The sequence below is a fragment of the Carettochelys insculpta genome, chromosome 9, assembly GCF_033958435.1.
Source record: "Carettochelys insculpta isolate YL-2023 chromosome 9, ASM3395843v1, whole genome shotgun sequence".
In the NCBI taxonomy this organism is placed as follows: Eukaryota; Metazoa; Chordata; order Testudines; family Carettochelyidae; genus Carettochelys; species Carettochelys insculpta.
In genome coordinates this window covers 28,227,427-28,299,515 of record NC_134145.1, presented here as the reverse complement: position 1 = coordinate 28,299,515, position 72,089 = coordinate 28,227,427, and positions in this window count along the sequence as shown.

Below are 72,089 nucleotides of genomic sequence, written 5' to 3'. Positions count from 1 at the left end.
CAAGGACTGCTTCTTTTGCTTTGACGCTTGTAATTATCTCACACAGGACACAACATCCCCCCCACCTCTCACCCCTTCCTCCAATCCTATTTGATTTATCAGTTTTTATTGCATTTTTTTTTAATTTTGGTTCTCTGTTCTTATAAATGTCAGTCTGTGTTGGAAATGAAATTGATCTGATGAAGTGGGTCTGTCCCACGAAAGCTCATCACTGAATAAATCATTTTGTTAGTCTTTAATGTGCTTCATTGCTGCTGCTTTGGCCTATCAGGAATAGGCAGTGGCACTTGTGAATGGACTCTATCCTTTCTTTTAGGGAAACCCCACTGGATAGCTGATCTGCGGTAAGGATTTCCTTATGGGGGATTCTGCAAAGCTTCATACTGTAGCCCTTCCTCTTCAGTGGGCATGCAAGGCTTTTGAGAGAGTGAGGCAGTGTGGGTTTCAGTACCTCCATTAAAGTGAGAGTGTGATTGAACAAATTCCCAATGCCTGTCCAGACCTGAGGTTTTCATGAGTTTGAGGCTTAGTCCAAATAAGACTGTGGTATAATGTAGGTAGGCCATGTGAAGCAAGAGGTTTTTGTTTTAGTATGGTTTTTTGAATGGAGGGATGACCCCCTTGAGTGAGGAAGTACACATGCTGAATACTTAGGTTAGTAATCAGGGGATTTTGTTGGCTGTTCACTGGCTTTTGGATGTTCACATAGCAGCAGGGGCCAATAGTACTCACTTAGAGAGAAGCTTGCAACATTTTCATTTGAAAATGGATCTGATTGGTTACTATTCATGTTTGGATCACCATAGGCCGCCCACCCACTAATTGCCGTATTTGAGGATGCATCCAAAGACTGAGTGGAAACTTCAGCTGGCACATAATGGAGTGGCTTGGTAGTTTAGTGATGCTTCTTGGAAGCAGATATGACATCCATACCTTACGATCTTTATTGACTTTTGGTTTATTTGGAGTTCAATACCAGGTATTTGATTACAATTCTAAACAATTTGTGTTCTACCTATCCTTGTCAGGTGATACCATCTTACAGTAAACTAAGTGCTCGTGCTGATGGTCTTCTAGGTTAAATGAGAGGGATCTGAAGGCAGGATATTTTTAGTAGGAGCCTCTAACTCTGGAATGTCTTCACATACTTTGGATTGAGGAATATTTTTGCAAATTTTTGTCTTTATAGGTTAGACTCATAATTGATATGGCTTGTTAAATATATTTTTATTGTACATGCATATATTGTAGACCTGAGAACTGGCAACATTTATCAAGGCACATATAAGAGATAATCTGTACAAGGTCATTGTCCTTAGATCTTTTAAAGAAGCAACATTTTGTGAAAGGAGAGGGCTGATATTTAAACCATGTGGAGCTAAAAGTCCAGAGGTGAGTTATTTTGCGTTGGAGATAATTGAAGACACCATGATAATGCAGGATGAGAGAAGAGGCATGATCCTGAATCTCTGGGATTTCAGTGCTAAATGCAGAGACATGGCCTATCATGACAATGATTTATGTTTTCACTAAGACTGCATCTACGCTACAAGACAAAATTGAGTTTCAAGGCATTAGCTTGATATTAAAATGTGATTGTCTTCACAGTTGATACTAGTATCTCAATTTATTGAGCTGTAATACTGAGTACAAAATATTGATATTACAATACGGGTATAGCATCAAATGCAAATTTAAAATCACTAATCAAAGCTGGTGTGGAAGCGCCATGTCCTTAATTCAAATGTATTAGCCTCCAGAAGTGTCCCATATGTATCCCACAAAGCTGCGTGGTGACCCTCGATGTTTGGCCGCTTTATTGTTTGCTGCTGTCCAGGTGTGCAGGAAGAAGGTTAAAGTAAGCCCACAAAGTTTTGATTAAATTTGAATAAGAATTTGAATTGGAATTCAGCAGCCCAAATATAAAAGGCACCCATTATGAAAAAATTCCGTTGCCCATTGCATCCCAGTGCATCGATAGCCATGGGACCGCATATGTAGCAATTATTAGTAGCCCTGTACTGCAATCATGAGCCCTCAAGGTAGTGATCTGCTTAGCACTTCTCAGGTTTGCAAGAGAGCCCCAGCTTGGACCCACCAGGAGATTGTGGATCTTATTGCCATTTGGGGAGACCAATTGGTGGCGAAGAGACTTCAGGTAGCTAAGAGAAATGCGGCAATCTATGAGGAGATGTTGTGCGAGATGACTGCCTGAGCTTATTCCCAGGACTCTATGAACTGCTGGGTTCAGGTAAAAGAACTCTGGCAGGCCTATCAAAAAGTCCGGGAAGCCAACCCATGGTTGGGGCAGCTCTACAGACCTGTTGCTATTATCAACAGCTTCACATACTTATGCAATGAGTAGGAGACAGAGAAAGTTGTGTCAGACAGCCTTGAGCTCTTCGCCATAGACCTGGAACCGATCCCCGCCATACCGGTCCCAGAGCCCCCTGGAGCAAGCGGTTCCGGGGAGTATTTATTCTATGTGCTAGAAGTGGGTTGGGGGTGAGTATAGCTATTGGGTTGTTTGTGGGTACAGGTTTGCTAGCTATGGTTCTGTGACCCTCAGAACAGCATGTTACTGTTTCTTGGGGTGGAGCACTTCTCCTTTTTGGAGATCTCCTCGAAGGCCTCATCCAGACACTCTTGTCTTTTATTTCATAAGGTTCTTGGGCAGGCTTGACTTGTTGCAGTTCCACGGTAGCACACGTTGCCACACCAGGCAACCAGATAGCGAGTTGGTGTCATGGTGCCACACAGCATTTTAACAAATTTTCCCAGCTTTTGGTCACACAGCAGGAGCAGCTGTTCTTTCTCCACATCTGTTAGTTTTAGGAGGGTGATGTCTTCTTTGGCAACCTGCAGAAGCATGGGAATTTGCATGTTTTTTTTTATTTATTTAAAAAAAAACATGCTTCCTGCAGCAGCTGGAGTGAGCTCCATTCCTCACCCCCCCAATGCGGTTTACAGGCTCATTGGAACTCCCCCTCCACCGTGTCCCTTTCCACCAGCATTTCTTTTGATTTTTCAGGACTCCATGGTACCACGAGGCTGCCAGGCTCTGCTGGGTGTTTCCATTCCCATGTCCCTTTCCTCCAGCATTTCTTTTCATTGTCCAGGCCTCCCTGATGCCATGTGATTGCTGTGCTCTGCTGGGCATTTGCCCTTCCATGTCCATTTTCAAGCAGCATTTGTAGTCTGTTTTCAGGAATCTCCCATGCCCCGTGACTTCAGGGATCTGCTGCGCTTTTTCTCTCCCATGTCTCTTTCCATCCAGCCTTTCTTAGGATTTTTTTTAATTTCCTTTCCTTTTATTGTACATCACCACCCACCCTGCCCACAGTTGTCCATGCGGCTGTAAACTAGCCCTTTCCCACTATTCCCTCCAAGTGGCTTGATTACTGGGGAGGATTTCTCCAGGAATGGTCAAAAACATTTTTTTCCTGCCACAGAACACCCTCAGGACACATGGCCAAGATACCTGGTGGCTTCTCCTGGTTTGCAGCACCCCGTCCACCCAAAAAGCGGACAATTGCTTATAGCTTACCATGTCCACAAAGCCATGTGCTGGATAAGTGATGTGTGAAATGCACACTTACTGTCCCATCCTTAATAAGCTATGAGTGTCCTTCAAAAGAAAAGTTTCACTTATAGTAGACACAGAGACCTATTCATTGCACTTCAAAGTGCATTATGTGAATTGTATCTTAATTTCAACCTTCATTTTCCAGAGCCAATGCCCAGCATAGTAGAGAAGAACCATAGACAAAAAAATGCAAACAAGATCTTATCCTGCAGCGTACGGAAAAGATTGAGGCAGAACACACCAAGCTGATGAAGGATGCTGCTCAGTGGTGTCATAGTACAGCTGAGTGGCATTAGAGTCAAGCAGAGTTTGACTAGAGAATGCTTGACCTCCAGCAGCAGCAAGTGACAAAGCAGAGGTGAAGCTGCAGCAAAGCTCCTAACGGCAATTACAGAGCAAACAGAGTCCCTGCACTCCCTGCTGCAGCTGCAGAGGGACTCCCAACCCAGCAGTGCACCAGCTAATACCTGCTTGCTGGAGTCCCCTGGGCAGAGGTCACCCACTGCCTCTGTTGTCATGGTCCCTGCACATGGGAAGGGAGGGCAAGGATAGCCTGCCACTCCAGCCCTAAGGGCCATTTGAAAAGGTTATTGAGGCACCCTTGAGAAGGCTTCTTTCCCCTGCAACTTAAACCTCTCCTCCCCCCAAAATAAAATAATTCCTTTGAGCTTGGTGTTATTTAATGGTGTGCAGGAGTGTGGGGGGGGGGAGCACAAATCAAACTGGCGGGGGTTGAGGGATGGCTGAAGGCACAGCTGCCCACCACATGCATTCTACTTACTTCAACTTAACCTCCTCCCACCAAGTAAAAGCAGTCATTCATTAAGGCACAGTATGATTTATTGGCATTATGTCAGAGAAATACATCAATAGCATGTGTGTTACAGATCATTGAAGAAGCAATATTTTAAAGTGTCCCGTATTGCTACTGCCTCAGTGTGGCTACTGGTGGATGGTTTTGTAGGTGGCTGCAAGAAAGCCCTGCCTATGGCCTCAGCTTTGGAATTCCAGATTCAAAGGAAAGTCTCCCACCTGGATTCACATATGTTGTGCAAAATAGTGCACTCAGTAATCACAGTGGGGACATTATCTTCAAGAAGGTCCATACCTATCAATAAACATGTGAACCTCACTTTTAAATGGTCAAAGGTGCATTCCACCACCATTCTGCAACTGCTGAGTCTGTGATTAAGGTTTTCCTTCCTGGGGTCCTGGGCTTCTGTGTAGGGGTTTCATAAGGCAGAGGAGCAGAGGGTAAGCAGAGTCACCCAATATAACAATAGGCATCTCCACATATCCAATCTTGATTTTCCGATGGGCGGGGGAGTCGCATACAGGCGCTTTTGGTACAGTCCAGAATTTTGGAATATGCGTGCGTCATGACCCTTCTCTGACCAGCTAACGTTGATGTTGGAGAAATTACCTTTGTGATCCACCAACCCCTGCAACACCAAGGAGAAGTACCCCTTTCAATTTATACACTCTGAGGCCAGGTGGGCCAGGGCCATGATGGGGACGTGCATTCCATTTATTGCCCCACCCCAGTTAGGAACCCCTTGCACAGCAAAGACATCTAGTATTGCCTGTACATCTCCAAAGTCACAGTCTTCCTGAGGAGACACTGACAGTTGCATGGGCCACCTGCATCACCATGGACCCCACCATAGATCTGTCCACACTGAACTGATTTGCCACTGACTGGTAACTGTTGGGCATTGCAAACTTCCACAGTGCAATTGCCACTCACTTGTGGCAGGCACCAGCACATCACAAAGTTCCATAAAAGTGGACTCGTGCATGCAAAATTCTGCAGCCACTGCTGGTCATCTCAGAACTCTAAAACAATGTCGTCCCACGAGTGTGTGCTGGTCTCATGAGTCCAAAAATGCTGTTCCATTGTCAGCAATGCATTCATTGCAGCCAGCAACTGAGAGTTCTTGGACCACAGTTGGGAGATTTGCTCTTTCAAAACATCGTCATCATCATCATCAGCACCATTGTGATACCCAACCGTCACTGAGCTTTATAATTGCAAGAAAAATTGTACAACAGCCAGTGTGGTTGCCGAAACCATGTGTACTATGAGTTGGAGTGTTTGGGGATCCATGCTTGCGCTGGAATGCTGCAGCAGGAAATGGCGCAGTCTGTTAGTTTTTCGTGCAGTTTCTGATGCTGTGAATTCTGGTACAGTGCTTGGAATTCTGGGATTTGAACATGAAGCCCCCACAAGCAACTGCGGCTAAGGCACTATGAGATAGGTACCTACAATGCACTGCTCACGCTGTCCAACTTGCACTGGGCAATGGGGACATGGAGACTCAGCACAGAAAAATGGTGGGTAGAATTTCAAGAAGCTTTGTAGACACTTAATTCCAGTTTATAATGTTGTGGTTAAATAATCAAATTTATTAAAAATCGAATTTATCTCATAGTGTAGATGCAGCCTAAGAGCATCTGACTATTGTTCATGCTGACTTTCTGATACTTCACCACCAAGAGGCCAGTGGCTGTACTTGAGCACAATTGAGAATCATCAGAAGATGACTTCAGGACAGCTACCTATGGAGAGTTAGTAGCAGAGCTGAATGTTCTGTGGTAGCTATTAAATGAATACCCAGGACTGAACTTCCATACAACTGGTCATCAGTGATGGCTGAATAGAATCAATCCTGCCTGACAATCAGAGCATGAAATAATGTATCTCAATAAAGGACATGATAATGGCCAGACAGCATAGCAACCTTCAGCATCTAACCTGTTGGGATTCCAGGCCAGAAAATGTTATGGCATTTTTGATACTTTCATCTCTGAGATGCTGGAATTAGGCAGCAGCTAGTGATATGACGGCACAAAGTCATGAAAACCCAACTTGCTATTCACTCAGCCATCTGTTAACAAAATCATAGTGATCTTCTGTAATGATGTGGGTATTATAAATGACTACAAACAACTTAAATCTCTAATACAGGGGATTAATGCAACAAGTGAATCCAAAGCAAAAATCTGTTATTGAGGAGACCACAGGCAAACTTCAGCATCATTCACCAAGCATACAGACCCAGTGGTATTGGAGGGTGTAAAGTGTGAATCCCAGGAGCTTCCAGAATCCATTACACACCTTGATCCTAACCTACTTCTGCCTGTTTTATTGATTACAACTAGGAATTAAACCAGTTCAGTCTTGTCCCTATCATCTACAACTTCATTACAAACTCAGGGCATATATATAATGTTTGCAGACATTTTGGCCAAGTTGTGCTGAGTTTAATGCAAGCTTGAGGGGAAAGGAGGATTCGAGAAGAGGATCATGCAACTGGTCTGGGACTTAAGGTTCAATTCTCGATTCTGCTGTGGATGTCCTTGTGTGACTAGAATCTCTCTCCTTTATTTCCCCATCTTTGGAATGGGCATAACGCTTTTTTTCTTCTGCTCTATTTTTCTTATTAGTTTACTTAACTCAGAAGAAACACAGTTAATCAAAACTAAAAAGATTGCATGAAAGCGAACTTGAAACTGCTGAGTTCCATGACTTCTCTTTTCTTGTGTTTCTGCATGGTCACAAAAGGGTTTAATATGAGGTATCTATTTTCATCACCTGAGCCATATGATTAACATAATTTAAAATTCACTAAAATGCTCACATAAAACTCTAGTGGCTTTCAAAATCTTGAGTTATTTAGGGAATTAGTCTGGATTGTTTTATTTGTTTAGTTTGGCAAGTATAGAATTTCTGGGTGAGAACTGGGACAGAAAAGTTATATAATAATGTAAAAACTGAGGTGGAGCTATAGTGAAAAATAAACTCTTTTCATGTGTATTGAAAGGAGGGACCTCATACCCAAATATATCATGGTTATAATTATATTATTATTATGCACAGTGGACCAAACACAAAATGTACATCTAAGCCCTTAACCATGTTCCCTGTTTCTTAATGAAAAAAATATTTATCTTCATAGGTAGATTGACAAAGAGTTCAGAAGTAGTGGGTCATACAATATTGTATCTCATATTGTAGTATCTCTTCATAGGAAAACAAGCTTTATTATATGCTATTAGTTATTTTACTGGATTTATTTTAGAATAGGTGAATATCACAAATTTCATTCAAGAAAAGCATTTGTGTTGAATGTGTCCATACATCTATTCAACAAACTGTCTTCATGTAACATTCATTTCAGCTGGTTTCTGACATTTGAGTGTGAAATTCATGAGTATATGGGGAAAAAAGGCATTCTTTCTATGTTTTTTTCACTACAAAATTCATGATGTTTGTGTACTAAACTGCTGGTAATAGTTTTGGTTGCACATATTGACTCAAAAAATCTCCATGTTTAAATTTGAAAGCAACTATTGTCATTAGCAAAAAATTGCATTTCTTTGGACTTTATTTCTTTTGCCCGCATTCAGAAATCTTCTATTGCAGTTGCTTCTGCTTATCATTTCAGGGTGATAATATACATGCAGACATTTAGACATCTATTTGTTGCAAGAATATGCAGACTTGATCAGAACTAATGTCACATTTTCTATCCCAGGAACAGTCTCTCCCCCACCCCCAGACTTAAAATATAAAAATTGCAACCAAATGATAAATCCTTGTCTATATGATTCATTTCAACATTTAACTTTCTCTTTCCAAAAGAATGCAGTTTTTAGCACACCAAACCCCCACATTGTTGTTGAAACAAAACATTCTCTGAAATACGTCGTTTTCATGTGCAGAGCTAGTTAGGGTGAACTGCAGGGTCTCAATGCAGGGATAAAGCCTTGATATAGGGAGGAAGAGTTTGGGGTATTAGGAACTAGAGAAACCTTTTGGAAAGGAGGAATATATACAGGAAGTGTGGGTTTCACCTAACCCAAAATTGTTGACACATTACAATTTTAAAAAGTCATAGGGAGCTTTTAAATTAAAGGCTGGAGAAAGCAAGTAGGTGTGTAAGAGCACACTTTTCAAAAGAAACCTCTTTTAGGAGACCAGTATCAGGGAGGTAGATGTGTTTGTCCGTATCTTCAAAAACAACAAGAAGTCCTGTGGCACCTTATAGACTAATGGATATTTTGGAGCATAAATATTCATGAGCAAAGACCTGCTTCATCTTCAGCTCCTTAGGAGAGGATCTGTTTGCAGGGATTCTCAGTATAGTAGTAAGAAGGTCAAGATGGAGTTTTTCAATGTACAGGTGGTAACAGAAGAGAAACAGTCAAATGAAAAGAAGTTGCATTACATTATATTACATAATAACAGGTAGCTAAAAAGTGACAAATTTGTAAGGACTGTATACAAATGATAAATGTCCAAATACTAAGGTAGGTGGTGCCTGAAGAGCAACCTGCCCAATACTCAAAATCTAATAGCAGAAAATGTTTAAATCTGAAATAGAACATGCTCCAAGTAGTCAATTAGGCCACTGGATGATTAAGGTGCTAAAGGAGCTCCAGAAGGAGACAAGGACACTGCAGAGTAGCTAAATGAATTCTTTGCCTTTGTTCACTCTGATGGACGTCTAAACTGTTCTTTTAGGTGACAATCCAAGACATTGTTCCAGATTGAGTGACAGTAGAGGAGATTTCGGAACAAATCGGAAAATTAACTATTTAAAAGTCACTAGGACCAGATGGTATTCATCCAAGAGTTCTGAAGAAATATTAATTGTGCTAGGTAACCTGTCATTTAAGTTTACTCCTATAGCAGATGACTGATGACTCATTCGACATTTAAAAAAAAAAAGCTCAAGAGGTCAATCCTTGTCTATATGATTCATTTCAACATTTAACTTTCTCTTTCCAAAAGAATGCAGTTGTTGTAACCCTGGCAATTGCAGACTGGTAAGCCTTATTTCAGTACCAGATGCATTAGTTGAACTATAATAAAGAACAGCATTATTAAACATATTGATGAACACAGTATGTTGGGAAGACTACACAGTTTTCTTAAAGGGAAATTGTGCCTCACCAATCTTACAAATTTGAGGATGTTACCAAACCTGTGAACAAAATCTATTCAGTAGATACTATGCGCTTGGACTGTTAGAAAGCCTTTGACCAGGTCCCCCAGCACAGCAAAATTCAGCAAATAAGCAGTCATGAGATAAGAAGGAGGTCCTCTCATGGATCAGTAACTGCTTACAAGCCTGGAAACAAAGAGTAAGAATAAACTGTCAGTTTTTCAGTTTATAGGTAAACAGCAGGATCTCCCAGGGATCTGTACAGGGACAAGGCTGTTCAACGTATTCATAAATTATCTGTGGGGAAGGGTAAACAGTGAGGTGGTAAATTTGTAGAGATTTATTAAGTCTAAAGCTCACCATGAAAAGTTACAAAGGGATGTTGCTGAATTGGATGGCTAGACAACAAAACAGCAGATGAAATTAAATGTTGAGAAATGCAAACTAGAAAAAATATAATCCCAACTATACATACAAAGTGATGGGATCATAATTAGATATCTTGGTATCATTGTGGATAGTTCTCTGAAAGCATCCACTTCAATGTTCAATGGCAATCAAAAAAGCTAACGATTAGGAAGTACTTGATAATAAGACAGTAAATATCATAATGCCACAGTATTAATCTCTGGTATGCCACAGTTTAACTACCATGTGCAGCTCTGGTCACATCATCTCAAGGATCTATTAGAACTGGAAAAGGTACAGAGAAAGGCAACAAAATGATTGAGGATATGGAACAGCTTCTGTATGAGGAGAGATCAAAAAGTCTGAGATTTTTATCTTGAAAAAGACACTATTAAGAGAGGATATGATATGCAGAAAGTGAACAAGGAAGTTAATTACTGCTTCATATAATACAAGAACCAGGGGGGCCCCAATGAAGTTAATGAGTAACAGGCTTAAAACAAAATGGAGTAAATCTTCACACAAAGCACACACAGCCTATGGAACTTGTTGCCTGTGGGTGTTGTGAAGGCCAAAACTATAAAGAGGTACAAACCGGGGTCATGGAGAATAGGTCCATCAATGGCTGTTAGCTAAGATGGTCAAGGTTGCAACCACCTGTTATAGGTGTCCTCTGATTGTCAAAAGGTGGGAGAGGAAAAGAGGGGATGGATCATTTGATTGCCTGGTCTGTTAATTACCTAACCCTAACTCTTCATTGAATAATGGCCAATTTTTTCTTTTGTCATAAAAACCCTCTTATGTGGTAGATCTTGTGGTTGTGGAAGAACTTCTGTTTAAAGCACAGGAAGAAACTGTGAAAATTAAGAGTTCTGAGCAGAGATACCCAATAAGCATAAGCTGAATTAATGCGTATGACATTTGCTTTGCATGGAGCCAGAAATAAAAGGAAGTGATCTGCAGTCTTGAACACATGTGTAGATGAGATTTTGGCAGGGAAGGTGGGGGTGGGGGTGGGGAACAAAAGGGGGGGAAAAAAGAGTTTAAAGATCCAAGGCTGTTTTAGGCCTCATAGCTGGAGGTGAATATAAATCCTGAGGTAGCAGTGCTAAGCTCTGTAACTGATTAGTTAGAAATTTATAGCAAAGTCATCTTTAGAATTGAGATTACAATCTAAATGATTGCCACAAAATGAATACTCTATACTAATTCACTAGAGCCACAGTAAATGCACTAAAGAAAATGGAAATAAATGAATAGCAACTTCTCATGGGGTCAACCTGTCATGGAAACATAGCACAGTATCATTATAGGTTGTTAATGGCTTGTGAACAACAGGCTTTCTTTTATCCTCATGTCTTCAGCAGGTCCTAAAGGAAACAAAGTACTAGAGGACCCTGAACCAGCCTGTCATGGGAACAAGGTGAAATTAACTATAACAATTTATTAAATATATACATTTTTTTCATTTATAAAGGCCATGCCCTGAAATTTCAGTGGCCTCAGAATAAAACTATAGTGTTCTCTCAAACCATGTTCTGGGGAGGGGACTTCAAGTGCCAAGGTCCTGTCTTCATTGTCAAATATAGGACCTACACAATAAGAAAACTAGAAAAAAATATTCATTGGCAGGAGCACAAGACTATAAACATGAATATAATCAGTGTTACCTGAAAGCCTCAGATTCATGATACCAGAACTAACAAACTTACTGATAATTAATCATATTAGGATATTGTTTATAAGGAAGATGCTTTATTTGGGTAAATTGTGCATGTGTTGTGTTGCAAAAGGCCCTCTTGCTGCCTATTTTCAAACAGTCGTTCTAAAAACCACCTGAACAGTGATACTATTTTAGCTGGATAAATCTGAAGTGTAATTTTGTGGCTAATTTAATTATAAATTGAATGCAATTTGAATATGTCTTTACTACAAAATTAGGTTGTTAAGGTCAGTTTTCGATTTAAGAGAGTAGAGGGTACATGGCCATACTGGCACAAAATATTGTTGGACATGGCCCCATTAGTGTTGTCAGTTTTGACTTTGTCATTAATGCTCACTGGGTACCTATCCCGTAGCTCCTGGTGCTCCATTGCATTGTGGGTTTCTGTAGCTGTGCATGCTGCAAGCAGGTGGGGGGCCTAGCAGCTATATCAGTGGTGTTCACCACATGCTGCATTTCCCATTTTGCCAGGGCATTGAACCTTTTCTTCTCCCAGGAGTCCAGGGAAAGAAAGAGTTGGGGGGTGGAGGTGGCAAGGATGGCCATGTGGTTGTGCTACTAAGGCTATGTGTCTATCACAGTCACCTCATGCTTCTACTCTCCACTCTGCTGTGACAGTGAAAGCTTTTCTTCCCCCAGACCTCCAGGAAATGGAAGGGCCCTCCAGGAAGGGCAGGCATGGCACAGCCATTTGTACTATTGTATAGTAGTTTAATGCTTCTTGCCCCGTTTCCTCCAGATTGCAAAATGAGATATGTCTCCTTTGACTAAGAAACATTGATAAGGAATAGATGCTGACTGAATGTGGGCACGAGGGTGCTGGATATGCTGCCCAGCTCTGTGGTGGCATGATTATTTACATAATTACCAGATTACTTACTGGTGGCTTGGCCATGGCAAGGTGTCTTATCAAGGAGGTCAGAATGAGACAGGCCTCTCCAAAAACCACATGAGAAAAATTAAAGCATACATGTCTGAGAGCTTTATGGAGATGTGCAAGGAGGATCGGTGCTCTGTCCCCAGCCACGTTAACAAATTGTTCCAGGTGCCCCAGGCTGTGTAGGTACAGCACCCACCACCAACACCCAATTGCCTAAACCTACTTGTAGCATGATTAAACATGAGAACTCGCCAGAGGTGTCCTCCCTGCCATCATGGTCCAGCTGTGAAATGTCCTGGGAGGAGGAGGATGAGATCCAATGTTACAAAAAGTTCCTGGCTGTCAGCGACATCAGCTGCTCTATTCTCCTGCTGACCACTGTCATCCTCCTTCTCTTCCTCATCCACCAAGTCCTCCTTGCTGTTGCCAGAGGTTTCCTGAGGAATCTCATTGGAAGTATCCACAGACTCTCTGGGGACAGAGGTTGGGTCATTCCCCAGAATCCCATTCTCATAGAAGTCTCATGTCTGTGGCAATGACTCAGAATGTCCGTTTGCTTCCTTTGTGTTATGGTATACCTGCCTGTGTTCCTTTGTTTTCATGCAACATTGCTGGGCATCCCGGGTGTATCCTTTATCCTCCATGCCCTGTGAGATATTGGAATATATGCCTGCATTTATTTTGCTGCTTTGTAGTTTCCTAGCACAGGCTCACAACAATGAGATCCTGGTTCTCCTGCCCTCTGTGTTCTGGAGCTTGTCTGCAACCCAAGGAATTTATGGTCAGATGTGCTGCTGAGATGCACTGCCTGCTCTGCACACCATGCTGGCTAAATAAGTAATGAAATTCAAACTTTCCTGGGCTGATTCCTACATACCTGGAGAGCAGTGGAGCTGAAAGTGGTGGCCAGAGTGATCACCCTGGGGCACTGTGAGACAAATCCAGGAGGCCAAAAACATTGAATTTCACAGTGCTCTGTTTGCACTAAGGTCAAACATGCAAGGTCCAATTTGGCATTACTCCTAATGAAAACCAGGAATACGAAAGTTAACCTTAGGAGCCCTCAAGATCAACAGAATGGATCGTATAGTTAGGACTGATTCCTTAGAAATTTAACCTAGGTCAAATATAGGTGACTTATCTCCTAGTGTAGACCAAGCCTTTGTTGTGTAGGAACTGAATGTAGAATGCTGATGTTCAAATATTTCAACCCTGATATAGGTTTTCTTGTGACCTATGAGATTTGAGTGTTCTCAGGACTCATGGAGAAAAGTCCTGACCCAAAAGGAGTTGAGGTTGATGGGAGTGTACTGATGTCAATGGATTAGGGTCTGATTTCTGTAGAGTTAGTTTTGACTTTCAGCCAACCAGATTTTGCCTTATAGTCTATTTGTTGTGATGAATTCCAGTCATATAAAGTTCTGAGCCAGACAATGCTGCTGTATTTTGTGTACAATCCCATTCTGGAGGCAGATGTTTTTAATAACAGCTGGTAAGTAATTTATCCTAAATTAGTTAGTATTGTTTTAATATATAAAGAAATAGTATCACAGAGACTCCATAATGGGTGGTGGTGACCATACTTTTTCACTCCAGGTAGTCATTCTATTGAGTTTCTTTTGCAAACATTTAAATTTGACTGTAGTTGACTTTTGATGAAGCTGTTAATGTGGAGTTTTCCATAATCTTCAGTGAGCTTTAGATTAGGCCTGTTGAGCAAATAAAAGAAAGCACTTCTTCACACACTGCAATCAGACTGTGGCACTTGTCAAAGCATGTTGTGAAGGTCAAAACTATAGCAGGGTTCAGAAAAAGATAAATTAATGAAGACTATGTCCCCCAGTAGCCAAGATAGTCAGGAATGCAAGTGCATGCCCTGGATGTCCTAGTTTCTAATTTCCAGAAGCTGGGAGTGGATGACAGGGCACATCATTTGACGACTGCCTGTTCTATTAATTCCCTCTGAAGCGCCTGGAATTGGCCAATGTCAGGAGACAGGGTTAGACAGACCAAGGCCATTCTTCTGTAGATCACAAATAGTTTTGACCAAAGAGAAGAAGTTTTAAGATTTAGCTTTCAGTTTAAAATTAGATAAACTGTAATTAGATAATCTGATTAGAGACCACCCACTTCTAACCTCCACTGCAGGGTGAAAATCCAAGAAGCCAGATGATATGTACGCAAGGGCTTTGCCAAGTCAGTGCGGGTAGCACCACTGAAATGCCAGGATGCAGTTGTTTACAAGCAGATGTGTCCAGCTGATTTGTGGCATACAATGCATTTGTATCAAAGGAAGAGATACAGGGCAATCTATTTTTGAATAAGAGGAGAAAGAACCACTTTTTCAAACACCTTTCCAAGTAAAAGTTGGAGGAGTACATCTTTTATTATGTATTCCTGGCTGGGAGTATGACTATATCTCAGGGTAGAAGAGTATTTTGTGTTGTCTGGCATGATACAACAATATGAGTATGAATATTCCATTGTTTCCTTCCTGTGACTGACTGGCTGAGGACAAAAGCATTGGGATGCTGGAGCAGCAGTTTCACATCCTGGCTTGAGGAACAAGTGTAACCGGTATCTTCCTGGGAACAAGAATGAAGAGAGAGAACTTTAAAAGCCCAACAGTAATAGGTGATTTGACAAGTCACAGTTATAACCACAAAGATCATTCCCATAACATTTGAGAAAATGAAACCTGCTTGGAGCCCCCTCAGCACCACACATACACCCTCAATTAAAACAATGCCCCTGATAGCAGGCAATATAATCTGCATTTTATTTCACTCAGGAGCAAAATAACAAGTTACTCAGGCCTGCGGCACTCATGAGTGATATGGGCCGTGTAATATCCTTTCCATTGAGTTTCCTATTATTAAGCTTGAAATAAGGAGTTCAGAATTAACTGTGACAATGATTTTATCTAGTGTTAGCATCACCATTAGCTTTTGTAGTTTACTGCTAATAAAACTTTAAATTTGCTATTACTTGTAATAACCTTCTTGCCACCTTAGCTGTAGAAATTAGACAAAGAATCCTGCCAAAATGTGGCTAATGAAATTGTCTTGAAGTCTGGCAGAGCAGGCTAGTAACAGTGACCATTATTTACAACGTGTTAATGCCATAAGGTGCAATATGCTGGTCGTCAGCTGATGTACTTGAAGCACCTACTTTTTATACCAAGCACTAGGGTCCCCTGTTTATACATGCAGCTGACCAGCAGTATGTGCACTGTAATGGGGATATTTGATTGTAAGGATCAGTGTTTCCTCTAATTTTTTTCCCTTCATGGGTGGGATAAATTTTGCTAAGCGCACCCAAGGGCACATGCAGATGGGTACCACTAATAGAAACACATGTTGCCAGTTGTAGGCAGCTGTGAGTGGTCTGCCAATCGGCAGGGGGGGGGGGGGGGCGGCACATGAATCTCTCCTGCATGGCCAGCCAAGCACTTAGCATATATGGAACACTGGTAAGGTCTGTATTTGCCACCTGGCACTCTGCTTTCGAAAAAGGATGCAAGGGTGATTAGTGTTAATATACTAATTGACCCAAGACCTTGTGATCGAATCTGAGGCTGGTTCATCATTTCCAAGTTTGAGGCCCTGTCAGTATCACTTCCAAAATCTGGATATTTATAATGTGTTATCCTGAGCTCCGTTATACTGATGTAAATCAGGAGGAACTGTGCTGAAGTCAGTGTAGTTACATTGCACTGGAACTAGTGGAAGTGAATTCAAAATCAGATCCATGGTGTCTGAAACTTGTCTTATCCTTTTAAAATCTTTTCCCGTCCATAGTTTTTCAAATGCCTGGGGTGAAATCCTTGCCCCCAGTGAAGTCAACAGCACGAAATTCAGTAGGGACAGGATCTCATCCCCTATCTCCTAACACAAACTAATCCAGGATGGACCATTCCTAAATACTAATGAAATTCACATAAGATTTAATTATGGGTGTACCATTGTAAAGTCAGTGGCTAAACATTTGGGGCTGTTTCTGGGCTAATCTACACCTGTGAGACTCCACTTTTGCATGATTTACAGTACCAGAAGTGAAATAGAATAAGGACTACAATGATGCTGTTTGCTCCTATACATTAACATCTATCTTGAGGTATTGTAATCCAGGCAATAGCTGGAGATGCAAGAAAAGTGTCTGAGCCAGTGGTGATGCTAATGTCTTCTCTAGTTCTATGTTTTATGTTGCTTGTTCTATCTCTCCCTCACATACATCGACTTTGGTGTAATTGTCCTTAGTGATGAAGGAGAAAGTGAGTTTGATGGAAAAAAATTGTTCAAGCATGATAGAATGAGCCAGGGAAGGGGATTCAGGTGGCTGAATAGAAGCTAGCACAGATATGAGAAGAGAAGACAGAAGGGGGAGGTCAGTAGAAGTACAGGCACTTCTCACTGCTAATCTACAATACCTCCACTGCTCAGCAGCAGAGAGAAAGGGGAGAGAAAGTGATACTTAGAGGCTCCCCCATCAGCTATGAATTTTGAAGTGACATTTAGGGATTGATGGATATTAGTTATTGCATTTTCCTTTATGATCTCTCACCCATTTTGTTAGGCTTCTAATTTGGGTTTAGTGCCAGAGATAAAAACTGTTTTCAGCAGAAACTGTCCATGTTATCCTCATTACAACACCTCTTTTTGGATGCCACGGTGGCTGGCTAGTAGGAATACTCGTGATAATGATGCAGTGCATTTGATAAACATATGCAACATCAATGCTTTGAATGGATTCGGTAGTTCTTGGTTTGTAGGAGAATAAAACGGAGTAAATTATTTTTTTCATTTTAAATAGTGTAATGAAGTTACTCAGAAACATGGCTGTGCATCGATACCTAGCCTCATTACCCTTATACATCATCACAGAGCAGTCCCAGCAGAGGAGACGATGATGAAGGGTGTAATGTATTATCTTACAAAGACTATTCTGCTGTTGCTTTAAACAGTACTGCTGTCAAGAAGCCAGCACACACATCAATATACTGATACAAAGTGGAAGAAAGTGTTGATAGATAAGCTTGGATGCTCTTGAGGGGTTCTTCAACTGTGAAGAAATATTTAATTGGAGGGCCAGCAATTCCAGCCTTGGAACTCTGTCAACATGAATACATATAATAAAAATATGTTGTGAAATATTATAAATCTCTTCTAATTAGCACAACACAATGCTCTTGTCTTCCTTCAGGTTCAAGGGATAGCCCTGAATTCTCCTGTGCAATTGCTGCAGGTAGAGCTTACATATGATCTCTGCCATGATATCAGAGGGGATAGAAAGCTTTGCCTTTGGATGGCTGCACACACAAAATATTTTTTTGGTGGTGTTAAGAGAAATCCCTGTCCTCTGCTTCCTCCCAAAAGGAGAAGGGCAAGGAGATGTTAGCAACATTTTGTTCCTTAAATTAATTCATCCTGGGTTTTCAACAGTTTTACTCTATGTAAATCTTTATAGTTTGTCTTTTCTTTTTTCAGAAAAAGCATCTGAGAATTAACTAGCCTGTTGGGCCTCAGTTCTGCAATGATGTATATATGTGCTTCACTCCTAAGCATGAGACATCCATGGAACTATTCATATGCTTTTAGTTAGGCGTACACATATGACTTTGCAATATCAGGTGTGAGTGGGAGCTAGTCTGCCCTCAGGTACATCCATATAGCTGTGGAACAACCAGAGTACTCTAGCCCATGCAAATTTCTACTTTTTAATCAAAATTTAATTAATAAATTAAAATTCTACTTTTTTTAGAGCTGGCAAAGCAAGATTGATAATTCGCGTCAACACTACTTTTAGATAGTCTCTGATAATCTTTTGCAATCATTTTCAAAACAAGTATGGATCTTTATACATTTTTATATGCATGTATCCTGTGTGGTGGTTCTTTGTATGTGATTGGATATATCCCTTCCAAATACATTGTGCAAATTTGAATAGCTCATCAATATCTCACTAAATATTAATTTCTCTCAGAACTAATCCTAATATTCTAAATCTCTCTGCGCCCTAAACCAGCTGCCGTTTATATAGAAAAGTCAATGTGACCATTTTTTTCCTTCTTTTCCCAAAAATGTGGCATTTCTGTTTTAAAATTACATTCTGATGGGATGGGTGATGTTCAGCCCTGGTCACATTGGGTCGAACATTGAATTGTCTAATGTGGACCAAGTTTAACCAGCATGGTGATGCCTCCTCAGGCTGTGGACAGGTATAGAAAGTGGCTACTTGGATGATCAGGGGAGAAAAGAGCCTGTCCAGTGAGAGGGTCGTGCAAGAGCTTGGCTTGCTTAGCTTAGTGAAAAGGTGGCTGGGGGAGAATGCTTGCACTCTCTTAATGTGTCCAGGTTAACCCTCTGGAAGGGAGAACTAGCGGGATTGTCTTTTCATTTATAATACAAACAAGTGGGTGTAAGCTATCCACAAATGAATTTATGCTGGAAATTTAGTAGAAAGTCTCTCGCCACCAGAGTGGTGAGGTTCTGTAACAGTCTTCCAATAGGAGTTGTGGGGGGCGGGGTAAAAAACCTAATTCATTTAAAGACTGAACTTGATAAATTTTTGTGGGATCATAAAATGGGATTGCCCAGGGTGAGGGCAGGCAGGGAAGGAGCTGAGAAGAGAACTGGTGGGATTGGAAGTGCTGGGGCCCTTTTGATTCATGCATGATGGTCGTAAAATCTCATGTTTCAGGGCTTCAGCTGATCAGGTCCAGTAAGGTTAAGTAGGCTCATTTCCACCAAACTAAATATGTGACTACTTCCTCTGAAACACTTGGGAATGCCACAGCTGGAGACAGGGACACTGGATGGGAGTGGGAGGAGTGGGACTGGTGCTCTGAGATAGTACTGAGATCCTTTCTCAAGGCTTGGTCCGTGTTGGTTGGTGAATTTCCCTGAATTAATTGATCTCCCATGTCTGAGGTTGTGAAGGAATTTTCTCCCAGATTACATTGGCAGAGACTTTTGACATTCTGCTGCAGCATGCGGCTTGGGTCTCTTGCCTGGGTATAGTTCACTAGGTCAGTTCCTTGCCATTGTAAGGGCCTTAATATTGACATAGCTCTATTCCTCCTGCCTAGCTGAGTTTCCTGAGGGCTAATTGTGGTTGTGCTTGGTGTTGGGGTGTCTGGATGCTGGTGTAACATGATATAGGCTACGTCTACACTAGCTCCAAACTTCAAAATGGCCACACGAATGGCCATTTAAGTTTACTAATGAAGCACTGAAATGCATATTCAGCGCTTCATTAGCATGTGGGTGGCTGCGGCACTTCAAAATTGACGCGCCTCGCCGCCGCACATCTCATCCCGACGGGGCTCCATTTCAAAAGGACCCCGCCTACTTCGAAGTCCCCTTATTCCCATGAGCTGATGGGAATAAGGGGACTTCGAAGTAGGCGGGGTCCTTTTGAAAAGGAGCCCCGTCAGGACGAGACGCGTAGCGGTGAGGCGCGTCAATTTCGAAGTGCCGCAGCCGCCCGCATGCTAATGAAGCGCTGAATATGCATTTCAGCGCTTCATTAGTAAACTTCGAAATGGCCATTTGCGTGGCCATTTCGAAGTTTGGGGCTAGTGTAGACACGGCCATACAGGAGTTCCAACTGAATGATCTCAGGATCCCTTCTGGCCTTAGAATCTCTGACTCTATATGCAGGGCAGGGCCATAGTCTATGATTCAGACTATGAGCATAGAGTCATGGGGCACCCAGTCTCATTGTGTCCCTAGATTTCCTAGTTGGCATAATCTGGCCCTGAGATTTGGAGCTTAATGCCATTTGTAGTATCTTTTTATTATGACCAGAAACTATGCAGAAATGAGGTAACTCACTTTCTGCTATTCTGTGCAACTGTGACTACCTTCTCCTGGGCACTTTGCTTCTTCCTCTCTAAGAAATATGTCCTAAGAAAGCAAGGACTGGATCTGTGGTGTACACAATGATAGAGTTGTATAGCTGAGCAGTGCTAAACTCTAATCTTCCCCTCCATCCAGTGCTTTTCTGAACACGTTCTTCCCTAAATGAGTTCCAGTTAGGTAGTCCATTGACTCTCCCAGCATTGGTATTGTTTCTCAATTCTAACCTTTTTAAGATGCCTTGGACTCTTCCTTTTTCCTATTCTTCTCCCATTTGTTTTCAATCTTCTGTAGTCATATTTTCTTGTACCCGAGTGTTAATCCTGTATGTCATGTTAGTGCACATTTTTAATTAGCCAATCTTTCACATTTTTATTATTCTTCATCACTGTGGCTATGTCTAGACTGTAGTCGTCTGCTGACAAAACTTCTGTTGACAGAGTGCATGTCCAGGGTGCAGATCTGTCAGAAGAGATCTTCCGGTTGGTAGCATTCTGTAGACATCCCTGTACAACTCATTCCATGAGGAAGAAGGGATGTCTCAGCAGAGTTTTTTTTTTCTGACATTTGGCCCTATGTGGATGGGCCGAAAGTTGGAAAAGCCTCTCCCAACAGGTGTGTTGGCAAAAGATACACAAATGGGTTCTGCAATTTGTGTATCTTTTGCCAACGGTTCTCTGATACTGAGGTGCAGCCTGTGTGTAAGAACAGCTCTTCCACTTCACTTGAGGAATCCATTGCTGCACTTAATACATGTATTTTCCTGCTTTCTCTGTACATCTTAGCATAATGTTGGGTGTGTTGCCATTTTTAGATAATTGTCTGGTTTCTGAGTAGTTCCTGTACTCGTGCTCTTTAAAACACAGCTGGCATTGTTTTCTGCTTTCTATGTTTTTGTCCCAGGTCAGTTTGGGTGTGTCTATACTACAGAGTTATTCCAGAATAGCTTATTCCGGAGTCATTATTCCCAAATAAATGCTTCCTGAATAACGCATCTACAGTACAGGGAAGCCCCAAAATAAGCATAACTTAGACCAAAATAGCATGTCCACACACAGTAGAGCCTATTTTAAATTATAGTCCTTGGAAGCAGATCTTCCAGGGGCACTAATCTGAAATAGTATGTCTACTTAGGAGCTTTATTTCAACTGTGCTGGTTGTGTTGTGTAGATGCTCACAAAGTTATTTTTAAAAAGCTGCCGTTATTTCAAAATAACTTCTCTGTGTAGACCTGCTTTAAGTTCTGTGAGCTGGTTGGTTTACCTGTAGTATGTAAAGTCATGCATTCTGAGCCTTTCTGTAGGTTTTTAGTTTGTGCTTGTGTTTTGTTCTGCCATTTGGCATCTTTGTATTGCCCTTTCTTGTGTCAAATTCATCCCACTAAGTACTCATTCATGGATTTTGTAGAGAGTATTTTCACATTGCATGTTCACATAACTGGCTTTTTTAAATTTAAGTCTGGCAAACTCCTCTATTGTTTCCTCTTCATTTTATCTTGTCATCTTGTCCATAGATTTCTCACAAGTATCGCTTCTAGAGAGACAACAATTCTCAAACATTTTTCATTATTTCTGCAAAGCTTTCATCTCTGCCCTTCTGCCCCCGCTCTTCCAGTCTGTATAAAATGTATTGTGTACTTCACTGTCTACCACGGTTAAGAGCAGAGCAATCTTTTGCTCATCCTCCATATTATTTGTCCCAGTGGCTTTCACATACAGTTTCAAATTGCTGTTTGAACCTTTTCCAGCCGTATTCAGCATTTCTTCTAAGGGCCACTGGGAGAATTACATGCAGTTGCACAGGGTCTATAGTAGCCATTTGAACATTACAGACTCACCAGTTCTTCCAGCATGCTGCCTTCCCTTCTGGTACCATGTAGTATCTTTATTATGAAAAGTAGAATGTACATAAATGAGGTAACTAACCCTACTAGATAGATAGATAGATCTATCAACGTGCTAGACTACAAACTGGAAGACGTCCATGAGTTCGTGTACCAAGGCTCGACGATCTCAGACAACTTGTCGCTTGATAGCAAGATCAACAAGAGCATTGGAAAAGCCGCCACAACGTTCTCCAGGCTGACGAAGAGAGTATGGGCTAACAATAAGCTCACTGTACACACCAAGGTGCAGGTCTACACAGCCTGTGTTTTGAGCACACTGCTATACGTCAGTGAAACATGGACTTTGTGCTCAAAACAAGAGCAGTGGCTCAACACATTCCACATGCGCTGCCTTAGGTGCATACTCGGTATCTCATGGCGGGACAAGGTCCCCAACAGCGCAGTGCTTGAGAGGGCAGGCACCGCCTCCATGTTCACCCTTCTCAAACAGAGGCGTATGCGCTGGCTGGGCCATGTCTCACGCATGACGGATGGCCGAATGCTGAAGGACCTCCTCTTCGGTGAACTGGTGTCTGGAAAGAGGCCGAAAGGGCGACCTAAATTGTGCTACAAGGACACGTGCAAGCGCAACCTCAGCACTCTCTCTATCAGTGTGAACCTCAGACAGGCATGCCTGGAAACAGGGAGTGAAGGAAGCTCTTGTTATGTATGAAACTACCTTGATGAAGGAAGCAGAAGACAGGAGAGCCCTCAGGAAGATCTGTGCCTGTGATACCAGAGCGACGTCTACCTACTGCTGCTCACAGTGCGGAAAGGACTGCCACTCCCGGATTGGATTGCACAGCCACAGAAGACACTGCTTGAATCAGTCCAACTGGGGTGCAAACCCATGATCCCTCGGGATCGAAGGATGCCTACTATATACTAACCGTACTAGCAAGTGCGCCTGTAGCTTGTAACAGCTTGTTTCTACACCAGTAGCTAGTGAGGCGCAGGAAACCCAAACTCTGCATAAATATTGTACAGGTCCTCAGAAGTGGGGAATGAACCTGCAACCTTAGGGGCTAAATCCGTGTGCTATACTATATAAGCTAAAAGCTAGCAGGCACTCAGCTAAGGCTGTAGAGCAGAGACTTCACTCTCCATTGTCAGTGGTCTCAGTGCCTCTATGGTTAAATTATTATGACTAGAAAAGCTATTTTAGGTAAGTTTTCAAGGTTTCACAGTAACTAATGGAGCACAAACATCATCATCTGAGAAGCATTGGAACTTCACAGTGAGTTCATGTTCTTCCGTATACTGCCAATTGGATTTATAATTTAAGCTTCCAGAGCATCAGTGATCTTACGTTTAAAAGACAAACTTCACTGTGTAATGACGTACCACTGAATCCTAATACAATTGTGATGTTTTTGTTTCATTTTTGTGGCTCATTTCTCGCTCGTTGCTCCTAAGATAGTCAGCGCTCTGCTTTCTTTCTAAGTCCAAAATGAATTTTTAAAATAAGCGCTTGTACTATGAATCATAAAATAAAATATGGGTCTGAAATCAAAAGAAGATAAATTACATTTAGTGCTCTGCCAAAAAAAAAAAACCCTTTCACTTGGCTATTTCCTGTTGTTTTGAAACTCTAAAAATCAATATAGAAACATATCCTATTCTGAAGGCAGGTCATCTGTGCACTAGGTGTCTGTAACAGTCATCTTTGAAGGGGATGCTCATGCCCCACTGACACGAATTTACAGTTTTTTTGCACTGAGTGTCCCAATGAAACTACACTTTTGCTCTGGCTGTCCATCTCAATGGTTATTACTTTTTACTATTTTACACTTCCACTTTCTATAGAATCACTGATAGACCAATCTCACAGAAGTAAGATAAATATCAGTTAACACTATGTATCCGTAAGTCTGCAGCCTCCAAGCATTTCTCAAGACAAAAAGGATGTGCCTTTTGACAGAAACTGTACGTGCTACTGATCTGCTATAGTCTGAGAGTTTTCTTCTCATTTTGCTCTGAACCAGTGACGTGCCTGAACATCTTTCTTAATTTTGAGACCCTCCTAGTCTTTTTCACAAATTTGTAATAAATATTTTCCCCAGGGAAAAAGAGATTTGAAAATAGGCTCCAATTCTGAAAGAAGAGAACAGAGCACATTGACTATTAGAGAGAAATAGGAAAAAAAGTTTGCTGACATGATACATTTCCCAACTAGAAGCAATTGAAATATGTTATAAAATAAATGGAGGTTCAAAGTCAGTGTGACATTTTTTGCAACAGTGGAGCAGGTGGTGTGGAAATAAGGAAGTAGGCTTGGGTCCAGTGTGAAACGCAAGCTATCCAGTCTGCTTATAAACACCAGCTGCTTGAGGATAGGTAGTAAGCTTCTGTAATATGTATGCCTTTCGCTGTTGTCTGGCCCAAAACCAACATTATAGCTAGATGGTGAAGTTGTTCCCAAGCTGCCCTATAGAAATAACACAGGTTTACATTTGCACTGTAGCTGGGAGCATGCTGCCCAGGGTAAGTGGACAGACACAATCTAGTTGTGCCAAAACTAACACACTAAAAATAGCAGTGCAAGTGGGGGTAGTACAACATTGCCGCAGTACAAAGCTGCCTGGACCTCTGGGAATGTACCTGGGAGACTAACTTAAGCTTCTGCCTCTGCTATGTCTGGCTACATGACTACTTTTACCGTGCTAGCTCAAGCGGCTATGTCTACAGTACAGCGTAAAATCAATTTTAAGGCACTTAGCTCAACTTTGCAATATGACTGTCTTCACTGCAAATACCATTAGGTCGATTTTAAGGGGCACTAAGGCTGACTTTCTCACCCTGCCCCCTCCCCCAGGTGGTATAATGCCAAGTTCAATTTTAAAAGGTCAAATTAATGCTAATGTGGAAAAAGTGTTACTTTAAATCAATTTTATTGGCCTCCAGAGGTATCCCACAATGCCCTGAATGTGTCTATTCTGGCCACTTTCACCTCCACTGCTCTCCAGGTGTTCAGGAAGTAGGTAACAGACAGCCCAGCAATTTGAATTCAGTTCTTTTTTCTGGCCAATGTGGCAATCTCATCTAGCCATGATTTCTCATGGTCTCAAAAGAGCCCCACCATGGAGCCATCAGGAGATCCAGGATGTCATTTCTGTGTGGGTGGATGAATCTGTGCTGAGTAAACACCATGGGCACTCAGCAGTGCCATGTGGAAATCAAGCTCCCTCATACACCACATGTCTGCTGGGCTGCGCAGACTATGCCTGCAGACAGCGGCGTGCCCTGTCCAGTGTGAGGTCTCAGTGCTTGAGAGGGCTTTTTCCCTGCATGGGGGATTTAGCAGGAGAGGCTGAGAAACTAATTTTTCCACTTCAGATTTTACAGGGGTGCCTCTCCCTGCCAACCCGCCAAGCCACCCTGTGGTGGTTACATTTTTAAGTGGTTACTGCTGGAACTGTGCTTCCTTCTGTCCCTTTTTAAAGAACAACAATAACCTGGTTACCAAATAAGTTCTGGGAGCACCCAGTTCACTGAACCATTTCAACAGGTTACTCAACTTGTTTTCTGCCCTTTACATTTGTACGGGGCACCCTGCTTCTCCTGAAAGGCCCCATGCAACTGGTGGGCTAGCTCCCTCTACCATACCACATGGCTAGCCCCTACCCCAGCACACCGTGTGGCTGCTGGGCTGTGCGGACTATGCTGCCAGACAGTGGCATATCCTGCCTTGCACAGTATGAAGGCTTCTTCCCTGCATGTGGTTTAGCAGAAGAGGCTGAGAAACTTGTCATTTTGTGGGGCTGCTTCCCACCCCTGCAAGGCAATATGCAATTCGTGTGCTAGCCCCCTCTCCTTCACTACGTGGCTAGCCCCCACCCCACCCCACCATGTGGCAGATACTGCCATATACTGTCCTGCATGGGGCTTTACTGCTTGAGAGGGTTTATCTTTGTTGTTCCCTCCCAGGGTTTTCACCTCCTTTGGGCAGACCTGGGTGCACCCTACTGGTGCCATACAGACAAACATACAGCCTAGCTCAGGAATCATTGGGACAGTAGCAGAATGTGACTGGGGGACATACGGAGTACTCTCCCTTCCCAAATTGTGTGCCTTGGGGAATGATTTCCTATGATGAAATGGATCTTGTAGTCTCTCTCTCTCACACACACACACACAGAGGCAGTTGCTAGGGCTAGAGCTTCTTTACCAGAAGATGCAAGGGAATCTCTTAATTCTCTCCTTAACTTTTCTATCTTCTTATGCTTCCTTAACTTTTCCTTCTCTTCTCAAGCCACTACTACTTCTGATGGGGAAATGATTCCTTCCAGCTGCCATTAGACACCAATGCCTGCTGGGATTCTTTCTCTTCTATTTAGTCTTGGGGATTCATAATGAATTTGGAGCTACTACTTCTAATGGTCTCTTCGCCTCATGTTGGAGATGTTAGTGCAAAGGCTTCCCTAGAGTTTTCTTTACTTCTGTGTGATGACAACTCACAAATTTCTGTCTGTTTCTCTCTCCTTCAAACCTGACTCCTTCAGCCAGATACACTACCACTTTTTCATTGTGTCTTTTTTTTCCTTGTGAATAATATGAAGTCTTTCATTATTCGCACATATTTCTATCTGGTGTATTTTCACTGGGGGAAGAGACACTAACCATTAGAAACCAATGCCCTCTGTCTTTCCTTCTCTTCTTCTTTTAGTCACGCTAACAACTAGATTGTACAGGCATCAGATTTTATTCATATTGTTATTTGATGGTCAGTGCATCGACATACATCTGATCAACCCTCCTCCTTCATCCAGGCTTGGGACTGGCATGGAGCTCTCATATAAGAAGATACAGCCGAAAGAGAACCTGCTGCAGAAGGTTATAAAATGGAAGCTACAACTATTTGGACATATTTGCAGAATGAACGACGAATGAAAAACCAAGGCCCTAGTATTCGGCATAAGGGATAGTTCGAATAGGAGAGGTAGACACCACAGAGAATGGATAGATGATGTAGTAGATTGGTGCGGAGCTTGTCTACAGAAACTAAGCCACTCTGCACTGGATACTGAAAGATAGAAGGAAATAGTGAGAGAGGCATCAGACACCAACAGGCGCTGAGCCCATGGTTATTGATGATGAACCACTAGATACCAATGCCCTCTGAGATTACATAATGTTTCTTCTCAAGTCATTGTATCTACTTTCCTTGTGAATAATGTGAAGTCTTTCACTAGTCTCATAGACCCACTTTCCTGTTTGATGTATTTTCACCAGGGGAAAAGACTTCTGAAAAGTGCCCGCTCTTCACTTTTGTGTGGTGACAACTCACAGATTTCTCTGTAGTTCTAACCGGGTTCCTTTGGTGTCTCACTCTTCACTTTAATGTCAATTTAAATTCTTTTGTAAAAGCCACCTCTTTTTGTAACATGGATGATTCAAACACTGTCTCTCATCGGGGAGGAGACTTCTGAAAAATGGCCATTTGTTTTCAATGGCAGGGTAGGGGGAAGAGGGCAGTGCAGTCTGGAAAGATGACATCATAGAACCACAATCACTTGTGAGGCATTTTTTCCCATAGCACCTGGGCAAAAAAAACCCAGAATGCAACAGGACTAAAGGAACTCTAGGGTAGGTGCCCACAATGCACTGCTGCAACAATTGAACTTTGGTGATTTAGTGGGGCTCACTAAGTTGACTTTGTCAGCAGGTGTGGACACTTTCATTTGACTTTATAAAATCTGGTGGTAAAAAGTCGACTTTGGTAAATTCGACTTTGTCATAGTGTAGATGTAGCCACAGAATTAGTGCATGTCTGTATACGCTCGCAGGGAATCACCTCCCCAGCTGCAGTGTAGACACCCTTATGGAGACACATCTTAGTCTTGATAGGAAAGAGGACAAATCGTGATGAAACTATTGGGCTGTGTCTTCACTACAAAAATAATTTCAAAGTTGCTTATTTAGAGGTACAACATCAAAATAAGCAACTTCGAAGTTCAACGTCTACACACACCCTACTTCATAGGGCACTATTCCATTCCCCCTGGGAATGGAGTAAGGGCTTCGAAGTTGGGCTCCTTTGAAGTTAACTTTGAAGTAAGGGGACAAGCGTGTAAGACTCTCTGTGGGCTACCTCGAAGTAGTGCCTAACTTTGAAGTTAACATCAAAATTAGTTCCTAGTGTAGATGCACCCTTGGAGTAATAAACATGATATTAAAACTGAGCTTCAAAAATAGCATCTAACTTCTGCCATATTGTTCCTCCTTAGTATATGACAAATCCTATGCTGCACATGTGAACTTGCAGCTGGGGGAGCAGGGGAAGAGGCACTGGAGAATCTATTCATTTGTTTTCTCTTTTAGACAGAATGTTTCCTCATAACTATAACCAGAGGAAGTGGCAGCAGCACTGGAGAAACATCTGCTGAAATGATTTCTGGAGGTGTTGATACTTCAATGTGGAAAAACTATACTGAGTTTATTGCTTTGTAGCACTTATATAATTTTGAAGAGTGGGATAGGTATGGTGGGGATAATTTCATGTGGTGTTCTTTAGTGACCTCCTTTCATAAGTATGGTTTTACATGTATCTGCCATAAAATGCAATTGTGTCTATTCCCAAGGCAAAGCAATTTGGCTTTTTGGAGGATTTTTTTTTAAAGTCACAGTGGTGAGTTGTCATCTCTGGCAGGAAAGATTAAACAGATACCAAAGATACACCAAATTCCATCACAGACAGAGAGATCACTTCACCCTTTCCTTCAGGTTAACAGTTTTTACAAAACCCTTTTATCTCAGAGACCTGTGTGTTTTGTTTAACAGTTTAAAACCATTTTCTGATCTTAGGAAGCAGAGAGGTCCTGCTGGATCTTGGGAAGCAGAGAGGTCCAGCCTGGAATCATGGCTGGAAAAATTCAAGCCTTGTCTGTATTTGCCTTTTTCCCTCTAACATTTTCCATTGTTACTATCACCACTTTAGTTTCAATGGTGTTAACAGTGGTGGATGTGTTAGCATTTACAGGCTTTCATCAGTGTTTTTTAACCAGCATGTCATCTAGACCTTTGTGAAGGAGCATTAGATAAAACAGTAGAGATATTACAAGAGGATGGCCTATCCCAGTGCTGTGGGAAAGAAGAAAGTTGGAGAAGGTGAAACAGGGAGAAAGAGAAGACTGTTGTGAAGCAGTTCTCAGGGAGATCTTTCTGTGGCCTGAAGTTCAAGGGAAAAATTATTCTGAAAAGTTTGTTTACTTTATAGTTTAATGACCCCCATTGATTGCCTTTAGCTAGATTTGATGAGACTCTATTAGCTCTTGCAACCCGCCTGGGTGAAATACAACATTTTCAGTTGACACGTCTCTGTTTGGTTCTGATATTGTCATGATGGAACATTTAAATTATTGGTGGTGAATTCCAGGCCCTTCCATGTAGCCTATCACTTTCAAAAAAAGGCCAGTATTCTGAAGTGGGCTGTGGTACAGAACATTTTAAGTCCGATGGCCAAATTCTGGCCCTGGTACTAACCATACGTCGTATGTCTCTAAAAGTTGACAACCATCAATTTAAAACTTAATGGTTGAATCTTAATCCCAAAGTACTAAATTTCATTTACATCTACTTGATTCAGCGTATGCTGCAGCTGTTTTGTACAGTACAGATGGAAATGTGCATCAGTTTACCTGAGGACACAATGGGACATGGTAAATTTTAGAGTGAAAAATTCATGAGTAGGAGCCCAACAAATTCTTGGCCATCAAAAAAGCATCACAGACCATAAAATCAGATAGTCTGGGTACTTTTACCATATACCATACAGATTTCATGGGGAAGGCCAGTGTTTCTCAAACAGGGGGTCTCAGCTTAATAGGAGGTTGTGGGGGGCTGCAAGGTTATTGTAGGGGGCATCAGAGTGGCACTGCCTTGAGAGTTCTGAGGGCATTGCTGTTTCCTGTAGCAGAGGAGAAGTAATAGTGGTAATACCACATTCCCCTCCCTACAGTAACCTTGCAGTCCCTCATCACACTCTTTCTTTGGGTCAGGACCCTTACAGATACAGCATCATGAAATTTCAGATTTAAATGTGTGAAATCTTGAAATTTTTAAAGTTCTATGACCATGAAACTGACCAAAATAGTCTGTGAATGTGGTAAGGCACTATCAAGTAATAGTATAAAAAGTGTTTTTTCAGTGACTCATTTTATCAGTATCTTTCATGTTCCAAATTCAGCAATGCTTCAAGTGAAGCCATCAATAGCTTTCTTATATGCAGCTTCTCCTATTAATGGCAATGTCATTTTCTTAAAAAAAAATAGCAAAAGGGAAGTACCATTGTCTGAAAATCCCAATGGTATCATAATGTATCTGTACATAAACTTTAAATCCAGCAACCACAACCAGCCTGAATTGTTCTGGGAAGTTTTTAAACATGGTATATATGACATTATTTAAGTATTTATAAAAATCATCTAATCTTTTATAAGAAAGTCTAATAGACTGTTTTTGCAGACATTTCAGCTCCAAAAAATTGCTTCAGTAATCTGTTTCTATAGAATTGGCAAAAGTGGAAGCAAACATATTATGGGTCAATAGCAGTGAAAGGCCTCTGTGCAGGCATAAGATTCACAGTCCATTAAGTTTCAGGCCTGCCCTGATATGGATTCCTCTGATGTATTACTATTATATCCCATTTTTGTTGACTCAGTTACTATGTCAGCAAAACCAAATGTTTTGGCTTGTGGCCCAGCATCAAGCTGTCTATGGAGGATATATTTTTGCCTCCACCACCATGACAGTAATGAGGAACTGGCATTAGTTTGATTTGCATAATTGTGTACTTCCAAGTTAGATTCTGTGTCAGTAGGAGACAACTTATTGTGATGATACCCACAGCACATTATCTGTTTTGTGCTATCAGCATTTATTTATGCAAATTCCATCATTACAAGAGGTCATTTTCCAACGTTCTACCATGAAATCACTTCTACGCCAATAAACAGTAAGAAAATTCCATAGGAGAACAGCCAGATAATTTTGTCATTCACACTCATTGGTCAATAAACTAAAACTGTGTGTGCACCTGTGTAGTTACAACCAGTGTTTTATTGAAGACAGAGCTATGATGACCAAACTTTAATTTGATATGCCATACATGATCCTTTTAGACAAGTCCTGTCAAACAGAAAAAACAAAACAAACCAATCCATTGTCTCACCTCTTCTTAAAGGGGTTTTTCTTCAATAATTTACGGACTGATAAAAATATATTGTGTTCACCAAATGTTCAGTAGATTTTTTTCTGTGATAAGAAACAGAACTCTGTAATTTATTAATGTGAGAGATAAAAAGACAGGCTAACAAACTTGGATGTCCAATATATAACAACCTGCATAGCAATAAATTTTAAGGAAGCTTATCAGAATCATTGAATCTTGAGGTTTCAAAAACTAACCTTCAAGACTCTCTTCACAAAAATGTTTCCAGGTCATGCTGTGTAGCATCTAATTAGAGGCAGATGGGCTCCCAAGACCTTGGTCTGTGAGTCATTGAAATGGCACCATAATTTACCTTCTCCCTTGACAATTCCTTCTAAATTTAAAGAGAGTGAGACTGTCAACACTTTCAAATGAATAAAGTTTTAAAGGGATAACAAAGAAACATTCTATAGCAGATAATTTTGGACTGGTTGACATCTGACAAAAATGAACACTGAGTGGTAATTAATGGATTTTATCTTGGCAAGAAGTATACTGAGTTCACAGGTCTTGCTATCATCAGTGCTGTTATTGGAAAAAGAGAGTGCTATAAATCCTGACCCTGGCTTTAACTGTTAGGGTCAAAGAAATTAGGAGCAGAGATTTTACAGCTTGACTACAAGCCGTTAGACCAAACAAGGTGTACAAAACCAAAGCTACATGTGGGCTATGTTTATGTGAAAGAGTTACTAATAGCTCATTGTGTGCCGCACAAATCAAGCATTCAAATGTTGTGCCACCAAGAAAAGTACATTTCAAAGAGTATGGCATAAATCTATTTATATATTTGCAAATGAAAAAGTGTGCTAATAGATGAACAAATACAGCTGGGCAAAATTACTACCCATAGGTGTGTATTGGATGATTACCACAATCTCTTTCTAATTTGTTCCAAAATATTTTTAGTCTGTGCTTACAGGAACACTATCCTCTATCCTGACATTTATGCCACTTCACTCTTGACGTGAAAACTTTTCTTGCACAAATCTCAACTTAGCTGCTAACATTACGGCTGGGTCTACACATGCTCCCTTTTGGAGGTGGCATGTTAATGAGGCACTTCAGAAGATGATAATGAGGTGATAACATGAATATGCAGTGCTTCATTAGCATAATGACAGATGTGCACAATTAGAAAGTGCCTCTTTCAGAATGCATGCTGCCCCTCTAGACATGGGTCTTTCAAAAGGACCACCCCCCGACTTTGAAAGCCCCTTCTTCCTATTTGAAAGCATCACTTTCAAATCATGCACAGCTGCCATTATGCTTATGATGCACTGCATATTCATGCCACTGCCTCATTAGCATCTTGCAAAGTGCCTCATTAACATGCCCATGTTGAATGGAGGGGGCATGTATAGACCCAGCCTATATGACACTCAAGTTGGAAGATGAAGCCATGTGACCATAGTCTTTAGGAAGACTTTACATGGTTTCCCTGATGGTCGGGCTACTATGCTGCATTAAAGTTAAGAGCAGTGGAGTTGGGAATATCAGGTTTTGCTTCTGTTTTGTGGTATATGAACTAATTGGATGGAGGCAGGATAGGATGTTGAGGTGAAAGAGCCCAGAAAAACTAAAAACAGGAGCAGAGAGGGATATGGAAAATGTTGCAAGAGGCAAAAATACTTATGGAAGAGAAGTGATGCAACAAGGCTAAAGGAAAAAGCTGGAAGTTACAAAAGAGCCTTGTGGGTTAAAAGAATCAAATAAGAGCGACAGGCAGACCCAGTCAGACTATAAGACTATTACTCAGGATGAAAAGGAAAAGAAAGGGCCCAAAGAATTTCTGGGGCAGAATAAAAGATCACAGATGAAATGGATATAAATTCATATAAGAGGAGAAGGATGATAGTGAGGCAGATGCATGCATGTGTTGGGAATGCTGAAAGATATTCCTAGGAGGAGAGGTAAGAGGCATTTTAGGAAGTCAGAGAAAGTGGTCAGAGAATCTGAGAGAGCCAAACTCACCACAAAACTTGCCTAGGGAAGCCAAGAAACACTGAGGCAGTGAGCTGAAGTACTAAGGAATGGAATACAGACTTGGGAGTCCATCTCTAGTAAAAGAAAGACACCTGCCAAGAAGGTAGCAGATCCTATATTAGGCTAAATAACTGACAGGTATAGTTGGAGTAGCTAACAGGTGATGTAAAACTGTGCTAGGCAGCTGAAAGACAGAGCTGGAGAAACTGACAGTAGCAGCCTGAGGAGCCCTGAGATGCATCTGGAAGAAATGAAAGACAGATTTTTTCCCCTACAACTTCATTTTGAAAGTAATGTTCAAACAGAACAAGCACCTATCAGTATCCTTCCTAATTTCACTTTTATGTTTTAAAACTGTTTTAAGCAATGAAACAAGAACTTTCTTCTTTTGTTAATTAGATGGATTTATCATATGCAAAAACTTTCCTTATGGACACTTTGATTTCATGAGGTCTTGCTTTACTTATGAGCAGCCCCAGGCCTGACGATGATTGCTAATGAATATTTTTCCCGTTCCCTCTAAGTGGTTATTTTGTTTGTTCACCCTTTGTGGACAGATGAAAACATAATGACATGAACAGAAAAGCCAAATGTGTCCTTTATTTAGCTGATGGCAAAGAAGTCTTTTAGTTTATTGTGGGCATAAAATTTACTTCCAACTTTTAATTTAATTTATCCTCTGTGTATTAACTATGTTGTGATGTTAGTTTGTCTATCTTGCCTGCCATGGGTCAATATCTCTTGCCTAACTAAAAGTGACAGTCTGTAGATCATTCAGCAGGGTTCTAATTTGTCTGGGTGGAACTGTCTCAGAATTCAGTTAAAGAGTGTTTGTATAGAAAACATGAGAGGCTGTGAGGGTCAGGTCTCAAAAGGTTCAGTAGTTTGATTTGGACGAGCATCCAAAAATAATTGTTCTGAACTTATCCAAAACACCTAAAACCTCAGTGGTTTCTGAACAAGTAGAATTCAGAATTGAAATCTCACAAAAATAAACTCTCATAAGATTTCCTGTACTTGGTGGTTCTGATTAAGTCAGAAATACCACAGAAATACCATGCTGATGCTGGATGGATTGCCAGTTGGGCAAATCACAAACCTCTATGTGCTGATTGGCTGAGCTGTAGGCAGAGGGAGGAGCTATCAGGGAGGCCGAGCACTTAAACCCCGCTAGTAAGCGACCAGGGAGTTTTGCGACTGGGTGCTTGTGAACAGGGTGAGTGCTAACAGGAGGGAGTTTTGAGAGGGGAGTTTAGAGGGGGAGCTTGGAGGGAGCCAGTGACTTCTATTGCCCTTAAACCCGTATAACAACCTCTATCTGAAACATTTAATTAAACCCGCATATATAATTAGAATAGGAAATGTAGGCAGAAGCCCAGCAGCAGAGTGGGGGCTATCCTGTTTATTGTGTCGAGTGCAATATGTATGACTACCTACCCTGTGGGCGGGTGGCGTATGTGTGCGCTCGATGCAAGGAGCTCCTGGCCCTCAGAGACCGAGTGCATGCTTTGGAGGCCAGGGTGGCTGAACTGGAGGAGCTAAGGAAGGCAGAGGTGTTTGTTGATGAGACTTTCCGGGACATAGTAGGGCTGTCCCACCTCCAATCTGACAGTCCTGATGCTGTTACGGAGGATGAAAGGCTCAGGGAAGGACAGCAGTCAATGGGAGCAGAGGGAAACCATCCCATAGTGGGGACCCTCCTTCCAGAGGGTGCTATGGTATCCTCTCGCACCGAGGATACTTCTCTGGGGGAGGGAGCACCAGCTGTTAGGAAGAAGCAGGTTTTAGTAGTGGGGGATTCGATCATTAGAAATATAGATAGTTGGGTTTGTGATGACCGGGAGAACCGTATGGTGACTTGCCTGCCTGGTGCGAAGGTTGTGGATCTCTCGAGGCATCTAGACAGACTTATGGGCAGTGCTGGGGAGGAGCCGGTGGTCGTGGTACATGTCGGTACCAATGACATAGGGAAGGGTAGAAGAGATGTTCTGGAGGCCAAATTTAGGTTACTAGGAAAGAGACTGAAATCCAGAACATCTATGGTGGCATTCTCTGAAATGCTTCCAGTTCCACGCGCAGGGCCAGATAGACAGGCAGAACTTCAGAGTCTCAATGAGTGGATGACACGATGGTGTAGGGAAGAGGGGTTTAGATTTATTAGGAACTGGGGACACTTTTGGAGTAGGGGGAGCCTATACAGGAATGATGGGCTCCACCTAAATCAAGGTGGATCCAGACTGCTGGCATTAAACATTAAAAAGGTCATAGAGCAGTTTTTAAACTAAGAGGTGGGGGAAGGCCGATTGATGCGGGGGAGCATGTGGATCGGACGGAGACTTCTCTTACACGAGGCTCCATAGATAGGGATTCCCTAGAAGTTAGTCAGATAGGGAATGTGGGAAATAATATATGGGCAACATCATATGTGAAACAATCGCGTATAAAAAATCCAAGGCGTCTGTGAAAGGCGGACATATAAATAATGGTAGTTTTTTAACGTGCTTTTACACAAATGCTAGGAGTCTGTCTAATAAGATGGGTGAACTGGAGTACCTCATATCAAAGGAGGAAGTTGAAATAATAGGCATCACAGAAACATGGTGGAATGAGGACAATCAGTGGGACACTATCATACCGGGATATAAATTATATCGGAAAGACAGAACAGGTCGTGCGGGTGGCGGAGTGGTATTATATGTGAAGGATAATATAGAATCAAATGAAACAAAAATCCTAAAGGAATCAAAATGTTCCATAGAATCATTATGGATAACAATTCATTCCTCTAATATGAATATGGCATTAGGAATATATTACCGACCACCTAACCAGGACAGTGATAGTGATGCTGAAATGTTAAGGGAGATTAAAGAAGCTATCACAATAAAAAACACAGTAATAACAGGAGATTTCAATTATCCCCATATTGATTGGGTACATGTCACCTCAGGACGGGATTCAGAGATTAAATTTCTTGATGCCTTAAATGACTGCTTCTTGGAGCAGCTAGTACAGGAACCCACAAGAGGAGAGTCAATTCTCGATCTAGTCCTGACTGGAATGCAGGATCTGGTCCAAGAGGTAACTGTTACTGGACCGCTTAGAAATAGTGACCACAATATAATAACTTCTAATATTCCTGTGTTGGGAAGAACACTGCAGCGGTCAAACACTCTGGCATTTAATTTCAAAAAGGGGAATTACACTAAAATGAGGAAGCTAGTTAAACAGAAACTAAAAGGTAGAGTAACTAAACTAAAATCCCTGGAAGCTGCATGGAAACTGTTTAAAGACACCATACTAGAGGCCCAACTTAAATGTATACCCCAAATAAAAAAACACAGTGAGAGACCTAACAAAGAACCACCAGGGCTTAACAGCCATGTTAAAAAGGCAGTGAGAGAGAAAAGGGCAGCTTTTAAAAAGTGGAAGTCAAATCCTAGTGAGGAAAATAGAAAGGAACATAAACACTCCCAAATTAAGTGTCATAAGCCGTGTCTACACGTGCACGCTACTTCGAAGTAGCGGCACTAACTTCGAAATAGCGCCCGTCACGGCTACACGCACCGGGCGCTATTTCGAAGTTAACTTCGATGTTAGGCGGCGAGACGTCGAAGTCGCTAACCCCATGAGGGGATAGGAATAGCGCCCTACTTCGACGTTCAACGTCGAAGTAGGGACCATGTAGTCGTTGCGCGTCCCGGAACTTCGAAATAGCGGGGTCCGCCATGGCGACCATCAGCTGAGGGGTTGAGAGACGCTCTCTCTCGAGCCCCTGCGGGGCTCTGTGGTCACCGTGGGCAGCAGCCCTTAGCCCAGGGCTTCTGGCTGCTGCTGCGGCAGCTGGGGATCCATGCTGCAGGCACAGGGTCTACAACCAGTTGTCGGCTCTGTGTATTTTGTGTTGTTTAGTGTAACTGTGTCTGGGAGGGGCCCTTTAAGGGAGCGGCTTGCTGTTGAGTCCGCCCTGTGACCCTGTCTGCAGCTGTTCCTGGCGCCCTTATTTCGATGTGTGCTACTTTGGCATGTAGACGTTCCCTTGCAGCGCATATTTCGATGTGGTGCCGCGCAACATCGAAGTTGAACATCGACGTTGCCAGCCCTGGAGGACGTGTAGACGTTACTCATCGAAATAGCCTATTTCAATGTAGGCTTCACATGTGGACGTAGCCATAATGTAGTAAGAAAAGCCAAAAAGATTTTGAGGAGCAGCTAGCCAAAAATTCAAAAAATGATAGTAAAATGTTTTTTAAATACATTAGAAGCAGGAAGCCTGCTAAAAAAGCAGTGGGCCCCTTGGACGATAAAGATATAAAAGGAGCGATCAAGGAAGACAGTGCCATTGAGGAGCGATTAAATGATTTCTTTGCTTCAGTCTTCATGGATGAGGATGTTACAGAGGTTCCTAAATCTGAGCCAGCCTTTTTAGGTGACAAATCTGAGGAACTCTCCCAGATGGAAGTGACATTAGAGGAGGTTTTGGAGTTAATTGATAAGCTGAATAGTAACAAGTCTCCAGGACCAGACGGTATTCACCCAAGGGTTCTGAAAGAACTCAAATGTGAAATTGCGGAGTTAACAACAGTAGTTTGTAACCTATCCTTTAAATCCGCTTCAGTACCCAATGACTGGAAGACGGCCAATATAACGCCAATATTTAAAAAAGGCTCCAGAGGAGACCCTGGCAATTATAGACCGATAAGTCTAACATCAGTACCAGGCAAATTAGTAGAAACAATAGTAAAGAATAAAATTGCAAGACGCGTAGAAGAGCACGAATTGTTGGGCAAAAGTCAGGATGGTTTCTGCAGAGGTAAGTCGTGTCTAACTAATCTATTAGAATTCTTTGAAGGGGTTAATAAACATGCGGACAAGGGGCACCCAGTGGACATAATATACCTAGATTTCCGGAAAGCCTTTGACACGGTCCCAGACCAAAGGCTTTTATGTAAATTAGGTGGTCATGGGATAGGAGGAAAGATCCTTTCATGGATCGGGAATTGGTTAAAAGACAGAAGACAAAGGGTTGGAATAAATGGTAAATTTTCACAATGGAGGGGGGTAACTTGTGGTGTTCCCCAGGGGTCAGTCCTGGGACCGATCCTGTTCAACTTGTTCATCAATGATCTAGAAAATGAGGTAAGCAGTGAGGTGGCAAAGTTTGCAGATGACACCAAGTTGTTCAGGACAGTCAAAAGCAAAAGGGATTGTGAAGAACTACAAAAAGATCTCAGCAAACTGAGTGATTGGGCAGCAAAATGGCAAATGAAATGTAATGTGGGTAAGTGTAAGGTAATGCACATTGGAAAAAATTACCCAAATTACACGTACAACATGATGGGGTCAAATTTAGCTTCGACAGATCAGGAAAGGGATCTTGGAGTTATAGTGGATAGTGCTCTGAAGACATCCACGCAGTGTGCAGCGGCAGTTAGTAAAGCAAATAGGATGTTAGGAATTATTAAAAAAGGGATCAATAATAAGACAAAAGATATCATACTTCCCCTATATAAAACTATGTTACGCCCACATCTTGAGTACTGTGTGCAGATGTGGTCTCCTCACCTCAAAAAAGATATATTGGCATTAGAAAAGGTTCAGAAAAGGGCGACCAAGATGATTAGGGGTTTGGAACGGGTCCCATATGGGGAGAGGCTAGAGAGACTGGGACTTTTCAGTCTGGAAAAGAGGCGATTGAGGGGCGATATGAGAGAGGTATATAAAATCATGAATGGTGTGGAGAAAGTGAATATAGAAAAATTATTTGCCTTTTCCCATAATACAAGAGCTAGGGGACACCAAATGAAATTGATGGGTAGCAGGTTCAAAACGAATAAAAGGAAAATTTTCTTCACACAGCGCACAGTCAACCTGTGGAACTCCTTGCCAGAGGAGGCTGTGGCGGCCAGGACTCTATTAGGGTTTAAAAAAGAGCTTGATAAATTTTTGCAGGTTAGGTCCATAAATGGCTATTAGCCAGGGGTCAAGTATGGTGCCCTAGCCTTCAGTACAAGGGCAGGAGATGCATGGCAGGAGATAAATCACTTGATCATTGTCTTCTGTTCTCCTTCTCTGGGGCACCCGGCATTGGCCACTGTCGGCAGACGGGATACTGGGCTGGATGGACCTTTGGTCTGACCCAGTATGGCCATTCTTATGTTCTTGTTCTCTGTCTATTTAGCATTCCGTTAGCTGTCTTGTTCGGAGCCCTGAAGGGCACAAAACCTGGTTATTACTCAGGACATAAACACATGAATTTACTTCTGACGTTCCTAGGTGACTAAGGATAGATCTGATTTATGCAGAGATGGGCCCCAAGTATTAAAGTTTGTATTCAGAGTCTGAATACCTCCCAAGTTTTGGGGAGTGGGTGTGAACTCTAGTTTTGATCTAGTTTACCAGTGCAAGTCTGTCTCTAATTTAACGATACATACTCCATAAGCATGTAATGCAAAGCGTTCTCTCTCTCTTCTCTTAATTGGTCTCATATTAGTTGCATATTGCTCAGTAATCAACCAAACTATGCCAGTGGGTTTCTGGATCTTCTTTCATCTACATCAGCAACATGTGTGGGTGCTTGTGGAAGACTTCAGTCACACACTGCCAATGATTCAAATAAGGCATAAGCCTTTTTTTAGTTGAATAAAAATCATGGCCATGGCAATTATAACATAACACATCTAATGTTAGTTTCTCTTCAATGCTATGTAATTAAAACCATTCAGCCATGGAAAGGTTTATAAAGATTGCCTTTAAAATGTGTATAAAATATTGAGGTGTGAATGGGCAGGGTGAGAAATGGCAGTAAAAATGTATTAAGTTAGGAAAAAACATCCCTGTGCATTTAACATGAATTCTCCTTCCCACATAGCAATTGGAGGGGAACTGCTGAAACCAGTGGGTTAAATCCAGAGAGGTACTGAGCACCTTCCTCTCCTGTAGACTTCAGGGAAAGGTTGAACATACTCACAAGGTGAGCTTAGTCTCTCCTTATATGGCCCAGGTGAGTAAGGGTTTGCAGGCACTGGCTGGAACATCCTGATCCAAAGCCCACTGAAGTCAATGGAGATACTACTTCTTCAATGATCTTTGGTTCAGTCCATAGGTGCATAGGTGCATAGTATCACGTTTTTTTTTCGTAACTGACTCCATTAAAGAAAAAAATTTGAAATATGTGCTAAATAAGAGCAAATTCTGAAATTTCTGAAATTTCCTAGAGATTACATATCTAGGTCGTGTAAAAGATGTGTAACGCTTTAGTTGAGTGTAACATCTATAGGAAAAGGTGACAATTAAGAGAACTTTTGAGAAAGTTTGTAAACTTTTGATGGGTTTGGTAGTTTAATTTCAATTTAATAAACCGAGTTCTTGTAGAATATATTGTGTATGAGTGAGGTTTGCTTTCAGTGTTGTGAAGTGAAAGATGATGATGCACAATGACCAGATATAAGAGTAATGATTAAGTACTTTTAATTGGTAGTATCTAGAGCAGGGGTAGCCAGTAGGGGGACTGTGGTCCAGGTCTAGATAGCTAGATGCTTTTCAGTGTACTGCAAGTGCATGTGGAGGATGTGTGGGTGGGGCATCCAGGCTACGTCTACACGTGCACCCAACTTCGAAATAGCTTATTTCGATGTTGCGACATCGAAATAGGCTATTTCGACGAATAACGTCTACACGTCCTCCAGGGCTGGCAACGTCGATGTTCAACTTCGACGTTGCTCAGCCCAACATCGAAATAGGCACAGCGAGGGAACGTCTACACGGCAAAGTAGCACACATCGAAATAAGGGAGCCAGGCACAGCTGCAGACAGGGTCACGGGGCGGACTCAACAGCAAGTCGCTCCCTTAAAGGGCCCCTCCCAGACACACTTTCATTAAACAGTGCAAGATACACAGAGCCAACAACTAGTTGCAGACCCTGTATATGCAGCACGGACCCCCAGCTGCAGCAGCAGCAGCCAGAAGCCCTGGGCTAAGGGCTGCTGCCCACGGTGACCACAGAGCCCCGCAAGGGCTGGAGAGAGAGTATCTCTCAACCCCCCAGCTGATGGCCGCCATGGAGGACCCCGCTATTTCGATGTTGCGGGACGCGGATCGTCTACACGTCCCTACTTCGATGTTGAACGTCGAAGTAGGGCGCTATTCCCATCCCCTCATGGGGTTAGCGACTTCGACGTCTCGCCGCCTAACGTCGATTTCAACTTCGAAATAGCGCCCAACACGTGTAGACGTGACGGGCGCTATTTCGAAGTTACTGCCGCTACTTCGAAGTAGCGTGCACGTGTAGACGCAGCTCCAGGGTCGTGTACCCCTGCCTCCCTGTTTCTCCAGGTGCTTCTTGAGGATGTGCTCAAAGTGAGGAGGCAGCCCTCCGTGTGCCGGCAGTGCTCTCAGAAGCCATGTCTACACGTGCATGTTACTTCGAAGTAGCGGCACTAACTTCGAAATAGCGCCCATCACGGCTACATGTGTTGGGCGCTATTTCGATGTTAACATCGACGTTAGGCGGCGAGACGTCGAAGTCGCTAACCCCATGAGGGGATGGGAATAGCACCCTACTTCGACGTTCAACGTCGAAGTAGGGAACGTGTAGTCGTTGCACGTCCTGCAACATCGAAATTGCGGGGTCCTCCATGGCGCCCATCAGCTGAGGGGTTGAGAGACGCTCTCTCTCCAGCCCCTGCGGGGATCTATGGTCACCGTGTGCAGCAGCCCTTAGCCTAAGGCTTCTGGCTGCTGCTGCTGCAGCTGGGGGTCCATGCTGCATGCACAGGGTCTGCAACCAGTTGTCGGCTCTGTGGATCTTGTGCTGTTTAGTGCAAGTGTGTCTGGGAGGGGCCCTTTAAGGGAGCGGCTTGCTGTTGAGTCCGCCCTGTGACCCTGTCTGCAGCTGTTCCTGGCACCCTTATTTCTATGTGTGCTACTGTGGCGTGTAGACGTTCCCTCGCTGCGCCTATTTCGATGTGGTGCTGTGCAACGTCAATGTTGAACATCGACGTTGCCAGCCCTGGAGGACGTGTAGACATTATTCATCGAAATAGCCTATTTCAATGTCTCCACATCGAAATAGGCTACTTCGATGTAGGCTTCACGTGTAGACGTAGCTAGAGTGTCCAAGCAGTGCAGGCAGGAGTTGGGTAGCTGGCTGAGCTTCCCCTTACCCTCACCCAACTGTAAAAGGATGCTTTATTTTCCTGTGTTTGGAGTCCAAGACCTTTTGCCTATTACAAAGGCCAAATGCTATCTACCAAGCTGGTTGGGGTGGAGGAAGAGGCAATGGATGGGACTTCAAGAGTAAAGTAGGTGAAGAAGCCCCATGTAGAGAAAGGAGGCAACGCTCAGCCAGGTGCCCTCCTGCTTCCTTCCTCCTATGCTGTATACGCAGAGTGCCACTGCCAGAGCACATGCCACCTTCTCACGTCTCAGCACCCTGAGAAATTGTATGTGATAACTTGGGCCATGTTTCCCCCAAGCCTTTTTCCATACTGAAGGCATCACCTCAGTTTTACTCCTGATCTACACTCTTCCAACTACTATATTTGTGCTGACTGTGCTAAGAAGAGTTACAAAAAGGCAAACATATTTTTTTTTTGGTCATTAAAGGTGGCATACATAACTGAATGCACATTATGGTCTACGGAGTAAGAAGTTGCCTTTTTTACATGGGATGGATGGAATCCAGGTTGCTGTTAACTCAGTGGCAAAAATTATGTAAATTTCAATTGAGTCAGGATTTAACCCTAATTGTTCCAGCTATAATGCCTCTTAATCGTCTGTAAAAATAGAACAATAACTTCCTATGTTATTGCAAAATCATAAGTACAATAATAATTTGTACTTACTGTTGAACTCATTTAAAAAATGTAAGCCTTAGAACTGGCAACAAGAAATTTTTGTCTGAGACTCCCAAAACTCTTTAGAAATAGTAGTGCTTCACACTCTGTAACATTATCACTGTGTTTCAGACAGTTAATGTTCTTTTTGAAGGGGAAAATGGAGGCACTGAGAAGCGTAGGTGATATGTTGAAAGTCTCACAGGAAGTTCTTGATGAATGTAAGGGTAAAACCCAGGTCTTCCAAGTCCTGTAGTTTAGTCAGACCCACTCCCTAATGTATGTAATATAGGAGTTGCAACAACAAAAGTGTGTTTGTGTGTGTGTGTGTGCACGCATATGTATAAAATACGCAGTCCTTTCTTTGTGCCGGTACTGGATGGTACTGACTAGCAGCACCTCAGCAGCCATGGGATTGGCTGGGGATCGGGGTTGAGGAGCTGGCTGAGTACCAGCACTTTTTTTTTTTTTTTTAAAACAAAGAGGCACTGTGTACGTGTGTATTTGCAGCCAGAGAGATGTCTGAAACAATTGTCTCCCCTGCCTGAAGGAAACTCCACAGAACTAATTTAATCTATTCTAAATAGCATATATGATTATATTTTTTAAAACTTTGTGACATAGTACAGACAACCTCATGCAAAGTTATTTTGTTCTAATACCTACTAGTAGTGGATGTACCACTATCATTATTTAAATATTTTACAGTAATTTTGACTGGATATTTTCTTTGGAATGTGATTGGGAAGAAATATTGTAAACTGATTAATCTTAGCAAGTAGCTTTACTTAATACTCACTATATAATAGTTATAATTTAATGCCACCATGCAAAAGATTTTATAGGTTCAAGTTTCCTTAAACCAAATTAATTTCATCAGATTAAATATTGCTTAGAACCCCATTATTCTTATTTTCTATTATATCTGCTGCTTTTTTACTCTCTAGTGCCTTGCCATAATTAAGCATTAAAGCAGGTATAATTTAAATGGAAGCTATATTTCTTTAGTTTTCATTTCAGTGTGCCCAAAATATTGCAAGGTATTTATAATTTCATCTTTCAACAAGATTCATGATTGAACATCTTAGCGTGTGTGTTTACAGCAGAATATTCGAGTGGATTGTAAATGTGAAACATGGATACTGTTTGATAGTTTCCACCAGAACATCATTTAACACTGTTCTAATACAGCAGGGCTGTGTCTACACTAGCCCCCTTCCTCAAAGGGAGCATGATAATCAGCCTGAGCAGAGAACACTAATGAAGTGCTGCGATGAACATGCAGCACCTCATTAGGCTAATTCTCCCCACGGCAATTTCAAAGTTGCAAACTTCAAAAGCTGGCACACCATGTAGTCGCGAGCGCTTCAAAGTACTCACGCAACTTTGAAGTTGCCGCCGGGAGAATTAGCCTAATGACATGCTGCATATTCATCTCAGCACTTCATTACTCTTCTCCACTCAGGCTGATTGCCATGCACCCTACGAAGAAGGGGGCTAGTGTAGACACTGCCTAGAGCAGTGGTTCCCAAACTTTTCCCCAATATAGAGTCCCAATCACAACCCCAAACCATTCATGGACCCCCCCATCACCCTCCAAACCATTTGCAGACCCCCATCAAAGCCAATCCTAGCTGATATGTACACTTCATTAAATGAAAAAGAAAACCACAACATAGATTTGTGGACAGCAATTACTAACACTATTGGAAGATACTTAATTTTAAAATAATAATTTGATCATAATTTTGTAATTAATTCAAAACTTATTTTCTATTATCCTTTTTATTTATCTTTCCTTTTTTTTCATGGGCCCCCTGCAATACCATTGCGGACTCCCAGAATCTGTGAATCTTAGGTTGAGAGGCACTGCAGTAGAACAGTAGTACACGGTGAGGAACAGTTGTGGCATGTTTAAAATGCTGGTTCATGTATGTTTACTGCAGTGAGTATTATGCACAAGGGACCACATTTGGCCCTGACATAGGTTGGTGGAGTGGGATGGGAGGGGGCTCAGACCTGGTCCCAATGGAAATTAGAGCTGCATCTGAGTTGCTGCACTCTGCGGATTGTCATTGGCCGTCATGAACATCTGTGGTAGCTTGGTACAGCTGGGAGGCTGCAGGCTTCAATCGAGCACAGCACCAGAGCTGGGATAGGGTAAAAGCAGGAACTAAGGGTGGTTTAGGAATTGCTCCAAGGCTCCTAGAGCACTATAGGATTCTCCTATTCTCGGGGGCATCCTCCATTGCCCTGATGCACTGAGTTTACAGGATCAGCATTCCTGTAGTAGGCTTAGTGTTATGTCCATAGCATTCGCTAGTAGGTACTGTTACTATGCTCATTACAGAATATATAAACTATCTATTTTATATGAAATCTGCCATATTTCCAGTGATTAATGCAAATATTCTAATAAATTGGGTGATGGAACTCTTGGGGCAGAAATTAATTACTTTAAATAGAAGCCACTACTGCCTTAATGATGTCAGGGGAAACAGTGTAAGTGGGGTCTTCATTATTTCTAGGCAGTGGTCACATGTAGTCATCCACATGAGCCAAAGAGTTAATTCACATTATTATTTAACTTCTGCCACTTAATACTTACAGGCAGCAAAATGTGATCATAGCTGTGAAATGCATCACCACAAGGTTTGACAGATTAAGTGGGCATATTATAACTGGTATGTCCAATGGATCATGACAGATCAATGTTTTGCAAGCAGCTGCTTAATGATATGATTTACAGTTTACTGAGGAAAACGGAGGAAAAGTCAAAGGGTTGCTTTGGAGCATGCCATTGCAAGTGAGGAATGCAGTGTAAATGTTGGCTCTTACCAAACCACATCTTGCAAAACAAGCAGTGCCAATCAGTTAACAAATCATTGTTTCTTGTTCACTGAACACCAATAAATGAGACATCTTAGAAGTTTCTCCTGTATCCATAGAGAAAGCATAGGTATGTTTGTGTTCTGTAACTCAGTGCCACTGAAACTCTGTGCCCTGTTGATTTGCTGATCTTTTAATCAACATAAAAATAAAGCCACAGAGTAATGCTGAAAACACTTCAAGATGCTAGAATGTGACAGAAACACTCTTCTGGTTGATGTATAAAAGCTTTATTTCCCAAAGGTTTCTTGATATAATTAGCTTTTTTAAAAAGCCACAGCTAATGTACTAAATCCATACTATGGAATTACACAGTACTAAAAGCTTTTCAGAAACCAGTTGCAAAATTGCTGTTCAAAATGGTTAATGTAAGAAATTTTTCAATTCTGAACTTGTCTGTTGGGACTTTTAACTTACTATTTAAAATGCAGTCCTGAAATCTATTGCTGTTCATTGACTTCCTCTTTAACTTTGATCAAGACACATAGACCATTCTCCCTCAGTTTCCCCTTCCATAAAAGTGAACCTACTGAAGATAAGATTATATATTTTATTACTTCATTATTAGCATTAGTGGAAAAGTGCTTTTTAACAGCATGGGTTGCTAATGCATAGGCAAGCTATAAACTGACTTTCTTAGACAACACTTGCCCGTGGCCCAGGCGTCTATCACTTTGAAAAATGAGATGTGTTAGAAACCATGTGGTTTTTAAGGACTGGATTCTTCAAAAAGCTGGAAGTAGATCTGTGCCTTTCGTTATGGTTACCATGTTCTGGTAGATGCCACTGTGTCATCCCCAGAGCACAATGTGAACTGTGGAATTGTTGTGTCCTCTTAACATTCTAGCTCAGGGTATGTCTCACACTGCTCTGCTAGTGAAAAACAGCCTCTCCATATTTTGCTCTCATACGGCTAATGGCATGAGAAGACACTTCCAGAGGAGTTACATAAATGCTCTCCCAACCATTCATTGCTCTCTAAAAAATCTTAGAACTCTCAAATGGATCTGGAAAAGTGAGGCAATCATTGGTGCATGTCACCATCTCTTCTAAGCCTAAGTAAATTTTTCCCGTCACACAATGGCAAAATCCCTCAAGAGCCTTACTGGGGTTTTCTTGACACCTATTCCTGGGGATCATAATTTGTTCTTGAAGGTCTAGTGGGTTCCCCTTTTGGATCCTTTGCAATCTGTTCTGTTGCACTTACCTGTGACAACTTCCTTTGGTAGCAATCCTGTTAACTAAAAGAATTGAGATACAGGTGCTCACGCCAGGACCTCTCACTTTGGCATTCCATGAAAATACAGTGTCTCTTTGGGCCCCACTCCCTATTCCTACCCAAGATAACTTCAGACTTCCATTTAGACCAGATGATCCACATGCCAGCATTCTTTTCCTCATCCCATTCTAATCAAAGGGAATTTGTCACGCATGTTAGATGTTTACAAGGCCTTAACCTTTTTATTTGCAATAGATCAGAACTTTCAGGGCTACCCTGAAACTGATCGTAGCATTTTCTGTAGAGAGATCATCTGAGCAGATGTTGGGGTGTACTAAAATTTTTTGTGAGATAGCGTAGAAACTCCAGGTAACATTAAAGTGTGCGTCACTGAGCCAGGGCACAGGCAGCATCTGCACTCCCATTTCAGACATCTGGAAAGCAGTCGTTTGGGGCTCCATCCATAATTTTATCAAGTAGTATTTCTTATTTGACACAGCTGAAATACAAATTTTTAATTAGACTCAGAGCATCTGCCTCATCATGTCACTGCTTTGGGGCCAGCAAGAGTGGTGTATATATGGATCAGTGCTTCAAGAAGATAATACACCTTGAAGAAGGCCAGTTCTGTCCATATATATTCCAGAGCCCACTTTTCTTGCCTGCTACTGTAGAGTCCTATTACTTAGGATTCTGTGGTAGTGAAGGAATGGAATGTCTTTTAGGCCTGCTCCGTCCTTTGTGCCCATTGTAAGGGGGTATAGGTGTGCTCAGGGCACATGTGGTTCTAACATATTGCTGGCCAAAACTGGCGAAAGAGTGCCTTTTTTCTGATTAACTGATAAAACACTAGAAACATAAGCTAAACAGGGGAAAGGCACTTTTTAAACAAATAAAAATGTCCACACATTGATATTGATATAGTTCTGCTGATAAATTTTGCTGTCTAGACAAGCTAAGAAATTAATGCAGGTTAAAACTGAGCTGTATTTTTCATATCTGCTTTCTACAGTGTGGAACCACATTAGCAAAGGATTCCTGTGCCATCGAAGCTGTTTTGACAAAGTGAGAGAGTAGGTCTTGGAACCAAGGCAGAGATGTGGCACTTATAGAGGGTCCTCTAAGGAATGAGCTGGGAAACCTCCTGGCATTTTTCTGCACATGCTTTTTCTTCTGTGGAACTGGAACAGTCTCCCCAAAGTCATCAAAGTGTCTCCTTTTTGTGGATTGGAAGGCTAATGACAAGTGCCATGAAGAGTGGTTGAGAGCCCTTCCTTGCTTCAGTGAAGTTGTTGACTTTGAAATTCTTGCAAGCAGCACTCAGTGTCTCCAAACGCAAGACCTTTCATACCTAGCTGTTAACCAGGGCTTTGTGCAGGATCTGGTTATCATTACATAGGATTTTCATGGATCAATATTGGAGATGTTGTGGATGCACCTTTTAATCTGCTGTTTTACCAGCCTGAAATTGAGAGTGATCTTTCCTGATCCAGACAAGGCACATGAAGCAGGCTCTGAGCTGGGATGAAGAGGGCAGGCAAACAAAGTGGTACTTGGGAACTTAGATGGGCAGATCCGATGTAGTAAGACTGGGTGTAGTTAATGGAAATTTAATCCCCAAAGCCAGCAGTAAATTAAAATTATTAAAGATTGGAGGGGAGAGTGAATTGTGTGTGCACTGAGAACTAAATCACAGACAAAGCTTTGAAAAGTGCCATTCCATACTTGGAAGTGTAATATGAAAAGATGAAGTGACCAAATAAGGAGTTTTAACATGAATGAAAATATTTTCACCTGTCTTGACTTGTACAAATACTGCCTTGGAACACATCAGAAACTTGGTAAAAATATGGAAGTTTTAGCTAAGTGTTTAATTTTTTTTTAAATCCTAGAAAGTGTAATAAAGCTAATGGTTGTGATATGACTCTGGCTTTACCGACATAACCAACATTTTCCATGCACAATCTCTACCCTTCTTGCCAAGTAAGTTTCGTTTCCTAAAGAGGCTACAGTGATGGTGTCCAATATGGTCTTCATTTGCCACATGTGGTGAATGGGACAGTGCAGTGTGGTGAAGTGCAGCTCAGGAGGGCCACACATGTGGGGTGCCCCTCTGGCTGCTCTGCACATGCATCCCACCACATGGTGGGACAAGCACGTGACAGCAGCAGCAGATGCAGCTCCTCCGGCCCCAGCAGGCTCCATCCTCGTTGCGGTGTGGCTTGCATGGGGCGGTGTGGCTGCAGCCAGGCTTCCATAAGTAATCTGGAAGAGGAGTGCCTGACTGGGGGGGCAGCATCTGGTGGAGGGGAGGGGCTGTGGCGATCCCTTACATCCCTTTTGAACACCACTGGGCTACAGGCTCAGTTCTTGTACATAGCTTTGTGAAACAATTAGAACATATTGTGTCGAAAGTGAGTACATAAAATCAAAAAGAGTTGGAAAAAGTATTAAAGAGTTTGCTAACAATTAGAGCACACAAACACCTAGAATCCCAACCCTCACTCTCTATTTTGTTATGTATGAGCTTCCCTTTGATCTTCTTCCTCTCAACTTCTTACGTGGTGTTTATGTGCTCTAAGTAGAGCAATGAAGACGCCAGTGAAAATTCAGCCTGAGTTGAGAGGAAAAGGGTAGGTAGATGCTTACTTTTATGTATATAAAGATTATATGAAGCTGTTAGGAGTACTCACAGGTGTCATATTAAGCATGTGTGTAAGTCTTTGTAGGATCAGAGCATTGCATTTCCTCTGATAAGAATTTGGTTTATCTGTGCCACTCGATATACATTCTATGACTCTTTATGTTAGTTATATAGAAGTTTTTATGACAAACTTTTTAGTTTATCATAAAAAGCTCTATAAGGTAAAATAAAAATTCAGTTCTTGTAAAAAAGAAAATTATCCAACCCATGATAGCATGTTGATTTGACATTTTTCATTAAGCTGATTAAAAAAATGGACTGGAATTCACTAGATAATAAAATACTGTGAATTAATGTAGTGACTTTATCACTACCCACTGATTAGAAAAGTAGAACTGAAACTTCTTTGTGCTAATTTGTATATAATTAAAAAGGAGTGTAATAAAATAACTGTCAGTTACTGTAAATATTTTAGCTTATGTGCATAATTATATAAGAAGTCTAAAAGCAGTGTACATATCAAAATAGTATGAATGATCCTATTAATCTTTTTAATTAATATAGCAGTTCAGACATCTTACCATAGAGTTAGGTCACTGTTAACATTAGCCCCTTATGGACCATGTAGGCTGGGGTTAAAGGAGTGTCTTAGTTGGATTATTAGTTTTTGTCTCTGCCCAAACTTTCCAGTAGGAATGTTAGTGACTACAGGTTGAATGTCTCTAGTCTGGACCCTCTGGTCCAGCAATACCCGTGCTCTGGCATCCTTGGAGACTCCCAAGGGAGTGGAAGATGTGGGAAATACAGGTGCAACAGGACAACAGATGTTGGTGCACCAGAGCCCCATTGGCTGGGGGCCGGGCAGGGCCAGTGGCATAGAGAGCGGCAGGGAATCCGGAGGCCCAGAGCAGAGCTCAGATGGGAGCCAGGAGACCAGCAGAAGTGGGGATGGGAACCTGGTGACAGGGACTGGTATCAAGAAGCAGAGTCCAGCAGCTGAGAACAGAGCCTGATGGGAGCAGAGTTGGGTAGGAGTGAAACCCAGATGTCACCAGCAGAGCAGTGGGCATTGACCTTACCTTATCCAGCAAGCTCCCTGGTTCCGGATTGGCGAGGTCCCAAAGATGCCGGAGCAGGGAAGTCCAACCTGTATTTAGGCTCAAGTGGCATAAGTTTCCATTCTATACCTGTCTTCACTTGTACATGTTCTGTGGAGGCTTTCACTTTTCATACTGATGTCTGCCCGAAGGTGAATCTTGATTTGAAAGTTTGAGATAAAGACAACTCAGATGTGTTTGATCATGAGGAGAGTGGGGCAAAAGCATTTTTCCAATTTAAAAAAAAAATCTAAAAATGACTTTTGTTGAGCAGACTCATGCAGCACAAATTTTCACAATTTGCTAGTTTTGAAATGTGTATTGGAATGACCTGCATTGGGTGGAGAGTTCTGCTTTTCCTCCCCCAGCGGGAAACTGGGTTTGATCTGTTCCATTTATGAGCTTTGAAATATCACACATGGAACATATGGAGTGCAGACTGTTTTCACTGAGCTTGTAGTGTACGTGTCTCAGAAAGACATCAATGCACTTGCATGCAAAACTAGCTGGCTTTGTATTGAAATAATCTCCCATTATATTAATGTGAATTGATGGGGATACGTGCAGCTGGGAATATTTGGCTGTACTTATTAAGGGCACCCGTGTGGGTGAAGAGAAAGCAACAGCAGAAATCTTTTCCTTAGCCACTACTGAACCTGGAAGTGGGACAAAGGTGGAAAAGGGGCTCCTGCAATCACCTCTTCAGCTTCCTTGGAGCAGGTTTTCCTCCTGATCAATTAAGATCTGCAGTAGTTGTGCTAGGGAAGGTTGCCAGGTAATGTACTTGCAGGTGATTTAAGCATGGAATCATTCCTTATATCTTATTGGAAGGAAACTATTTCCTTAGCCCCTCTATATCTTCTAACACAAAATGGGCTTATAGTGGGGTGAGTGCCTCACTACTGCAAGGAAGTGGTTAGCGCAGGCTGGAGGAAGCCTGCACTGCAGCCCCCAGTCAATTAGGGGAGAACTTGGAACTAGCCAATCGAAGGGCAACTTTCTGTGTCAGACCTGCAAATAAGGAGCTTCTCCAGTGGAGCTGTGTCAATTGCATCCTGGCCAGGGAAGGTGTAGGACCAGCTCCCGGCGAGAGTTGGCACCTTACATAGAAGAGTGCTGGACAGGCTCAGGAGAGCTAAGGAGAGGCTCCAGCCCCCAATAGAGAGACCAAATGTGCCAGGGGGAAATGTCCCAGGAAGTGAGAGGTGGTCAAGGGAAAGAGAAGGAGGGCAGGATAGGCTGCTCCCAGAGGGTTCCTGGACTGGGACTCAGAGTAGTGGGCAAGCCTGAGTCCCTTCCCTCCCCCATTGCACTGTATCTAGTCATGCCAACTGTGGCCAATACAGTGGTGGCTTGCTCCTGAGATAGGGGACTAGATAGAGGTTACAGCTGGCCACACTAGTGAAGGCAGTAGACCATGACTGCTGAGGCCTCCAGAAGGGGGCAAGGGACTGTAGCAGGCACTGCTGGAGGGCATTGTCCTGAAGAGAACCTAGTGATTTTGGACCTGACATGGGTCCCAAAAAGAGCCCAGGGTAGAGCGGGCAGTGGTAGCAGATGCAAACTGGCTAGAGAGTGGAGAAAGAGCTAATTTTGTTTTCCATGGTGTGCTGAAGAATAAGCTAATTCCATCATCAACCAGCAGGAGGCACCGTAGCAGTGAGTTCACCCTGTGACAGGGTCAAAGGACTGCCACTGAGAGCTTTGCTGGGTACTTTGAGAGAGAGAGTCCTGGCAAAGCCTTCTGAGGCACCTTAGAAACCCATCAATTTGGAAATGTCCCAGGAAGTTTTATACTGAGAAGATTACTTTAATTGCACAATTACAGTATTATCATGAAACAGCTGAACAGTTCTCCTGAGTCCTTACTGGGTTTCCAAAGAATTAATATCACACAGAAGCTGTTCTGCTAAATTCGATAGACTATACAACAAAAATGGAATATTTAGATTTCACAATGAAGTGCGCAGATGTCCTGAACTGCAACTTTAACTCCCTTACCCTCTGTATGTATTACAGTAAAGTAAACTTTAATTATGTGGTTACATGCTATTTATAATAAAAATATGATATGAGATAGGTTTTTTTTTGCTTCAACTTTAGATATACATGTAGCATCTTGTAGAGAGCACTATGTATAATGTGATTATACAGCCGTGTAAATTGCTATATAATTGTAGTTCTTTTGAATTTACCATGTAATACTCCAGAGCTTAAGCTTTCTTTGCAAAAGTAATTAAGCCTCCAGACCTTATGGTTACAAAAATAACCTTAAGAATGTCAAACAAATGTAAGCAGATGCAATGATGTCTTTCTGCATCTGCAGCCAGCTTGAAACAGTAGTTCAACAAGAAATATAGTATATAATAACCCATTTATCTCAATGGGTTGTTGATTCTGAAACCTAATGAGGGTAATGTGACAGTTAACATTAACTACTTTGCTGCTGATAATTTTAGCATAAACATAAAGTCAGTGTACTTCTCTGTCACTTGTGGATGTCATGAGAGCCAATGAAAGAGGGATTACTGAGGTGTAGCTACTTGCTGTTACAGTTTGCTAGAGTGGGAAATGACGAATTCATTCCTCATCCCCTAAATTTAAAGTAATCTCTGCTTATTGCAGAATGTGAAAGGAAAAAGAAGGTGCGTCCTTTCCCCATTGCGCAATACCCTCAAATGCTTCTATGTTGAAAATAACAAAATGACACTAATGCCTTCCTAGTATGTAAGGCCCCAATTGTCTCTTATCCAGCTGCTCAAATCTCATCCACCATTTCTTTTGCACAATGATACTTTTTCTTTCCCTTCCCCCCCACCCTTTTTTTTTGTACCTGATACCCTGGTCCAGTTGAACTCTGCTGCCAGTAATGAAGAAAATGTGTAATTCACAGATGTGGACAAGATTAGTAGAACTACATATGTTAAAGACGAGAGATTGTATCATATAAAAAGTAAGTGAAGATAGATATCAGAGATATAATTAGAGTACATTTACTATAAAAGAATATGTCTAGAAGTTATATATGCTTTCAGAATTGTAGGACCACAGTATGACTTTACAACATCATTATGTAAGAAATAAGACAGGGTCATAGAGAAAAAGACTGAATCAGAATGTATGCACACAGGTTACATATAGATTGCAGGGATTTGTCACTAGAAGTTTGTGTTGGAAGGTATTTTGCGTCAAAACGTCTGTCGACAGATCGTGTCCAGACACCAAGGCTCACCAAAAGAGCAATCCGCTCCATCGACAGAGAGCAGCCAGATAGCTCAGCCTTCTGTCAACCAAACCACCATGCCAAACAACATCAGCCAGGGTTGCCAGTCACCCTGTCCTTCTGGGAGCTGGTGCTGATGCACTGCACAGATGGCCACTTAAAGAGACCCCTCCAGACATCCAGTTCTCGACCCTGCTGCAGGCTCACCTACCCTGTGAGGGGACAGCAGAGCTCTCCCAGAGCCCTCTGTGCTTGTCCTGCCTTTGGGGGCAACCCAGCCAGTCCCATGCTACTGGAGTTGCCCTTGGACTTGCAATGGCCCCACACAGACATGCTGCGGTAGCTGCTGAACTTTCTGACAGCTCTCCTCCTCTTCCTCACCAAGGGTGAACTTGAGAGCATCTTTTGGGACAGTGCCCTGGCTTGGCTGCAAGACTTGCACATCTGCACCCGCCCCCTCAGTTCACAGGCAACTCTGGAGGCAACGCACCAGTTTGGACTGGTGGAACAGGCTGATCATGGAGCAGTGGGACAACCAGCAGTGGCTCCAGAACTTTGCCATGTGGAAGGGCACGTTCCTGGGTCTCTGTGCCTGGCTTACCCCAGCTCTCTGCTGACACAATACACAGCTGCGGCCCACCATCCCCATGGAGAAGCAGGTCAAATTTGCCCTCTGGAAGCTCACCATCCCCAACAGCTACTGCTCAGTGGGCAAGCAGTTTGTCGTGGGTAAGTCCACCGTCAGGGCTCGCCTCGTGGAGGTAATGCACTCTCAGGCAGTGGTCCCTGCATGTGGAGATGGGTCTCCTGCCAAAGGGGACCCTCAGGGAAGGGGGATCAGGCGTGTGAGGAATGGGAATTGGGGGGGAAGCCCCATCTTTGGGGGATCATGCCATCCCATCTTCACACAGCCCTGCTGCTCGGGGATGTGTGGCCTCAGCATGAGGAGCTCCTGGAAAACTCAGGGTGGACATGAGCAGATGGGAAGGGTCCCAGGACAACCGTGGATCCCAGGTACTCCCTTCTTCAGTCCCTCTCATGCGTGTTGGTCGCCTCCCTCTGCAGGCTGTGACAGTCCTCAATACGCTCCTGTTGTGGAGAGGAATCCATCTGGGAGACCTTGATGAAATCATGGCTGGATTCACAGCCCTTGGCTTCTTGAATTGCATTGGGGCCATTGGTGGGACCCATATCGTCATCCATGACCTAGAGCATAGTAAGGCCAAGTACATCGACTACAAGAGCTACTTCTCCATGGTGCTGCAGGTCATGGTTGACCACCATGGACACTTCACAGACATTTATATTGAGCGAGCAGGCCAGGTACACGATTCCCTTGTCTTCTGCAACTCCAGCCTTTGCTGGAGGGGGGCACATTTGTTCCCTGTTGTGAGCTGGCAGTTGGGGACATTCAGATGTCACTCTGCATCATGGGGCGATGTGGCCTACCCCCTCATGTTGTGGCTGATGAAACCCTACACTAAGCAGCTGGACCCCAGCTGGGAACTATTCAGTGCCTGCCTGAACCATACCAGAATGCAGGCTGAGGGCGCCCTTAGCCACCTCAAGTCATGGTTCAGGTACCCACTTACTTGCCTCAACATGGGGGAGCACAACATACCCTGATTGTGGACACTTCTTGTGCCCTCCAGAACATTGTGAAATGGAAGAGGGAGGCCTTCCTCCTGGGGTTGGGTGCAGACACCAGCCACAAGGGTCATGCCTACAAGCAGCTGGCCACAGCCACCGTCTGCCAGGCACATCAGGATGGACTGCAGATCCAGGAGGCCCTGAGAGAGCTTCTCCCAGGTACCCCAGTAGCCCTCCTCAGGGCCCTCCAGCCATAAGCCTCATGCTTACAACCCTAGCCTGACTCCACCACAATCTTGCATCACCCCTCACTCTTCACCAACCCTGAATAATAAAGTCACTTATGTGTGTGTCAAATAAAAAGCTGTTTTATTGAATTATTTACAGCTTGTATGGGGGAGGGTTTCTGGGAATGTGGAATAGTGGGGGGCCTCAAAACCTGTGATGGTGGGCTTGGGAGCTGAGGTAGGGGTCCTCAGAACTTTGACAGGGGCTAGGGACATGGGGTGGGGAACCTCAGAATATGGAGGGGGTGGGGGCCATGAACCCAAGGGGGAGTGGGATCCTGAGTTGCATTGGCCTCAGGATCCCCTCCTGCTGTGCATTTTGGGCACCTATCAGGGCTGTGCTGAGGCAGGGACTGGGGGAGGTATGGTGGGGAGAGGCTGCAGTGGGATTTGGGTAGGCAGGGGGAGCAGGGGAGGCCTGGGAACTAGAGGGAGGAGCTATGGCCATCACTTGGGGGATCAGGTGGGGTTCCAGGGTGCCAGGGTGCCATGTGGGTGGGCCAGTGGGTGCAGGGCTGCAGGGGTGGCCATGGGTGGCTGTGACAGTATGTCCCACCAGATGCTGATGACAGTGTCAAAGTGGGACATTAGCTGGTCCCAGGCCTGCGACCATCACTCCGTGTCAGTCCTGGTCCCCTGGGTGGCCCACGGGGTGGTGTTGTGGTCCCGCATCACGTCTGCATGGAGGAACCATTGTCTCCTGTAGCTGTGGGCTTCGCCTGGTGGTGAGTTGGATGTTTCTGGGCCTTCAAATGTTGCAGGTCCAGGTGTAAGGAAGATGAGGGGAGATGGTGAGTCATTCATGCAATGCAGCTCCTAAGGCCCTGCCCCTCCCCCCATGAACAGAAGCCAACTTCCCTGGGCCAAGGGACGGGTGTCCCATGAGTAAAGCCATGTGTGACCTGCACAGTAGGCTCTGCTGCATGGGGATCTGCATTGCCTCTAGAACTGTACTGACCACTGCCCCCCACCCCTGCTCAATGGGCTAGCAGCCAAGGGGGGTGCCTGGCCATACATGGGTGCCCTCATGGGTGGCAGGTGAGCTGGGTGCAACCTGGCCTTCCCTGGGACCCACACGCATGTGCATCTGTTCAGGAGCAGGTGCTGCCTCTCCCCTGTGTCCATGCCTGTGTGCCGGGTGCTGCACTCCTTGGTGTGTCTGGGGTCAGACCCATGCCCTTGTGGCTAGCCTGCTTCCGGGTGTGACAGGTCCTGGAAGGGTCCCCTGCCCCGGGGCCTCGACCATCCAGCCTCCCATGAACCTGGCAGCAGGATGCCACCCATGCACAGGGGCTGTCTGCTGGGTCTGGGTGGTGCACACTACCAGTGCACACAGTTCCACATGTTGGGACCTTAGCATGAGGTCCTGGTCATGTCAGCTAAGTGATGCTAGCAGCATTCCTCATCTGTGCCCACCTCCCATGCCCTGGGATGTGTTACATGCAGGGTACTCACAAGAGGGACCCTAGCTCATCTCTGAGGAAGCCTGGGATGGGGACTGGCTGCCAGGGACTGGGTCCAACATGAGAATGAGGCTTCTGGGCTCCAAGTCTGGCTTTGGTGGGGCTTGGGGCTTGGATGTCTCTTCCTCCTCCTGCTCCTGCTGCAGTGGGGGGGCCTCAAGCCTGGTATTGAGGCTCAGACATGGGGATGATGTGTCTTCCCCTCTCCCCCAGGTGGAGTTGAGATCCTGATAATAGGGGCATGAAGGTGATCCTGCCTCCAAATGTCAGGCAGCATTCCAGTCCCACACATGTCCCTGGCAAACCTCTTTTATCTCTGCCCTCACCTGCTCTGGGGTGAGGGGTGGCTTTGTTCAGCCAGAGCCTCTGCCTTCCAGCTGCATATGTTGGCATTCCTTTGCCTGACTTTGGGATCCTGAAGGGTTTCCTCCTCTGCCTACAAGTCCAGAAGGGTCTGAATCTCATCCCTGTTCCAGGGGTGGATCCTGGCACCGCTGAGGCTGCTCACTTGAGGGCCCTGGAGGGTCTTGCAGGGAGCCTCTGCCATTACGTTTCAATGGAAGTGCGGCTGTGAGGGTTTTTACCAGAGGACTTTGTGGCTCTGCTGCTTGAACGGTCTCAGCTTCCTGCCACAGCATTCCCCAGCCTCTTTGCAGTTTTAAGAAGAGCCAGAGGCAGGAACAATAGAGCACTGATTGCTGTGGACAGGGTTTCCAGTGGGGCACTTGCGTGACATTCTGGAGGCCTTTTCTGTCGACAGAAGGCCTGCCTCCCCCCATAATGGCCAGACCAGTATTTTGTTGACAGATCTCTCTCAACAGCAGTGGTCTTCCTTGTGGCAAGTGGGGTGCGGCCATCGACAAAAGCACTCCATTCTGTTGACTTACTGTCTACAGAATGTGCTTCACAATCTGGACGCTCCATGGGTTTGTCAACAGAATGAGTGTTCTGTCAACTAAACCCTGCAATCTAGACACAGCCACAGAGGGGTAGAGTTAAGTTTGCAATCGCAGGCTACACTTGGCTTTTCCTGACTTTCAAGTTGTAGCAGTGCAAGCATAATGTGCTGCTTAACATAACTTTTTTATGAAGTTTAATAGGAGAAAGGAGCTGAAGAAAAAAAAGTTTGTCTGACATTACTGCTGTGGAATACCAACATGGATTCAGGAGGATTGTTCATTTGTTCCATGACAGAACTTCACACTCACAATTAATTAAAACCCTTTCCCCGGTATATTAACACTTCCTTCAGATGCTTGACATGGCATGTATGGAAGAATATAAGAGCTGACAAAGAATTTTACAAATTTGTGACCGAATGTAAAACAATGGAGCCACTGAGTTTTGAGCATGAAACCTGAAGCTTTCCCATATTGTGGTTTTGGGGTAATAATACTCAAGAACAGAATTTTAAATCTGCTTTCTTGTTCTCACAATGTTAGAGAAGCAGTTGCATAAGCTTTCAAGGACCTGATCCAATGACCACTGAAGAAAATGGAAAGACTTCTGTTGACTTCAGTGGGCTTAAAATTAGGCTCTATGCGTTAAACTTTGAATTATACACAATAATCTCTTCAGTGTGAAAATCTTAATGCACCCAGTAGAGCTGAGGTCGTTCCTTGTACAATAAAAGCTGTGTTATCCAGAATTTGGATAACTGGCACATTCTATTAACCTGCACTCAAGGCAGCATCTCTAGGGCCGGCTGCCCTGCTGAGACCAGCAGCCACAGAGCCACCCCCTGCCTGGGACCAGCTGAATAGGGCTGGTTTCCCAGCCAGGGCTGGTGGTTACAGTGCCGTCCCTGCTTCTGAGGCCAGCTGAGCAGGTCTGTCTCCCCTGGGCTGGCTGCCATTGGACCATCCACCCAGACTGGGCCAGCTGTGCAGGGCAGCTCCCTGGGCTGGGGCTGGCTACCATGGGGCCAGCTTCCACTCCTGGGCCAGCTTAGTGGGGCTGGCTGTGCTTCTGGGGTTGGTGGCAGCCTGGCGACCACACCCCAGTCCTAAGGAGCGGTGCACTCCCTCCCCTTGCTCCTCAGGGTCAGTGACTAATGGACACATTTGATTATCCGGCAGTCCCTGTTCCCTAGGGATGCTGGATAATCAAGCTTTTACTGTACATGCAGGAGCTGAACAGAAAAGCAGAAATTTTCATTCCATATAGAGAAAATGATATTTTGGTAGAGAAGTTTTTAACTAGTGTGTTCTGGTTTAATTTCTCTTGAAGAACAAGGGTTTTCTTTTCCCTGTATGTATAAGGGCCTTGTTGACGGCGGTAACAGCAAAACCACCCAAGAATGTGAAGACCAGCTTCTCCTTCCTTTCCGTCTGTGCACACTGCTATCTGCTGCCTCTTTAGTTTCAGTTTCACTGTTCTTGCTGGAGGTAAACTCTGTCTTCCAGAACCTCAGGAACAGTGTACAGATGTGCTCTCCTTGAGTCAGTGAGGCAACTGACTACAAACGAGTGAAATTGACTCTACAAAAAGAGTTGTCCACTGCCCAGATTGACCAAGTAGAAAACTATATATTTCCTGTAGCCTGTCTGCTCTCGCAATGTCAGCAGTTTCTTGTAACAGTTTTAGAGACATCATTTTAGACAGAGATTTAATTTTCAATCTTCTACAAACTGACAGCAATTCGCTCATTTTTAAATAAAATCACTATTTTTCACTGACTCCTTTTCAGGTAGACTGATTTTAGGCATATTTTAGTTTTCTTGGTTTTTACGTAATACATATAAAGAGATGTAAGTAATTTGACAAGCAGGAACAATGCTATTTATGTGCCAAGACTGGGTGTGAACTTCCCTAAAGGTTGGCAGTCTTTAGGTTTCTTTGGTGTGCACCTAGCTTAGTTATATATAATGGAGATATAAGGTTATATAAGCAATTCAGTGCTGTTGAACGGATCTGCCTTGGGAGACAAAAGACTAGTGCTCGATTTCTGGCAGTGCAATTGACTTCCTGTGTGACCTTGGCCAAGTGAATTAACCTCTGTCTGCTTGAGTTTTCCCATCTGCATGATGATGCTAGCCCACCTTTGTCTATTGCTTTAAAGCATTTTCATATATGTAGTACTTATCATGTACATTTTCCATAACAAATGTACTGGAAAGATGCACGGTGAATGTTTGAAAGACTAAAATGAGAGATGAAAAGAAGAACATTAAAAAGGAAGGGAAGTGATGAAAAGAGAAATGGTCAGAGGTGGTGAGATTGCTGATACCTCCATTGATGAATAAGCCGTTCCATGTCTGAACCAGGATCACTAAGTACACTACTGAAGTCAATTTTCTGACATACCTTATTGGATGGATACCTTATATATTTTTAAGGTTATCTTTGACCCAAATGCTCTGTGCTGTGCAGTCTGCTAGATGAAACTTCATTGTGCACTCTTTTCTTCTAGTACTTTTTCTTCCTCTGATGCGTCAGCTCCTGTAGTTCTCAACCTTTCCCTCTCAGCTCTTTCTGCAGAACAATAAAGGTTATCCATCTCAGATAACATGAATTTCATATTTCATAAATTGTGCTTCACATGTTCTTCAATCTGCCAAGCCAAATAAATATCATGATATTTACATTACATTTAATATTCTGTATTTAATGAAATATATTTTTAGGTGTTATATTTTGCAGTATTTTATTTGTAGAGCACTGTTTGTCTGTTAGTGTCCAAGTATCCACTAAAACTGAGTAAGCATTGTTATCTTCATGGTATGGATGAAAGACTGATGGGTCATGTCTTGCCTGAGGTCACACAGTGGCAGAACAAGGAACAGAGTGCCCATATCTTCTGAGTCCCAATCGGTGCCCTATAAATTAGACCTCTCTCTAATATCAATCAGGTTTTTATAGTGCCAATCATCATAGCACCAAAAAGTTTCCCAGTGAAGGGAAAAATATTTAACATGCATGATGTGAATAGTAACAGAGAGATAGCCGTGTTAGTCTGTATTCTATCAAAACAAAAAGCAGTCATGTAGCACTTGAAAGACTAACAAAATAATTTATTTGGTGATAAGCTTTTGTGGGACAGATCTGACGATATGGTCTGTCCCACGAAAGCTCATCCCCTAATTATTTTGTTAAAGTGCTACGTGACTGCTTTTTTTGTTTTGATATGCGTGATGTGGTTGCTGGTAGGCTTCCTGACAGTTTTGTTAGTCAACGGCTAAAGGAGACTGTGCTAAAGGAATGGAAGTTTGGAACTCATTAGAGTGGAAAAGCTTTATCAAAGATGAGGTTCTTGCAGCATGCCTTCAAGGTTCTTGGTCCCCAGACTAGTAACATTTCCTTTGCAAATTCATTCTGTGATATACATTCAAACCCCAGTATCAGTGGAATACTTTATCATAAGAGCAGGCCGGTGGGCAGATTTTTTTCTATGTGCTCATTAGCTCCATTATTATTTTTCTCAGTTTCAGCAAATGTAAGTATAGAACAGTACAAAAAGCCTATTTTAAAAGTATATTTACCAGTAAATTCTGGAATGCTGTATTGTAAACATATGTGCTTTCTACAAGGATATAAAATAGCCAAGTTTTGCAATATAAAAGCATGTTAATGAGAGAGATTTACTCGGTACATTAGTCTCTTTCTTTCCCCCAACAAAAATGTCTTGACTTTCTGTTGCTCATTATCATCTGTTTGAGAACTTAATTCTTTTACATAAGTCTCATTTTACTATGAGCAGCCCAGAAGGGCTGCACAATGTGGTTTGCTCCAGTAATCTATTCAAGATGCTTTAGAGTCAGCTTTTATATTTTCGTGCTGCAGAAATAGATGCCACTATGATTCAGGTTTGGTACAGAGTGATTAAGTTGTAGGGACTGTCTGCGTGACACTGCCATGTGTGCTTGAAGGGTGTGAATGATAAAGTGCACCAACACAGTGTGCAACACAGTGTTGCGTATTAACTGGCCTGTTGAGACCTTTCTGGCATGCACTAAAAGTTTTCTCCAGCTTGTTGCTGCAATGCTGTTTAACACTGGGTAGTTGATCCAGTATTAGGCTTAAGATTCCCGATCCCTAAACAGGAAAGCTACACCGGGGTATTGTGATGGTTGTTAATTATTTGGACTATGGTAATGCCCAGAAAACCCCATTAAGATCAAAGTCTCATTATACAAACGTGTAAGAGGTATGGAGTTGAGCCATGTCCCTAAGACACACATCCTACATTGTAACACCTGGCCTATGCGCCTGGCACTGGGCAAATGGACCATGTGCCCACGTGGATTGAGTGGAGGCTGAGGATCTAACTTATGATAAGATGCAGAAGTGCATATAACAAACAATAGGAGGGAAGGGGGAAGGAAAGATGAGAGTATCTGTGATAGGAACATGGGGTTTTACAGAGTACCCATTGCACAATTTGATGGTCACAGCTATCAGCTAGCAGTTTGCTTTTGATTTCCTTAGCAAATCTCCATCAGACACTCATGATTGAAATGGTACAGGTCATTCATATTCTTCCTGCATGAGTTTTTGGTTAAGCACTACCATGTTGGCTCTCTGTTTAATAATTTGACTCCATGCCTTCTTTTGCTAGTATTTTTCAGTTTGAAGGTTAGGGGTGTGGGAAGGTTATTATGTTTATAGTGTTTCTATATAATATGTAGCTTGATTTTTAAAGTGGCTTATCCAAACAACAAAGTGATTTGGGGCAGAGACCAAACCAGAGCCAATTAGTACTTAGTCTCAGTCACACTATTGTATTTGGTTTTTCTTTTCCTTCAAAGACAGACAAAAAGAGAGAGAATATAAGTTAAAATTAAAAATGAAGTTTGTGGGGTACATAAAGCTCAATGTAAGTTTTTATTTATGTATAATAAATATGTAAAATTGTAACTGAGAAATTGCAAAACATTCAGAGTGCGCGCTGAAGTTGAGTTCCGAATATATCCTGGTCATGCCCAGATATTTTGCTAATAGTCATGCATTTGGATCCTCAGAAATTGATATTGTCTAACTTATGTTTGTCTAGAACGCGTTTTATCATTCATACACTGCACTTAGATCTTCTTTCTGAAACCAAGGTAAGTTCTTTTTAAGAACTGGTAACAGGATATATTCCTATATGTTCAGTGGAGACCATGGCGGGAAAAAGGTGGGTCTTTACCCAAACTTATGAAAGTCTTGGCTTCATTCATTTTGCAGAAAGCTCTTAAAATAATTATAACTCTCTGGTGTTGGGAAGCTTATGCCATTTACGTGAACTTCCATTTGCAACTGAGAAATCTAGAAATTCATGAACTGCTAGTATTCACTCGTGGGTCATTCAGATATTATTTGCTCTTCCTTGCAAATTTCATAAATGGGTGTATAGTTTGATAGCTTGAACCATAGTTCAGAAAAATATTTGATAGCTCAGAAAAATATTTCTGTAGGGTAAGGTACAGCCATCTCACTGTAATTAAACCAGTCTGAAATAAGGCCAAAGACATCGGTGTATTTATGCCATGTCTTCTGCACTCTTCTTTCAAGTTACTATATTAACATAGGGATGTCTTTAATTATGCAGAACTACAAATGCATTATTGATACTCTATAAACATTAACTACTGGTGTATCTAATAGAGCAGGAAGAAAACAAGCTTTCTTAAAATTTGTTGAGACTCACAAAATGCTAAGCATTTTAGATACTGTCATTATGTTGTATAAAGTATATGGGACTGGAGGCTTAGGACCACCCGGCTTGGCAGTAATTGTCCAGTAATTTCACAGTTTGATTTAATTCCTGGTGTTGGATTTACACATTTCCACCATTAAGACTTTTGCAGGGTACCATCACCTATAAAATCTCCAGATTATTATTTGTTTGATTTGTATTGCAGTAACACCTGGAGACTCCAACTCGGACTGCAATCTGATTACTCTAGGTGCAGGATAAACATTCAGCGGTTGAAAGGGCTAGCACATCTCAAGGTCATTGATGACTCTCACAGACTAAATCAAAAGTAGGATGTGCAAATGTACTTTTCCTGATTTCAAACCTATTCAAACAGAATGGGTTCAAAAATCCAACTTCAATGCTACTAGGTTCATATTCTGTCAGGAGAGACTTGAAGGGGCATGAAAATGAGAAAAGGTGGCAGAAAGAAGAAAAAATCTAATCCACACCACCTCCCAAAAACAGCATACTGCATTATAAAGGGCACTTGTTGCTTTCCAGATTTACCAAAAGAGACAATAAGTTCCAATGAAACCATCCCTAAGTGAACCTGTGGCTTCATGAAACCGAGCATCAAACACGGTGGCTGTGTCTACACTAGAAAGTTTTTCTGGGAAAGCCAGGCCTTTTTTGAAAAAAAACCTGCGGCGCGTCTATGCACATGATGCACTCTTCTGATCTGAAATGAAAAGAACTTGGCCCTTTTTCCAGCGTCCCTCTTCCTCTACCAGATGAGGAAGAGCACCTTTTTCTGAAAGATTCATTTGAAAAAAGGCATGTGTAGATGCTCTGTGGGTCCTTCTTTCGAAAGAGCAGTCCACCTGGCACCAGATTTTTTAATATCTGGGTCTTTCTTTCAAAAGAGCAGGGGCTGTGTGGATGCTCTCTATTGAAAGAGCGGATCAATCTTTCAATCTGCTCTTTTGTGTGCTGATGTGGTCTTTTGACAGAAGTTTTTTCGGGAGAACTCCTTTCGAAGGATCTCTGTAGTCTAGACACAGCCAGTACTGTAGTCTCAAGTACAGTGAGCCATGGAACTTCTGGCTACGGTTGAAGCTGTTTAGCTCTATTAACTGAGTTCAGTACATGGCGATATTGAAATGATCTCTCATCATCTCTGCTCCTTCACCACTGAAAAACAGAGATAATGCGTGAGAGAGACAAGGTGTGTGAGGTAATACATCTTTTACTCCACCAACTTCTACTGGTGCAAGAGACAAGTTTTCAGAATACTTTTCTTCTGCTTTGGGTAGTTTGAAAGCTTGTCTTATGCACCTGCTGAAGTAGAGATAGCAGGAAAACATCACTTCACCCACCTTGTGTCTCTCATATCCTGGAACCAAAGAAGCTATAACAAAAGAGATAATAAATATCAGACCAAGTTCTGCACTGGTGTAAGCACCTGCAGTTGTCATTAAAGCCTGTGAGAGCTGAACTTTTTTGAACTAGATCTATATTTGGAAAGTTGTTTCCTACTGGAGATTTTTCAAGGCACAGGACTTTTTCTGCATTCAGATTTCAAGAGCAGCTTTTGCCTTTTTGTGTATCCAACACGTTCTGCTTATTCTCCTCTTCACTATCATTCATTTTCATAGTATTCTATTGGGCTTAACAGTATTCATAAAAACAGACATGGGCAAAACCTGCATCTTAGGATAGGTCTTTGTAATATCATTCCTAATCTCTTGCTCTGTGTCTGCTAAGCAACACATGGGCTCTGCTGTCAACTATCACCATTGATTTAATCAGTCAATCGATCAATTGTGTTGAGGCTTCTGACAGGGAAGGCAAAATGCTACACAGGAGTCAGGGAGGGAGTACAAATCAGTCAGCTCAGATGCAAAACTAGAATCAGGCAGGTGGCAGATCATGGTATAATTCTATCCAACTGCTATTAGATAAGCAGGGCAGAGTGTAGCAACAAGGGGATGGAGTGGTACTGAGGCTAGAAAAGGTTGGGGACTTAAGGTCGTCCCTGAAAATGCTTGTTTTCTATGAAGGCCTTTTCATGCACCCTCAGCTGGCAGTAATATAGGATGAGCAGGCACAGAGTAATTTGGTCCTCGTTCACTGGAACAGATACCCAGAAAGAGGAGCTTGGTAATGCTCAGCAGTTGTGCCCATAGATGGCAGTGAACCCCCAGCCATGGCACTTCCAATCAAGGCACCACCCATGCTGCCTAGGGACCAAGTCCCCCCATCTCCCAAGGAAGCTGTGCAACCCCAGTCTCCCCCAGCCCTGGAAGGCAGGCAGCACATGGCGGATGGCCCCACTGGCCCCAGAGTATGGGCAGTACCCAGCCTAGCCTCCATAGGGCTCAAGCCCAGACAGCCCCAGGAGACTGGGGAGCCATGCAGAATGTGGGTGTCTGGAGGCAGAGTGTGTATGGGGCCAGCTTGGCACTTTGAGGAAGGCCATGTCTTCTCCTGCCTCTTATACTCACCACCCATGGTTTTGCTACTAGTTTAAGGAGCAGTATGCCTTGTTGCTTGTATTGCATAGACCAGTTGAGGGAGAAAAAGGATAAATGAAACCCAGCTCCATAACTAAATTGTGTTAGTTTAGCTTATCATGACCTTTTTTTAAACAGGACAATATCAGTCATACACAGGGTCTCTAAACAGAAAAAATTGGGATTTCAGAGGGAGCCTTAGGCTGGCACAATATATAAGGACCATGAGAATAATTAATTCCCTATTTAAAATAGCCCCATTTTGTTACCAAAAAAAGCCTGGCTAGCTAGTAGAAAAACAGGGAAACTTTCTGATGTTATGTTTTGAAATATGTCAAAATTGCTAAATTGAAAAATGTGAGCAGCTTGTTTAAGTACAATACAATAATACTGGTTATGTTAGTGCAGTAGTTCTCTTTAGTGGTGATTATATTATTTACTAGAATACGAACAATGATAACTTCATTGCTGTGTAATTCCCATAGTAAGAGCAAAAGAAGGACCCAAAAAGGTTATGTGCATCACATTACAAGTGTCCTGTGCCACGCAGGAGGTCACCCTAAATGGTTGCAAATGGTCCCCTCTGGCTTCAGAATGTATTCATTAAAATGAAATTAGATTGACGAATAAGCTGACTGCAATTTCAAATCAACATTAAACAAGCTTCTCACACACAGAGCAGCAGACTTGACTTACATACAAACCATTCACTTTAACTTCTTATGTGTATAAGAAGCAAACAGGATCTCTGTTAGGGGAAAAGACACAATACACCGTGTTAATTGAAAATACAACCTAACAATCTGTATGTTCATTCACACCCTCATACACCCCCATGCATGTGCATGTGGTCTTGTGCACCAGCCCTTCTGATGTTGTTACAGTTATCACGGTAGCTCAGACCAATCTAATGGTCGGTCAAACTGGGCCTGAGCAGAGGAGCTGGCTTCCATCTCTTGTGATCCAAAACGTTGAAGGATAAATCCAAAGAACCATGTCAAAGCACCCCATCTTTCTAGTAGCTCTTTCATGTCTATGGGTTTTGCCTCGTCATTACTGCTCAACAGCTTTGCCAAGGACTGGATGAGTGACCAGCATCCCAAGGGTTAAAAAAAGCATTTGGGCCTAATTAGCTCCACCCTGCTTTACCTGCAAGTAATGCCATGTCTGGAGGGAGAAGAAAAGGAAGGACCCTGGCTCAGTTTGGGGTTGATTAGTGAGGAAGCAGGAGCTTAGTTCAGTGATCTGAGGGCACAAACCAGAGTCTGCCCACCTAAGAGTCACGGGAGCAAGTAAGGCCTCCCCCCCGAACCCCTCTGTGAAAAAGGGGCAGTCTACTGGGAAACCAGCTAAGGTGAATCTTATCTCTTAGGGTCATGCCCCAAACTTGAGGACTTGAATAGGGAGTGGCTTGGTGTTCCTGGTTAGGTGGACAAGGAGCCAGCCTTTCTTCCACTCTTTCTGCCCAGCTACTCAGCAATCTAGCCACTAGGCTAGTTAGCCTCCAGGGACACAGCCACAGACTTCCATTATCACCCTTCATCAGTATTTTAGATGACTTTCTTTGGGAGTTTCCACACTCTGGTTTTGGATGAATCTATTACTATGTATTGAGAGGGGTGCTTGCCTTATATCCAGAGCCATCAATCTGCACTTCATTGTGTATCACACACAGTGGGTGCATTTGGTAGTTTTGTGGTATTCCAGAGTTTCTTATTCCTCCCCTGGCCATATGGATTGGCTGGTGGCGTTCACACTTACCTTTTTTTATGCATGCCTTCTTTTCTCAATCAAGCATTAAACAGCTTCTTTATAACACAAGAAGCACATTCTGAGAGTGTAAGGTAACCCTTACAGAAATCACACAGTGAAGCATCAGGGCAGAGATTTTCTTAAAATAAAAGACATAACCTTAAAGTGGGGGAGAGCAAACTTTTTATGCAGGGCGCCACTTTTTGCCCTGCGATTAGCAGGACCCCAACCTGTCTAATGTAATCCAAAATGATGGAAATTTTGGTTGTGTTCATATGAAAAATAAACGCCCACCTTTCAGCACATGTAAGAAAATAAGTATGTAGAATGTAAAAATTTTATTAATCGGTACATAAATGTGACTACACATACATAAAAGAGTAACATATTTCAACATTTTTAATGAGATGGATGAGCCTGACAACGAACAGCCAGTCTTGCTGCAGCCCTGCTTACAAAATTTCACCCACCTACCCTCCACTTTGCTCACCCCTGACCTAGAAGTAAAAGAGTGGCCATACTGAATCTCAAAGACTTTTTGGGTCCTTTTCTGTCTGAGCATCGGAATATGCACACATAGCTTACCTAGTCAGAAAGAGAGGCTGACAGGGTACAATAACGCACATCAAATCGGACTTATTACCTTTATTATACAGTACTCCCCCGAGTTATGCAAGGGTTGCATTTCAGGCGAACCTCATGTACCTTGAATTTCATGTAAGTTGGGGAGGACTTGGGGAGATGGGTTGGGGCCCTGGGAGGGGGCAGAGGGGTTATGCTTGGGGTGGGTTAGGGCTGCAAGAGGGGTGGCAGGGTGTAGTTGAGCCAAGGCGTGCAGGGGGTTGGACCTGGGCAGCAGGGGGTTGGGGTGGGGGTTGAGCCCAGCCAGGTGGTTGGAGCCAGGGCTGCAGGGGTGATGGTTAGGGGGGGTTGGAGATGGAGCCCTGCATGTGTGTGTACCACGGGTTGGAAACCAACATTATCAGTTTCTACAATTGTTTGGGTCTGGAGCCTTCAAAGAGAAATTTGCAAGTTAAAACTGGATCGAGAGCCTGCAGTCTCTCAATGAAATGACAAAGGATGCAACATGACAACATAATCAAATATGATTCATCTTTGCAATGACATGTCAAGCCTGCAGAATTCAAAAAGGCATAGTTATCTGCATATACTGCAAACATTTAAAACACAAATTTTTGCTCTCCAGAGGACTATTTCTGTGACCCTATTTGTTTGTTTGTTTGTGTGATTAAAATGCTTGGACTGAACTGAAGGAACACCTCTTCCAGATAGCCCCATAAATAATCAGTCCTCCTGCCCCCGTGGTCATCCCAAAGCTGTGAGGAACACATCATGGAATGCTCATTAAAATATTTCCTTTTAGATGGACCAACAAGAAATATGCTTAAAGAGTGGGTCAGTCAGAGCTGTTGGAGAAACATTTCCAAAATAGCCTCATATGAACATTGTGGGGAAGGTATAGGCAAGCTTTCTCCATTAGCAAAACAGATATGAACGACAGCAAATAACCAACTAGATATTATGTCTATTGTTTAGATATAATACCGGTACCAAGCTTTAGTTACATTTTTCTCTGGTCTCTTCTGTTTGTTGATTCCTGTGTTCAGTATGAGATTACATACTCAGGATTGTATGCATAGTAAAATATTCCTCACACAAGATTTTGATCCACATATTTTCATTTTGGTTTTTATCTACCTTACAATTCATGTACATCTCTATAATTGCCATATCACAGCCTATGCTTTTATGTACAGTGACTAATTGGTAAATGTTTGCCACTGTATCTGCTCTGTGTTCTCTATAGTGTCCTTTATGCCACCCAGCATTTTGATGTACAGTGTTAATAGTGGTTTCTGGATGATATGTTTAAGGCTAATGACTTGCTGATTATCTTTCAGACAACAAGTTGTTAAAATCATATCTTCTTGCACTGACTTTTGTTACTGTATTCAAAAACGTACTTTCTTTTTTTTTTTGGATCAGAATTCTGTGCATTTACTGGGCTTTCCGAAGTCTGTTGTTCCATTTCTTAATGCTATAATATTATATAAAAATATGTGTAAAGGATCCCAAGTAACATTTTGTAAGAAAGAGGTTCCTGCTGTGTATAATAGTCTCAGGGGGTAGCCATGTTAGTCTGTAGCTTCACAAATAATAAACAGTCCTGTGTCACCTTAGACACTTACAAATGTATTAGGTCATGCGCTTTCGTTGGTTGCTATGTGTAGTGTGTTTCAGAGGTACTTATAGAAAATACCTGTGATCATGTTCCCTGAAAATGGCCAGAATGCAACTTATACCTACATCAAGCAGACTTAAACTGTAGCCTGGCATTTTTCAAAACTTTCCATGTTTTATTCTTCCTTCTCCTCACCCACCACACTATACGCAGTTTTCATTTCTGAGGCAGGAGCACAGGCAGTGGGTAAAAAGCTAGATGGGGAAGGCAGGTCCCAGCCCCATCCAAAGCCTCTCCCCTGCCATAATCCCCAAACCCCCTGCTTCCAAGCCCCAATCTCAGGTTACTGCCCCCAGCCCCTGACCATCCCCAATCCCCTTAGCATCCCTACTCCCAGTGGGTGGTGTGGCCCTACTCTTCATGGCCAGCCACAGTGCCTGGTGTCCAGAGGGCTGGGCTGCTGTATCATGGTCCCAGCCCTCCCCAGGCAGCCCTAGCTCCAGCCCTTCCAGGGTGAATGAGCTACTGCACCATGGTCCTAACCACTGACTCCCTGGGCTGCTGTGCTGCCTCCCCAGACCCTGCTCTCGCCAGGCAGTTGTGCTTTGGCCCTGGCCCCAGCCCTCCCAGGGCAGCTGGAGAACATAGGCAGTTTTTGGGAGGGAAGCATCTTCTATTGCCTACGTTCCCTGACTTCCCTGGGCAGAAATATCTGATTCCTATTAATTCCAGCCATTTTTCTATGTTCTAAAACTCCAGCAGTGCCACAAGAAGGGAATTAGTTGTATTTTGGAAGTGAAGTCCTAAGTGAATTTACTCTTTTTCTTGGTTTGTCCCTTGTACTACTAGTTAAAATCTCTTATAAAATGTCCAGAATTGGATACCGAAAGAGATGGTCATCCCTTTTTAAGTACTTTCTCATCAGAATTACAGTAATGGAGGAAAATAAAATGGAATCTTTCTAAATACCGTGTCCTTAATTCAAGGCAGACTTTGCTACACTTCCTAATAACATGCAAATATAATCTGAACAAGAAAATGAGTACCAACGCTGTCTGCCTACATCTATAATAACGTGGATCAAGCAACCTCTCACATTCAAAAGTTAAGCATCTATGTATTTGCAGGATCAGAGCCCAGCAGGGTAGCTGTGAAGTAACAGGAGGATGGTACCTTCAACAAAACATACCATGTTCCTTATTCCATTATCATGGTGCTTTTATATTGGTTAAATTAAACCATGATGTTAAACTGCAATTTATTTGGCACA